This window comes from Lepisosteus platostomus, chromosome 28 (genome assembly GCF_059453375.1).
Source record: "Lepisosteus platostomus isolate fLepPlt1 chromosome 28, fLepPlt1.hap1, whole genome shotgun sequence".
Lineage (NCBI taxonomy): Eukaryota > Metazoa > Chordata > Actinopteri > Semionotiformes > Lepisosteidae > Lepisosteus > Lepisosteus platostomus.
The window spans coordinates 8,941,606-9,002,553 of record NC_142638.1 but is presented as its reverse complement, the minus strand read 5'-3'; the positions used below and the strand labels follow the sequence as shown (position 1 = coordinate 9,002,553).

At 48.2% G+C, this 60,948-nt stretch overlaps 1 protein-coding gene across 5 annotated transcripts; it reads left to right on the top strand.

Annotated features, from left to right (window-relative positions):
* The first annotated feature begins 301 nt into the window (after nt 1-301).
* Nucleotides 302-41,478, top strand: tbkbp1 (TBK1 binding protein 1). Of its 5 annotated transcripts, none has more exons than XM_088623229.1 (11): nt 303-448; nt 726-1,090; nt 12,051-12,104; nt 14,785-15,025; nt 15,673-15,798; nt 16,869-16,973; nt 17,787-17,937; nt 22,856-23,195; nt 35,732-35,847; nt 37,076-37,818; nt 38,921-41,478. In XM_088623229.1, exons 3-11 carry the CDS (start codon nt 12,058-12,060, stop codon nt 39,047-39,049), a joined length of 1,998 nt encoding a protein of 665 aa, XP_088479355.1. In that variant the 5' UTR covers nt 303-448; nt 726-1,090; nt 12,051-12,057; the 3' UTR covers nt 39,050-41,478. The 5 variants fall into 5 exon arrangements, with proteins under 5 accessions (XP_088479354.1, XP_088479355.1, XP_088479358.1 ...); XM_088623232.1 differs by having other exon boundaries at nt 303-1,090; nt 22,856-23,040; nt 23,134-23,195; XM_088623230.1 differs by having other exon boundaries at nt 322-373.
* The last annotated feature ends 19,470 nt before the right edge of the window (nt 41,479-60,948 follow it).

The following is a 60,948-nucleotide window of genomic DNA, read 5'->3' as shown; positions in this document are numbered from 1 at the left end:
TCTACCCACACGTTCAGAGCGCGCTCCTGCTAAAGATCATTTAAAAAAACAACAACATACTTTTCGCATTTTTTAAGTCAATATATTTAAAAAAAATAACTTAAAGCGCAGTGTTTGCATTAATGGTCTTTTATTCACATGGATTGTATCGGGGTGGGTTTCGTCCGCTAGAGTGACGTGCGTCCGAGGCTCTCCTGTCTTCAGTCTGTCCTGTAAACCCCTAGGTTACTCACACAGCGTCTTCACGAAACGTTTGCTCGGCCCACTCGTGACGTTTCCTCCTCCCGGGTGCCCGAAGCAGTCACACTCTGCCGTCTCTCTTTCTCTTTCGTTTCTAGCGGGAGAGACCTGGGGTCTAGCGGAGGAACCGACGGTCGGTCACCGCTGTCGTCATCGTGCGCCTGTTTGATATCCGGCCCTAGACCTCTGCCGGGTCCCCAAGATGAAAGTTAGTCTAAATCTGCCGATGAAGGGATTCACAACTTGAACCGCACCCGCAGAAAAAGGACAGTCTTGGCAAACAATGGGGTTTGATTAAGACCAACATCTTGAGTTTCGTTTCAGAGCGCCGCTCACCCCAGGACGTAGCTATATAGCGCCTTTCCCCCCTCCCAACTGTTTTCTCCGTCGCCGGCATTGGTGCTCAGGAAGTTATGCAATGCCATACGTAAGTGGGCTAGGAAACAGACGAGCTGTTTTGATTTATTTATTTCCCTGTTTTGTAGCCTACGCGCAGGGGCTGGTGGAGAAGGTGTGCGCTGCCTCTCGACCACGAGCCTTTTTCCGGAGGTCGCCATCCGCCGCGCCGCGCCGCCCCCCCCACCACTCTCGTCCCGTCCGATTCCACGCCCATCAGCCAGCGGACCCTCCTGATCTCGCCCCCAGCCTGCGCCGCTGGAGAGAGGAGTTGTGGACGGGAGTACCGCCAGCCAGCCAGTCGGAGGGAGCGAGCGAGCGAGCTGCCCGCCTGCCTGCCTCACAGCCGCCGAGCGAACAGGGGCTGAGGACGGCTTTCATCCCGTGGCCGTGAGCGCTTCGCTGGGTGGGGGGGAAGAGAAGGAGGAGGAGGTGGACAGCTCGATGGCAGAACGTGAGTGTCCTCTCGGTTTTGCGTTCATGTGAGCATGACTTGTCCTGTCAGGAGTGGGACGGGGTTGCGGGAGACAAAAGACGCTTATAGGAATAATAAGACACATCGTTACCGTTAGAACCGATGCTTGGTTTCTCTCCCCCCCCACCCCAAGCAAGATAAGAAATGCTCCCCGTCTCTACACTACAGCCATGTTTTACTCGTGGCAGTACAAATGCATAACATCGGTACGGAAAATACCGGATCCTATTAGGGGGCTGTGCGCTGGGACCGGAATAAAAAGCACTGTGTATTCTTACACGCCATCTCTGCTCAAGGGAGGGAGACAGCTTGGACGGCGGTGATAAACGCGTCTTTTTTTTTTTTTACGTGGGAAATAGCCAGTCTATCGGTCTCAGTTTTGGAAAAAGCTGAGGTGATCGCTTAAAGGCGACGCTTGCGGTTAGCGAGTGAGTTTCTGTGCCAGCCGACAGAAATAACGAAAACTTTGGCTAAACAGGCTTCAGTGTCTTCAATTCCTGATGGGCGAATCGGCGTGTTCTTTAGTCATATATATATAATATCTGATTCTAGTACGCTTGTAATAACCTGATTAATAGCTACCAAAGTATCGCAAGACGTACAGTAAGTGATTTCCATTCGAGATGGTGTCTTTTTCATTTTTAGATATAAATTAAAACGGTGCTCTTCATCAGAAGAAACGTTGTGTGATCTAATTGCACGGCCAATGCCGTCTTTTATAAAATGAGAAATCGATTTCGACTATAGGCTTTGTCCGTGGCGAGTTTCTATTGTGTACGGTCATTTCTATTAATGATAACTGGGGGAAAATCTGTATTAATACTCCGCGTCGAGCGCAGTTCTAATGAAAACGCATGGACGTGTCGGATATGTACACGATGCGTATCTGTACACTGTCCCCAGTTCCATAATGTTACCCTGCTGGCAACCAGACAGTAAGTAATTAATTGCCCGTTGATCGATTCAACACGTCAGCTCGGTCCATTAGCCGGGGAACAGCGAACACAACCGCCTCTCTTTAACCCAGAGAGCTGGGGTCGGCTGACGTGCTCTCTCGCTCTGTCCTGCTGCTGTAAAAGATCGTGCTCGGCTAACAGGCTTGTAGTTATGTACTGCTTTGTCGACAACTTGTTATTATCAGCTAGACAACTTTTCTAATCTGTATTTTGTACACTGGTTTCCCAGCAGTAGTGCCAGTATAGAGCTGTGCAGTGATCTTACACACTGGCCTCTCAGCGGTAGTGCCAGTATACAGCTGTGCAGTGATCTTACACACTGGCCTCTCAGCGGTAGTGCCAGTATACAGCTGTGCAGTGATCTTACACACTGGCCTCTCAGCGGTAGTGCCAGTATACAGCTGTGCAGTGATCTTACACACTGGCCTCTCAGCGGTAGTGCCAGTATACAGCTGTGCAGTGATCTTACACACTGGCCTCTCAGCGGTAGTGCCAGTATACAGCTGTGCAGTGATCTTACACACTGGTCTCTCAGCAGTAGTGCCAGTATACAGCTGTGCAGTGATCTTACACACTGGCCTCTCAGCGGTAGTGTCAGTATAGAGCTGTGCAGTGATCTTACACACTGGTCTCTCAGCAGTAGTGTCAGTACAGAGCTGTGCAGTGATCTTACACACTGGTCTCTCAGCAGTAGTGTCAGTACAGAGCTGTGCAGTGATCTTACACACTGGTCTCTCAGCGGTAGTGCCAGTATACAGCTGTGCAGTGATCTTACACACTGGTCTCTCAGCGGTAGAGCCAGTTTCATGCTGTTGGACTTCAGCACGACTCTGCTGGGAGTGGTTCAGTACTATCTGCAGTCTGGCAGTGTGCTCTTTTTGTGATTAGCTGCTGAGCCCACCTGGAAGGAGGGCTTTAGAATGTGAAACACTGGAGCAGAGCAGGAGTCAACACAAAAGCAGCAGCTCCTCAAGAATCCTCCAGGATTAACTTGGTCTCCAAGGAAGGAACGCAGACGGCGGGTTTTCAAGCCAGTCTTTGAGATCACACTACGCTAGTCGTCGGTTTACTGCACTTTCAAGATTTCCTGTTGTGTGGAAGAAGCACTCGGGGGAAAGGCTGATGATTATTGGAAGTCTGTGGGACTTTATCCCATCTTCCCTGACCAAGCAGGGAGCCTCTTCAGCAACGTTGCAGTGGGGGTGCGGGTGGTGCTGAGCAGAGGGCACCCCGAGGTGGGGAGTAGTGCATTAGTCTCAGCGGAGTGGCCTTGAAGATGGGGTGAACTATGGGGCTGGACTGCTGGCCCTGCTGGAGGACCCAGTAATTTGTCATTTGACGAGTTCTTACCTCTGTGTCATGTACACTAATTCTGGGCTCCAAAAGCCTACACGCCTGCTTGTTTCATCGCAGCTCCACAGCTTCACTGAAGCCACAGCTGAACTAACAAGTTGCCCGATTGGAACGTTTGCTTTGTTCCTAATGAAAAGCTGGAATTTTCTTACTTACGAGATGCGGTCGTTACAAGGCAACTTCCAGCTTAGCATCAGGAAGCCCGTATCAACTATGCAGGGTCCAATCGTGGTGGCATCTTTCTCTCTGACAGTGAACCTCCGGGTTCTCCGTGAGAGCAGAGTCATTCATGGCCGAACGGAACCAGCAAGCGAATGAGCCGTGGCAGATTTGAGTCGGGGCCTGTGTTTCTGGACAGCCCTGACGTGGTGGCCCCGGTTTGCCCCTGCCTCTCGGTTTGCCCCCATTTACAAGCGCAAGGAGGCTGTCGATGTCGCGCGGCAGGGGTGGGGGGGGGGTCCATCGCGAATCCGTGGCAGCAGCTGACAGCAGGGCAGCGCCATGCCTAACGAGACACCTCCCAGGTGGAGAAACGTCAGCACAGTTCCCAGAGGCCCGTGCATGGAGCAAGGCACTCTGGGAACACCGTCAATGGCCAATGATGCATGTTTTTTGGCCTCTGTCGTATTGGTTAACCAGAGGTGCTGTAGCAAGCTTGTCTCGGTTGTGATTTTTGCTTGAAATCAGACTTCCTCTTGGATCTTTAATTAACAAAGCAGGGCAGGAGTCGGAGGAAGGCTATGAATATTCCATGAGCCATGTAATGCTCTATAACTTACTGTCTCGCCTACACAAACACTGCGTTTTGTCTTAATTCAAGGATCTGTTACAAGCTCAATTATTCCAACCAATGTTGTTGGATCAGACAACGCTATAAATCTCAAGCCGATATGTGTAGAGACTTTGAGGGAGGCTGGGAGATGTTGTGAACCACTGGACCCGAATTATGGATTACCATGGACAAAGTGTGGTGTTACCTGTATAAACCAGGATGCGGAGTAAGAGCCCAATGACAAAGCAGCACGGAACTGTGGGATGGCCAATGAAAAATGGCCAATTAGATGGCCATTAGCTGTCCCATGGGAAAGACATCGGAGCACGGACGAGGGCTGCCGCAGCAGGGATGATGGCCCGACAGGGTGGACAGCCGCAAACACAGAACAAAAGTTTTTATGTTGCTACTTAAATCATTCACCGCTAAAAGGGCTCTGCTCTGGCTGAATGCGCAAACAACAAGATTATCCTGAAAAATGAAGGGATACCTTAACCTAGCAGAGCTCAAAGCAGCAGCAGTGCCAAGCCAGACCGAAAGGAGTGTGGCAGTGTCTTGTGCGCTCTTGTGAAAAGGTCCATTTTAGGCACATCTTCAGGAAAACGCAGTTTTATTACCAGCTGCCTCCACAGCATTGGGATTGTGTGGTTTTGAAGATCCCTGCAATTTCTGATGCTCTTTTTCAGATAATTTCCTGGACCAGATGATATCATTGATTCTGTTCTGATCCCTGTTGGATGCCCTGGCCTCCTCCTCCTTTTGCTTTGAGAGGCCAGAGAGCTCCAGAGCCCTGAGTAAAAAGGATTTCCCTCCTCCCTCTTTTCTCTTTTCGAGACTGAACCATTTCATCCCTGAGGAGACTGGGCAACCTCTCCTGCCGTTCTGTCCAGGGACTTGCATGAAGCTTGTCCACTGGCCATTTCCTGTCGTCTCCTGAGAGAGGGAAGAGTCTGCTGGCCACAAGCCTAAGAGGTGTGGCTCTTCAGCCTGACCTGCCTCCTGAGACAGAAGAGCCAGTGAGGTTTTGACTCGACCCACGAAGATGTAAGAACACAAGAAGCGTTACAAACGAGAAGAGACTAGCTTGCCTGGTTGCTAGGAGGTAACTGATCCAAAGATCTCATCCGCCCTTTTCTTGAACAAAACCCGGGTGCTGGCTTCAGCAACATCATGGCTGGGGTAGCTTATTCCAACACCAGGATTCTCCGTCTCATCTGGTGGACCAGGCCCAGGTCATCTAAATGACCTGAGGCAACATAGAACTACCTATGGATCCTTTTTCCCTTAACTTGGATAATGACCTCAATATGCAAAGGATCTCTGTGCATCTTTCAACTCAGGAGACACTTAAGAGAAACCGTACCTTAAGGTGTTCCATCTGGCCATAGAACCTGTCTTGGCCTCTCCTGTTGCAGATGCCCGGGCAATGCTTTCGTCAGCCACCAGAAAGCATTTAGCAAAGGCGTATGCTTTTCAGTGCTTAATGTAAAAGGTGAAACTAATTTCACCTTTTCTTTATTTTCTCCCAAATTTTAAGCTGTGCCGGATTAGACTTTGTACTATTATGCAAGCCACTTAAAGCTCTGGACAATCAAGGGCTATCTGTCTGATGCACTCCAGTGTGGGGCTTGTGTGAGTGTTGGTGCGGAATGTTATTTTGCCAGTGTGAATATTCATGAGCCAGTTCTCGGGGCAGTGTGCTGTGCTTGATTTCCTTGCGAAGGCATGGGATTGCATAGAGAGAGGTGGCCTGTTGTTTTTTCTTCTGAGAGATGCTGAATGTTCTCCCAGAAAATCTGGAATGTGCTCCTTTGTGCCTGTGACAAAATGACTAAGCCAGTACTAGAAATTATTTATTCTCGCTGTGATCGTAACACTGCATGGGCATTTTCTGTTGCTGTGCATTTTTGTGTGCCTGGTACTATCTGGAAAAATGCAAACTCATTTATCATTGTTGCTGGAAAAAAATGTGAAGGAACTGCCTAGCAAACGATCATGACAGATTGTGTTAAGAGATGCATTAGAAGATGAGCATGCATCAGTAAGGGTTGTATTGTGAGCTTGCCAAGTCAGTGCTGAGCTTCAAGTGCGTGATCCTACTTTGCTTTTCACCTCTGTGTCTCATTCTGCTGCTGGGCTTGAGGCTTCTGATGCAGTAGGAGTCACTGTGTATGATGAACTGTTACACGATGGCTTTCCCTGCTTTCTCAAGTCTTATCACATCATCCATGCCAGGAAAAAGCACCTGGGATGGCAGTTTAAGCCTGCTGTCCAACTTGGGCTCTACACTGGCCTAAGGGGCCAAACCAGGAGTCACAAAGATCCACTAGGAGCTCCTGCTCTCCTCACTAGATGTGTAAAGATCTTGGGTGTGCGAGGGTTTGTGCAAAGCACCCTGCTTCTGTCCCGTGAGCCTGGGCTACAGGGCTCCATATCTCTCCATCACCCCTCTGATCTTTGACAAACAACAGAGTGCAGAGGTCCAGAGTTCTAGTTTCCCGAACCTGTGCCAAAAAAACTACAGCTTGCAGAATGGCAACCATTCTAGTTTTGTTCAAACCATTCTCATTTTTTTTTCGGCATGCATGCAAGTTCTGAACATGAAACACTGATTGAAAATACCAGAGATATAAAAAATCTCGATCTAACTTGGAGGCCGGACCCAAGGGGTTAAGGGAGCTCTGCTTTCTCATGACTCAGGCTGCTCACTAACACAGCAGGTGTCCAGATCTCTCGGGGGGAGGGCAGGACGGGGGAGTTGGAGGGAGGGCAGCACCCGTCGAAAGAGCCACACGCCAGACAGAAGGTACTCCTCTGTGCTCGGGGATTCACGGGGACATGCTGGGGGCTGAAAAAGGAGGTTACCTACATGTCCTGCACTTTTCTTGCCCAGGTACAGCTGAGAATATCTGGAGCAGCTCAGCCTCAGTGTGCCAGCCAGCTGCATTGGACAGTGCTACTGAGCTGACCAGCCCTCTTATTGTTGACACCAGCCCTGTCATTGCATCCAGTTCCTATTAGTTTTCCAATAGCGCAGCTGTCTTACATAATAACACAATACTCATCATCGTGGGTTACATTGCGGTTTGGTGCTGTTTTGTAAACTTGCACTAGTCATCAGTTTCTGAAGGAGCAGCACATTTGGAATCTGATCGTGGGATATGCTTTTTTTTTTAGCTCTTGCTCCTAACCTAGAACAGGTAGCCTTGAGCCGAATCCAATGGTGTTTATACATCGGGCGGAAATTATAATTTCATTGCCTGAACGTTACCCTTGTGGGGCAGTTCGGGGAAACAGTTTGCTAGCCTGACTGGTCTGAGTTGAGCTTAGACAAAACGAAGTGAATTGAATTCAGTTTGAAAAGTGAGAGCCAGTAAGGGCTCTCCGTGATCTATCAGCCCAGATGTTGTGGGTTCGAGACTAGGTCTGATTGTTCCCGAGGGATCACTCAAAGTTTAGGTTTGGGATAAGTTTGCCCGGGGACGTCTTGGATCTCCGTGACAAAGCCTCCTGACTGCAGGAAGGCTTGTGCTGTTGCTGCCCTCCTGTCAGGCACTGATGGAAGAGGCTGCAGTGCTCCAGAAAGACCAACAGCACTCAAGGGGACGGGTTGGAGGAGCCTGTCTGCCTCTCGTCCTGCTCACCGTGCGGGACTGGCGGTCCCAATTCCAGAGTGGGGGTGCAAACAAAGTTGAAAAGCACTGCTTGTGACCTATCTGCAACCAGAGCAAGAATGTGCCCTGAGCCTGGCCTGACCGGCTTAGAAACTCCCGGTCACCACAAGCAGTGAAACCGCCTTGCTTCCCTCTTGAGTCAGCGATCAGAGAAAGAGAGAGAGAAAGCAGAGGAATCTTTTTTTTTATAGAATAAACTTCCAGTACCTTGGAGCAACATCAGATAGCTGCTCTGCGTGCTCTGTCCCAGCGCCTCTGTCCTTGGTGCTGAAATACTTCCAGCTTGTCCACCTGCCCGTCACGGCTTGGAATCTCCTGTCACAATGCTGGACGACGCTCTCAGATGGAAGCCATCAGTCAGGGGGTGCAAATCTGCAGCTCGAGTCTAAAACTCGGGATGAAGTGAAGCGGGCAGAGAAAATGCCTACGACACTGAGATAGAACACATGTCAGTGTTGTAGTAGTATTGTCACAGGAGAAATGGCAGGAGCAGAAGAAGCAACTTTGGTATTTCTAGCTGTAATAAAGAGTAGAGGTGTTAGCAGTTTTTGGAGGATTTGCAGTATCGAGAGTAGTGATTTCTTGTTTGTCTGCCTTGCTCCCCTTGTCTGGGGGGAGGGGGGAGAGCTGGCAATCTGAAGCTGGCAAAGCGAAGGATAATTTCATCTGATCAGGCTCTCGAAGACCCTGGTAGCCAGTTGGCATTGATCATGTTGAAAAGTTAGGCCACAGAATCCTCAATTCACCTTGTCTTCTCCTTGAGATGCCGTTTCTTGGAAGGGCCAGCACTGAACAAATTGCTCAAACAGTGTTGTTTACTTAGGGATTGTGCTGCGACAGCCGTGAGGCTGAGTCCTCTCTCACAGCAATAGGCATCGACAGTGTGCCAGCCAAGCTGGGCTCCAGGTGGCCGGGTCTGCGCTGGGTCCACTGCCACCTCGGAATGCACACGTGCCCACCTGCTGCTGCTGTCGTCCATGTCTGTCCCTCCCTTCCTGTCTTTGAACTCTTTGGTCTGCCAGCGTGGCCTGTGTTTGCCTGTGTCTTCGCTCCTGATTGTGTGGAAGTCAGTGCGTCGCCCCCCTGGCTGGGCTCTGCAGTGTGTCAAAATGACTCGCTCTCCGAGTCTCTCCGATTTGGGATTAGGACAGCTGTTGCTCCTCCATGGCGAGATCTTACTCCAGCTCTTCCTTCCTTTCCTAATCTGACCCTTCCTCTCTCTCTCTCCGCGCCCTCCTCCTCTTCCACTATCACTTCTCCTCTCTTCCCATCCCCCTCCCCCCTCTCCTTCCTTCTCCTCCCTCTTTCCTGCCCTCGAAAATGTCCTTGGCAAGGACAAGCCATGCTTTCTCACAGAGAACAGGGCTTCTGTGCATTCCATTCCTCCATCAGACAATATTTATCATTTATTTTTACTGTGTATTCATTTTTCTTATTGAATTGAAATTGCGCCCTGCTACAAAATATGCAGATGCTTAACATGTATGTCTTTTACTGGGTCTTTTTTTTCTGAATGTTCTTGGATGGATTATAGTCATTCCTGAGCATTCTTGCAGGTTCTCTTACACATGAAAGGGAAATAAGATTCTTCATTAATCGAGACGTATTTGGCTCAAATGTTTCCCTATCCACCATTGTATACTTCTCAGATGTGAATAAAACCTGGCTACATCTGTCTGGAGTAGTATCAGTCAGGCTGGAGTGGTTGTGTATCAAGACGGTCACCGTTTACTACAATTTTTTCAATTGAGGGACTTGAGACTGCAGTGCTAGAGTCTGTCAGCCTGGCTGATCTGCGCTGTGCTGACTGTAAGTGCTGTTTGGCATTAATAAATTAGGCTGCCACGTGACACAGACATACAGGGTTCAAATAATTCCCTTCTCTGGGGTGGTGGAGGGGTGGGGAGGGTTGTGTTTCTTTATGACCCCTGTGGCCGGTTTTAAGAAATTTCGACCATCTTTACTTGCCCAAAACGTTTGCAAAACCTCAGTAGTAGAGGCGTCTCACAGCGCGTTTGTAATGTTTGCGTGCCGGTGGTGAGAACGAGGAGGCAGGGCACCAAGAGGAGGTGATTAGCTCTGTCTCTCCTCTGGGCGGTGATATACTGACGAGCTGGACCCCGCCGTGAAGACTCAAGATTGCTGGACTGCAGTCAGGCAGGACCCTGCTGTACAAGTGGGTGTTTTGTGTGCCCGAAGCAAGTGTCCCGTTTGCTTCCTCCCCACAGATGTCCGCTGTCAGAAAGGGACTGTCTGTAACGTTTTCCGGCGCGGCCCTGTGTCTCTGAGATGTACCACGGCAGCCGGTCGCTGGCGGGCCGGAGGGGGCGGCGGAGTTTCCGTGTCGCTTGGCCACGGAGCGCTGCAGGGCAGTCCTGCTCCAGCGTGCCGGGGGTTAATCTCTGCAGAAGGGCCGGTGATTCATGCTTTGCGGTAGAGAGGGGGGACAACGTTTCCAAGGAGAGCCTTGCGTCTGTGGGTGTCGCGGGCGAGAATGATGGAGAAGGGAGACAATAGACCCTGCGCGGAGCCTGAAGAGCTGTTATGCGGTTTAGCGTGCAGGGAAGGAATAAAACGAGATATTTATGGATTGATTGCCACTTTTTTATAGTCACTCCTCTTCAGGTGAACACCACCCACTCGCTGAGCACCCTGCATAGCCTCGCCTTTCATGCATGGCTGTAAGGAGACCCCAGGACTTCAACACGCGTATCAGCTCCTACTGCTCTGAAAAGCCCGTCCATACAGCTGCATGGGTTCGACACTTGGGACACTTTGATCAGACCTTGGAAACCTAGTCAGACACGGACACTTCACTGGTCTCGTTAACCTAAGCCATGGATCAGCACAGGCACGGTCATCAGCACTGCATTAAGAGCCACGTTTGGTTTTGAACCAGTTGTGAGGGGCTGGGGCGCCTCTCCTCAAAGCAACAGATGAGATAACAGTGAAATGAATTTATGCATTGCTTGGACTGATAAAGTTATGCACACCTGGCTAGCATGAGGAAGATGGATGCTTTTTGTGGCAGCAGGGGTTGTGTGTGCATATCCGATAGGGTGCCACACTGTGCTTCTGGAGGGTGTGGGTGGGGCGTCGGTGTGTGTTTTGCACGATCAAGTAACCTGTTGTTGTGGCCAAACACTGTCCGTTCATGCGAACTGCTCGGATGCACTAAAAGCTAACACTGAAACCTGCCTGCAGTCCTGGCGTGCTATTCATTAGAGCACCGAGCTCAGCCCGTGCTCAGCACAACAGGAGCGCTGTATAAATCTCGCTCCTGTCACAGCTGGCACCAGATAAGGCACCTCGCAATAAAGAGGTTTTCGGAGTGTGCTTCCGAGCTTCAGCAGCGCTCCGGATATTAGCTGGGATCATGTCCCGGTGATGGGTGAGGCCAGGGCTGCAGCTGGTTGCTCTCGGAGGAGAGAAGTGTACATGCAGGAGCCCTTTCTCTCAGCCTCGGAGCTGCCAGGTGATTCTTGCAGTGTAAAAGCCTGCTGGTCTGAGACTGGGCTTCCCAGATCCACACACCTGCTCGTTTTCCGTCCAGCTGCGTTCCCAATTAATTCAACTAAGGGGCTTAATTGGAGCCTTTTGCAGGGTTCCCATCTGCTCAAAGCTGGAGATTGTGAATTGCCAACAATAACAGTTGAAAGGCCATGTTTTAAGAAATGACTACGAAAGAACTCGGTTTAATCACATTATTAGTGCAATGAAGGGGGGAATTACAGAACTGGGAGCTCAGTTGGAATGAAAGCACGAAGCACAAATCCTGGTTCAGGAGCACAGGTACAGCTTTTTGATGTGAGGAACTGGAAACATGCTCTCCCTGTGAGATTTTAAATCTGCAATCTTCTCTTTTCCCCACAGATTTACTGCGTTTACTTTGCTGCACTCTTTCATGCTTTACCATACTGCGTCGTGTGCGTCACTGTGCCCTTCCCATAGTTTCCCTGTCGTTTTAGCTGGCCTCACTGTGACCTAGAGTAGCCCTGCACAGTCGGCCTGTAGAGGCCTCAGTGTGTTCGCACTCTGTGCTCCAGCCTCTTGACGTCTCTCCTGTGTCTCCATCTCTCTGGACCTGCTGTGGCAGACTTGTCTGGGTCTCTTGTGTGCGCCTGTGCTCAGCCGGATTCGGCCCAGCCTGCTCTCATGCTCTCGCTCTGGGGTTCTTCCCTCAGAGCCCCGATGAGCTGTTTCCGCTGTAGCGGCCTTCCGGAGGCTGACAGAACTGGGTGAGTGTCTCCCGTATCTGCCGCGCAACCTGGGGTGCCGCTGCGCTGCATCCTCACGAATGCTCTGCTTGTTGTCGTTCCTTTTGATGAGATCAGGTTGTTTTGATCTCCCGCCGGGCCCCAGTCGTTCCGAGCTCCATTGCGGGCTTAATGAGATTCCAAACGCTTGTGCCGCAGGGATCTGTAATGACTAGCCTTGATCGTACACAGTACTTCAAACGGATACGAACGTTCATTTAATAAACATGGTATACAGAACAATACTTGCGTGGGATGTAGGAATAAAGTTGGGTGGGTGGATGCTGGTGGGTGCTGGAGGGTTAGGGTCAGCTGAGGTTTTGGGCCTGGACTGGGTCTAGGTTGGGTTTGGGTGTATGCTCTGATTTCATATGAGTATGGATCTTGCCATGCATACCCAGTTACTACTTTCAGACAGTGATCTGAGAGAATGCAATGTTAGCATTGATAAGTTAAGAGTGAAAACAGCTGATCCTGCCCTCTCCACACTGGCGCTAGTTTGTGACCAGACCAGGACAAGCGCGTGGGCAGGTCTCTCTCAGATCCATCCTAATCGGGAGCTGCAGGGGCTGTCTGAAAACGACTGGCCTGTCTCAACAGGCATTCATCTCATTGCCCAGCACTGGCAGAACAAAGCGCCTCCTAATGAGTTTGTTAATAGCTTCCCTAACGATTCAGCCAGAGTCCGTTTCTGGCCGTCTGGTCTATTTACATTGTCTTTAGTGCCCCCTGCAGGGAAAACAGGTGCAGTGACTGTCGGGTCGCTGTCCCGGTCAGAAAGCAATCTCTGGGTCTCCTCCAATTACAGAAGTGACAGTGACCTCAGGGGGGGAAGGAAGTGGAGAAAGAGGCTGCCTCTTTGACATCTGAATTAGACCACTGTTATGCAACAGAAGATTAGAAAACCTGTGCATGTACTTACTGCCGATCCCTATTCATACAATTGAACCGTGCATTGCATTAGCATAATGTACACGGATGTTCGGTTGATTTTCGTTTAAGTCGTTTATTTTCTGTGAATCCGATCTTCCATAAATATCCCGTAAGGAAAGGCGGAGGGGAGCTTATTCAAAGCGTCCTTTGTTTTAACGTTTTACTCTTTTCCCAAGCAGAGCAGGATCCTCTCTCATTGCAAAGCTTCTCCTCCTCTCCTGACATGAGAGATGCCGTCCTGTGGCACATTCCCAGCATGCTCTCTGCTGCCTGCCCTGTCACTGTGCTGAGTGCTGGCCCCAGGCCCGGCTGCTCCACAGGAAGGACGACATCAGGTGTTAGGGAGCCAGCAGGGCCCGTCTAGTTTTCAGCTGACATCTGTTGTCTTACAGAGCTGTGAGCGGACAAAATGAGGACCTCAGAGAGTAATATTTCCAAATCTGGGGGTAACGAACGCTGGGCTCGTTTCCACCTTTTGCTGCTCCTAGTGCTAGATTGGTAAAATGCCTTCCAGTGCCTGCAGCTATACAGAGATCAGCAGCGTTTCAGCACTGCTGCGTGTGGGAGTATTTATCCCGGAGCCCAGTAAAAAAAGAACAGAAAAATCTACATTCAGAGTACGGCCATTGTTTGTACCACAAAATACTTAGAGGGATAGCAGAAAGCCAAGATATTTCAACCACGTTTTCTGCTCTTTATTTATTTTATTAATTATTTTAATTAGACTGATTATTGAATGCAACACCCTCATCAAAATTTACCCTGGTAAGATTGTGACCTATTTCTCCTCTCACTTGGTCTTACCACTGCATATTGCATGCATTGTGCTTTACAGTGGTACTGTGTGCGTTTTACTACAGCTCCCTGTGTTTTTAGGGGGTTCGCTGCCCTTCGTGCTGCTCCCCGGTCACTAGGGACAGCCAGGCTGTGTCCGGAGGGGTGTACAGTGTAGCACGGCGGGATTAGGCAGAACGAGGGCTGTCGAGGCGGTTTTGGGAAACGGGATTTTTTTTCCTCAACTGGCGCTTCAACTACTGTAGGTCTCTCTCTGCTCCCCTCAGCCCCTCCCTTCTGCGTTCGACGTACTGTGGTAAAAGCTCAGTAAAGTAAAGAGCACCTGGCCGGTTTGTGCACAAGCAGTGGGGGGAGGTTGATGAAGCAGAAAACATTTTCTTCCTCACCTCCGTTGCCCTCGATGCTGGTGAGCATGTGGAGCTCTCTCTGAGTGAGCGTCTGTCCCAGAGGACCGGGTAAAGGCTATATATATCTCGGTCTGGAGCTCCGCATCTTCCACACAGTTTCCTGCTGAGGCGATGTGCCAGAGCAGCTCCTGCCTCTAGCGAGCGCCTTCCCAGAGCTCCCGGATCCTGCCTGGGAGAAGCTGCTCCGCGCAGAGACCCAGGGGCTGTTAAACCACCTCCCGGTCGCGATAAACAAGCCCAGAGACCCGCGGGTGGGACAGGGAACCCACAGCTCTCCGGAGACCTCCGGGAGAAAGATCAGACTCCCTGTGCACCGCGGGCCATCCTGCAGTTGAACATGTAGGGTTTTTCAGAATGTAGCCTAGAAGGAAGAGCACTTTGAATTTGAAAGCGGAAGTTATTATTTAATCGCAGTGCTCTTACAGCTCCGATCCAGGCAGGCCTGTGTGAATCTGTTTCTTCTGCGCGGCGATCTCTCTCTGTCTCTGTGTGTGTGCGTGAGCGTGACTGTCCCACTCCGTCCCCAGGCTGCCAGTGAGGGCCCTGATGGAGTCCTTGTTCGGGGGCGAGATGGGACTGCTGGGGGGCGAGGGGCTGAAGGAGGATGGCTGCCGGGTGGGCTGGCCGGGCTCCCCCCTGCCCGACGACGTGTACTCCGCCTCGCACTTCGCCCTCATCACGGCCTACCACGACATCAAGACCCGGCTGGCCGGCCTAGAGCGCGAGAACTCCAGCCTGAAGAGGAAGCTCAAGATCTACGAGATCAAGGTCAGGGGGTCGGCGGGGATCGCATGGGGGATCTGCAGGGGTCAGGGGTTAGTGAAAACGTTGGCTTCCATATTCCATATTGCTCAGCCAGCTCTACTGTATTAGTAAGATACAGGTACAGACAGAGCTCCAGTGGCTTCACACGGTGCACAACTCAAGTTAGCTCACCGAGTACTATCCATCTCCTGTTGGAAAGCTGTCCCTGATGCACATATAACTAAAATAAACTGCTCAATATGAAAATGCATGTAAGCAACGCAGATGGATATTGAAGGTCAAGCATGCTGGGTTGCGGGAGCTGATTCATCAATAATGTGAGCATTGAAATACTCGAGTTCGCACCCCCACAAAAATTTCACAGTGCGGCGAATTGCGTAAAAGGAGTGGGCCTGCAGGATTGAATGTTATTATTTCTATCAGTCCAGATGTATTGAGTGGAATTTTTAGTGTTTGTCGTTCCATGAGTGTTCTTGTCATTTATGAAAACGTGGTCCGTTTGTGGTTTTCTAAGTGGCGAGCAGTTAGTGCTGAGATGCATGGCATTGAGTGCAAAGGGGAGGGTCAAAACCCAGCTTGGAGAAGTCGAACGCAGAGGAGGAAAGCAGCCCTGTGTCAGCTGGACTCACAGCCTGCCTCCTGTTCCCCAGTTCCCCACCATCAGCGACTTCGGAGAGGAGAGGAACTCCTACTGCTCCTTCGAATCCAAGGAGACGGCTCTGCTGCAGTCGGAGAACGGCAGCCTGCAGCGACAGGTCAACCAGCTGACGCACGAGGTGAGCGGCCCGATGGACCGGGTCAGTCGCAGGACATCGGCCCTGCTGGCCTGCGGGCCCGGCGCTCTGGCCTGGCCCGATGGACCGGGTCAGTCGCAGGACATCGGCCCTGCTGGCCGGCGGGCCCGGCGCTCTGGCCTGGCCCGATGGACCGGGTCAGTCGCAGGACATCGGCCCTGCTGGCCGGCGGGCCCGGCGCTCTGGCCTGGCCCGATGGACCGGGTCAGTCGCAGGACATCGGCCCTGCTGGCCGGCGGGCCCGGCGCTCTGGCCTGGCCCGATGGACCGGGTCAGTCGCAGGACATCGGCCCTGCTGGCCTGCGGGCCCGGCGCTCTGGCCTGGCCCGATGGACCGGGTCAGTCGCAGGACATCGGCCCTGCTGGCCTGCGGGCCCGGCGCTCTGGCCTGGCCCGATGGACCGGGTCAGTCGCAGGACATCGGCCCTGCTGGCCTGCGGGCCCGGCGCTCTGGCCTGGCCCGATGGACCGGGTCAGTCGCAGGACATCGGCCCTGCTGGCCGGCGAGCCCAGGGCGACGGTCGGGAAAATCCGCCATCTCCTGGCGCTTTAGGAATCTGCAGCTCGCCGGCTGATTTCATCTGAGCTCAGTCCCGGCGCCAGTCATCTGAACCCAGATGTCTCGCACTAAATGCATTTACCGTGTCGTAACTTGGAAAGCTGCTTCACCTCTGAGCTATTACAGGCAGTTTGATTACCTAATTGAAGGTCAATTAATCAATTAAGCACAGAGGGAATCCACATGCTCCACTGTAATGTAACAGACCTGCAGAGCTCTCAGCATGCTGGTGGTAATTGCACTGAATCTCACTCCATCTCATCTCACACACATGCAAAATGTGGCTCCGCCTCAATCTCTGCGTGCTCTCTCTTTCTCTCAGGCTGTTTCTCAGCTCCGTTTCTCTCCTTTCTCACGTCCCCACCGGTCTCTGCCCCCATGCCTTTTCACCCCCGTCTCTCTCTCTCTCTCGCTCCCTGTCTCTCCTGGACCCCCTTGTTCGTGTCCCCCTTCTCTGCCCTCGCTCACCCCCCTCGCCCGCCCCCGTCCCCAGCTCCAGAAGAGCAAGGAGCGCGAGGAGCAGCTGGAGGACGTCATCCAGGCCTACGAGAAGATCCACATGGAGAAGAGCAACCTGCAGAGGGACCTGGACAAGATGGTGAGTGGAGGGGGGGGCAGCACGGCTCTCCACTGTGTGCTAGGACAAGCAGGGAGAGAGCTGTCCTGTGTCTGGAAGGCGAGGTGTATTCACGGAACAGGTGAGTGAGAGTCAAACAGCTGGTAAGAGATGGAATAGAGGCCAACCCTGCAGCTGAGCAGGTATAAGAAGTACCTCTGAGTCAGTTTTGCTCAACTGTTTCTGACCACGTAATTGGTTAATTGCATTATTTTAAACCCTTTTCTAAGTTCTAGAGGATTGATTAAAGAGACCTATAGACCTTGCCAGACTGTGGCCCTCTAGGGCTCCAGCTGCCTTAAATAATCCCCCACTGAAGGCCTGGAGTGCATGGTCATTCTGGACCAGCTGCACTGTGATAACCTCAGGAGACTGGGGCCTCCCCGGAGAATTGCCTGCTTTCTGGTTGTGTGTCCCGGACTGGCCATATCCAAATCCTTGCTCTCTCATAATCAAAAAAGAAAATTCATTCCCAGCAGCTGCTGGATCCCACAGTCCTGTTCAGCTGCCTTTTGAAGGATTCCCAGGCATCGGATTCAACAAAGATGCTGAACAGTTGTCGTTCTTTGTACTTGGCTCTGCACTGCTGGTTTTTTTTGGCTTCCTGTGCATAAATGTGGAGCCTCTTTCAGAAGTCCCTGGAGGCAGACACAGATGCAGAGTGGTCTGTCATGTGCCGTTCCTCCAGCAGATCTGCCTGGGTGCTGTGCAGTGGTCGGTCCTGGAGATGGTGGGAGAGGGAGAGCAGGGAATGGCTTGCTCACTGGGGCTGTGCTTCTCTGTCTCTGCCCCCAGACCACGCTGGCGGAGAAGCACGTGGAGCGGATCCGCGGCCTGGAGGCGGCGCTGAGGCAGCGGGACGGCTCTCTGCAGAAGCTCAACTCCCAGCTGCACAGCAAGGAGGTGCAATACCTGCAGCTGCACGCCAGCCCCGACATCTCGCACTGTGAGTCTGCCTGAGCCCCTTCTCCCCTTCCCCTGCCTGGCTGTCCGGGCCTCTCTCGCTCTCTGCCTGCTCACCAGCTCCTTCTGTCTCTCTGCCTGCCTGCTGGCACAATCTGGGCATCGTAACCACAGCCCAGAGACCAGACTCTTCAAAAGCCTCTGTTCCGAAGGGGGAAATAAAGCAGAGTGTCTTCTCAGGGGAAGCAAACATTTAGCTCACGCTTATTCCTTGGCCATGCTAAAAAACATTGACACAACATGCTCACACGGCTTCACTGTAAAACATAACCATTGCCCTTATGCTTTAGGAATCATCTGGCTTTCTGCATCAGGTTGAGGTCCATGTTTAATCAGGCCGAGCTGGTTCTGGTGTCAGGGAATGGACAGCTCCCACCACGCTTTCTCTCTGTGGTGCTGAGCTGTGGGCTGCTTGGTGGTCAGCACTGCTACCTGCACTGCTCCAGGGCTTGGGGTTTGATTCCAGCCTGGTGTGCTGTCTGTGTGGAGTTTGCGTGTTCTCACCAGAGGACCAGAGGTTTGTGTAGGTTTTCACTGGGTATTCCAGGTTCCTGGCACCTCTTGAGGACGCTCCCTTCGTCCCTTTGCAGTGGTGGGGGGAGGGTGGGGGGAGTTAGGGGATATTTTCCCATTCCCACCAGCACTGACTCTGCGAAATTCCCCTGTCGGAGCAACCAGAAGATAGAGAAAGTGACCAAGGAGAGCAGGCTGTTCATCCTCTGCACCATCAGCAAACCCGCAGGGTTTCCCCATAGATATGCCTCTGCAAGCTGCAGTGCTCCTGTTTCGAGCTGACCTTTTCCTACACAGGGGTTCTGGCTGTACTGTTGCGCTACACCCCCGCATGCGTTTCTCTTTGTGAACACAAGGCACTATAGCGCCGAGCAGAAAGAGCCCTGAGCAGCAGCTGTTGACAGAACAAACACAGCTCCTGTGGTTTGTTCTCCTCTAAATGTCAGCCGAGGCGCAGATGGATTCGAAGGAGTAACTCCTCTGAACTTCATAGTTGTTCTGTATCCCCGCAGGCCTGCTCTTGAATGCTGGGGGGAGACAGTCAGTGCGGCACAGTGTTCCGATGCTCACAAATAACTCCAGCATCTCGTCCCGAAAATGAATAGTCCTCCCTAATATTATTAAGTGAACCCGTACCTCTTCATGTATAAATCTCTCCAGTACTTGTTAGCTGGGTTGAGAGTTCCCATCATTTCTTTTTTTAATCTAAGAATTTAGTCTTCGGTTTTTCAAGCAACACTGGCTTATTAGTGCAGGATGGGTATAGAAACAGCACATCATAATGCAGCCCTGTACCTCCTCAGCTCTCTTGCATTAAACACTCTTTCAAAGGCTGCATTTTTTCTGGCCAGAGGGAAATAGAAAACCAGACATGCAGTGTAACTAAAGTCCGGGCATTCAAAGCCAGTTTGGTCAAAATTGGGTTACATTTTACATTTTGGGTTACAATTGGGGTGGTGCAGTGGCTCTATGGCTAAGGATCTGCGCCTGTGGCTGGAAGACTGCTGGTTGGTTCGAATCGCGTGGCCGGCAGAGGAATCCTACTCCATTGGGCCCCTGAGCAAGGCCCCTTAACCCCAGCTGCTCCAGGGGTGCTGTATAAATGGCTGACCCTGCGCTCTGACCCCAAGCTTCTCTCCCTGTCTGTGTGTCTCATGGAGAGCAAGCTGGGGTCTGCGAAAAGACAAATTCCTAATACAAGAAATTGTATATGGCCAATACAGGGATCTATCTTACTTGTTTCAAGGCAAAAGTCTGGCAAAGGTGTGTTCAGTTTGGTCAGTTATGTCTCTCCCTCCCTTACCTTGTGCCAGTTGCTTGCCAGAATAGGCTCTGGCTCACCTGAGACCCCGGGCTGGAAATAGTGGTTAGAAAATGGCTGGATATCTCACCCTAGCACTGTGAAGTTCTAGCTAAGCTCCAAAAATGAAAAAACAAAACTAAACAGTTTACCCAGTTAAAGTGTTTCTGATTTAAGTCTCTAAGCACTTTAAGAGTTTCATGCTGCAACTCTTACAGGATTGTGGTTTTCCAGAATATACCATTTAAAAACAATGCCCTTTGGGAATAATAAGGTCGATCTCTTTTCTGTGAACTATTGCAGCTGCAATGAAAGCTGGAGCCACTAGGGGGCACTGATTATCTGCAGGTCACTTGCTTGATAGAGGTCTGTTGTTCTTCCCAGATCGAACGTAGAATACAGTTTCTCACTATCTTTCTGACTGCAGTAACTCGTGGCTTTTGTTTCAGAGAAGCTCATTAATTAATCAGACAATCAATTAACCCTGCAGCCTGGCATCTTAATGTTGTCTGATCTCTAGTTTCGGTGTTTTTTAGCTTGTCTAGCTGCTGTAACTAGCAGGAACAAATTTCACTTCTGAATTCTGTATGGTATAATTTGCCTTTCCTGGGGAATGGGGAGATCCAGATAGACAGGAAATGCCATCTTGGCTGCATCTACTACCCTCTCACACCCGCAACCTGCCAATCCCAATCCAAGTTAGAGCTCAATTTATTCACTTACAACTTCTAACACAACTTTTATCTCACTAGTAATAATACTCTTAGTACTGACAGCAGTGCAGGTCTGATGGTACTGAGGATTCCCTGTGTTTAACCACCCTGCGGTGGTTACAGGTTATATACCTTTTAAGTTATTGGTTTTAAACCTGCAGCCTTGGTGCAAGAGAGCTCACCAGCCAGGTAAATGGCTGGGGATGTTGTGTAACTTCAGACCCCTCCTCTTGCGAAGAAGTCAAACCTTTTCTGGATCCATCCTGAATAGCTAGCTGTCAAATCCAGCAACAGCTCGCGGACCGAAGCTTTTCCTGGTGCCTCTCAGCCTCCTGCAAAATTCCAAACAGCTGCCTGATGGCTCTCAAAATCTTGGAGCAGGAGCAGTACCCCTGTCTGCTGCAATGCTCCTTCGCTGTTTGCTGCTGTGGTGCAGTGAGTCAGAGTTTTCCCCGGAAGCTTGGTCCACCACATGGTTCCGGACCGGTTTCATGCACACCTCAGAGTGCCAGAGCCACGTGGCTCAAATCGGCATCAATATGGCAGCAGCCATATCACTCTGCAACTCCCAGCTGGCAGCCCACTGGAGCTCAGCAGGTGTGAGCCTGGTCAGTACCTGGATGGGAGACTCCTGGGAAAAATTAAGGTTGCTACTAGTGGGGCCAGCAGGGGGCGCTCACCCTGTGGTCCATGTGGGTCCTAATGTCCCAGTATGGTGACAGGGACACTATACTGTAAACAGGCCCCGTCCTTCAGATGAGATGGAAAACCGAGGTCCTGACTCTCTGTGGTCATTAGAAATCCCAGGGCATTTCTCGAAAAGAGTAGGGGTGTAACCCTGGCGTCCTGGCCAAATTTCCTATTGGCCCTTACCAATCATGGCCTCCTAATAATCCCCATCTAGGAATTGGCTTCATTACTCTGTTCTCCTCCTCACTGAGAGCTGATGTGTGGGGAGAGTACTGGCGCATCATCCAGGTGGGGCTGCACATTGGTGGTGGTGGAGGGGAGTCCCCTTGACCTGTAAAGCGCTTTGAGTGGAGTGTCCAGAAAAGCGCTATATAAGTGTAAGCAATTATTATTATTATTATTAAATCATTGGACCCCTGACCCACAGTGACCCAGGGCACTGAGGCTGCTATAACAGGGTTATTGTGCACGAGCAAAGGTTGCAAATGTCTTGCCCACCTATCCATTTTCTAACCCTTTCATCCAGCCTATCCCAGTAAGCCACAGCTGCCAGGTAGCAGACGCCCTGGACAGGACAGAGCAGACACGCACATGCTCACACCCGGGCCAGTTTTTTCCCCACAAGCCAATTAACTCCAGCATGTCTTTGGACTGTGGGTGGACACCAGCGCACCTGGAGCATTGAGCCTGTGTAGCTGGTTTGGTTACTTGTTGCTAACAGACCTAATGATCTCAGCTTCCACAGTGTTGCCCTATGTCCACAACCCTGTGCGTGAAGAAGAGCCTCCTCTTCTCAGCCTTCAATCCACGTCCTCCTGTCCTCTGGTGCGCTCTGAGTGGTGTTTTGAGTTTTGAGCCCCAAGCAGTCCACCGTCTCTTTTAAATGTTTCAAGTCTCCGGTATTTCGGAGTTGTGTCATGCCCAGCCCTCTCTTGTTGTCTGAAGATGTGCTGTTCTGCTGGCACTCTGCTGCTGAGCCCTGCTGCGCTGTCAGCTCCTTAAGCAAACAGACTGAGCCCAGGCAGAAGTAGGTGGCAGTGCTTTGAAGGAGGCAGGGAACCCAGCCGTCTTACTGACGACAAGCAGCCTTGCCTGCCCGCTGTGTAACAAACTCTGTCTTAAATGCTTGGTGCAGACAGGGATAGCCATTTGCTCAGGAACAGAATGGGTTCAGGTGACAACAGGGTTGCACACGTCAAAACATACACTTGTTTTTCACAAGAACTGCGGCTCGTTGGAGGTTTCATCAGTGGTTTGGTGGGATGGAAACAGCCGTTTTCTAAGCACGTCATCGAATCCAAGGTGGCAGAGGAGACCTATCCCAGCAAGCAAAGAGCACTAGGCAGGGCACACCCTGGACAGGACGCCACTTCATCGCAGGGCACACCCAGACACAGACACACCATGGCCAATTCAACGGGCCAGCGTATTATTTGGGCTGTGGGAGGAAACCAGAGAGCCTGGAGGAAACCTACTCAAACCTGGGGAGAACATGCAAACTCCACACAGACAGCACCCAGTGTCCTCAGTTGAACCCAGGACCCTGGCTCTGCAAGGCAGCGGAGCTAACCACTGCCCCGGCGTGCCGCCCAGCCCAGGCGGTTAATCTCCGCGTGTGGTCGCCGCCGCGTGACTCCCTCGAGCGCGGGTTCTGAGCCGTGTGGCACTGCTGGGTGTGTCCTCAGTGCTCGACTGCCCGTCCCTGATGCTGCAGAGCTCCCGCAGCCTGGACGCCCTCTCGGACCTGAAGCTGCAGCGCCTGGAGGCGGAGCTGGAGGGGGCGCGGCACGAGGCGCAGGGGGCGTGCCGGCGGGAGGCGGAGCTGAAGGCGGAGTGCGAGCGCCTGCAGGGGGAGCTGCAGAGGCAGCAGGTGAGACCCGGGGGGGGCGCGGCCCCGCCGCCGGCCGCCGTCGTCAGGCGGGATGGGAACACAACCTCGGCTCGCCTTGTGCTGTCCCTGCAGGAGATGGCGGGCCCGTGCGAGCAGTGCGATGTGGAGTGGATAAAGAAAGCTGGAGATGAGCAGTAAGTGAAAAAAAAAAACCCCACTCTTCCACCACCTTGCAGACCCCCTGTAGGCGGGCTCTCCCCAGACCCCAGCCCCCGAGAAACATTCTTCAACATCCAGCTCGTTGCTTTTCCTGCCCGGTTTTAACAGGGAGATGTGAGGGAGCCCAACTCTGTAGCTCAGACCCTTTTAAGGCCACGAATCTGTGAAGCTTCATCTCGAGTAAACACGCCTCATCTTGCTTGCATACAGCCAGTCATTTCAAATGCATTTGGACTCGTCAGTTATTGTTGAATAGCCACCCTATGCCCTGCAGAGGGAGATTGAGGGTCTGCTGACACCCCCCTGACATACCCACCTATCTGAGCTGTTCATTTTTTTGGTGCACTGCGAGCTCAGCAACCTGGGCCGGCTGTGATCCGTTGTATAACAGTAGCGCTGTTCCCATTAGTATATGACTGCTAGGGAAGGGGTGCAGCTCGGGCTCAGAGAGGCAACATCTGGGTCACAGGGCTCAGCCTGTTCCTCTAGTCTATGACCTTGAACAGTTAGGCTACCTGATTCTAGTGCTCAAGGTCCTTGATATCGCTGTCAAAGTTAACACAGAGGACGTCTTCTGGATCAGAAGTGATGTACGGACCAGCGGGCACAGGTGTAAACTAGGGGGAATCAAGTGGAAGACTGAAAACAAGAGCCGCTTCTTTACACAAAGGGGTGTGGGAGTCTGGAACAAGCCATGTGATTGAATCCGATACCCGGGAATCTTTCAGTTAAAGACAGCTGGATGAGGTCCTCCGGCCTTTCAGTTACCAGTTGCCTCCTCTCGTTTGTGATGCGTTTTTGGTTTTAGAACTAGAGTGCGTTCAGTCTTCAGACATTTTGAAACATTATTTCTGACAGCTGGACTTTGACTTCCACGTCATCCCTCATCTTGATCCGCCTAAGGCTGGCTTAGATGAGCGAAGCCTTAAAAACTCTGGCAACTAGGGTCTGCAAAAAGTAGCCCGTTGTACACATCAAAACGCACCTTGACGCAGTGCTTTGCTGAGCTTTTCCTCTGTGGCTCGGTTTAGTCGGCACCTGAATGTGTGAAAAGGAGTGCCTGGCTGAGATTTTCTTTTGCTTTTACAGTGCAGTCCCACGATGCACGGCTCTCCGTGTGTGAAGGAGAGCCGACCGGTACTGGTGAGACTTCGGTTCTCATGGGAAGGAGGAAGTGACACCTCTGCTATCGTACTGTCACTGAACTTTTTGCTTATCAGGTGGCACATCCAGTTCCTTGTGGCTTACAGACAGAAGACAAAAATGTGGAGAAAGAGATTGGGGAGTGGGCTTAAAAGCCCCATGCAAAAAAAAAAGTCTAGAAGTCGTAGACCGAGCGATCTGATGCAATGAAACATGGCACATATCCTTGTTCGGGCTGCACTCAGACAATCACTCTTTCCAGAAGTGAGTCATTTCTTATTTGAGGAGGAAACTGGCTACCTCCCCTCCCCCTGACTTTGCAGTTTTCTGTCGGAGCGTTTTTATTGTTGTTTTGCAGTTCTTGTAAGCACGGTCGTTTTTTAGAAGTGAATGATAGCAGTGAGGAGAGGAAAATGCTCCACTGTAGGGAGTGGAGTTCTGTCAGAACGCGTGGGGCTCTGAATGGAGACGCAGGTTCTGACGTATGTCTTTCTCTTTCAAGCAGTTGTCTTGCCGGTATTCAGAGCTTTTGAGTTTGTAGAGGATTGAAGAGGTGGACTCTATTACTGGTTAGTTTGTCTTTTTGAAAGTATCCCAGCATTCAGTTTGTCACCCCCTTATAGACAACAGAAAAAGTAATGTAATATTGCAAAAGTAATGTAAAGGTCATACAGAGCACTAGACAGACCTTGGTTAGAATATCGTGTGCTGTTTTGATCCCAATATTATAAAAAGACTATTACACTTTCAAAAAGGATCAGCCAGAATGATTCCAAGTCAAACAGGAATGTCATGCACATAGGTTAAAGAAACTGAGGCTCCTCAGTATTGAGCATGCGTTGATTGAGAGGACTTGCCCTTTTCAGTATCTCCCTGGTGTTTTTTGTGTTTTTGCCAACAGAATTGACTGGAAAAACCCAGAACCCAGGGGTAAAATAAGAACATAGGGCACAAGTAGGGAAGAAAGGCAAACTGGCAGCACTTATTTACGCAAAGGGTGGTGGGTGTCAGGAACAAGTTGCCAAACCATGTTGTCCGCAGGGTATCAGCTGTAACATTGAAGAAACAGCTAGATGGCACCATCAGGTCAGTAAGCTACCAGCAACCGAATGGGCTCAATGGGTTGGATAGCCTCCTCTTCTTTGTATGTTCTTGAAAGAACTGTATTTGTTTAGGAGGTAGTTGTGATAAGCCATCAAGACCTCATAAAGGGGAGGGGAGATAAAAATTAAATGGTATTGATTTTCTGCTAAAAGGAAAGCCCTGTAAGTTTCACTCTCAACCAGTCTTTATTTGAGCCTTTGACTGGAGAATAAGAGCCGCTTTTAAAAAAAAAAAATTGGTTTGTTCCATTTGTGTTTCTCAGTTCAGTTTTGAGAACTTTTTTTTTTAATTGGCACCACTGGCATCGAGGTGTCAGACACGTGGGATGAGCACCCAGATTTTGACTGGCTCACTAGATGTTTCTCGGTTGCTATATTACATACCTCCCCACCGCGAGATAAGAAACGCCAGGCGATCAGTCAGCCCTGGGTCTAGCTCAGTGCCCCATCACAGTCCCTGCCACTGCCTTGCCAGTTCGTGGCGGCTCTGTGGTCGAATGTGAAAACGCTGCTGGGTACAGTGCAGGTGGTCACGTGACTCCGCGCCCGCCACCCAGACACAATAATGCCTGCGAGTGTGTGTGTGGGCTGCTCTGCGTGAAGGCTTTCTGACGTGCCAGGAGAATGACACAGAGCAGGCCTGGCTCTCGATTGGCCTGTCTCCCAGGTTCAGGAAAGGGGCTCGGGTTCAGGTAGTCAATGAAGAAGCCCGATCCATGGTCTGATTATTGAGCACAGCCTTCCTGCGAGCATTGCAGGTCTCTTGAAAGATCTGTTGCTGTACCGTCACCCAGTTGTAACCCGATGAGCGGTGTTACAGCAGGCTCAGGGAGCGAAGAGTTATTGAAGGCAGTGCGACAGCAGCTTCGGGCACTGATGACTGATATGAGCACCAGGCCAGCTGTGCAAACCTCACTGCTGAACCAGTGCAAAACAAACGCAAGAACGCTTGCATCTGAAGTGAGCAATGCAAGGTAACCCAGTCCTCCCCTTCTAGAACCTTTGCCCAGCACAAGGACATATTTCTCTTTCACGTGCTTGAATCACACACACACACACACACACACACACACACACACACACACAGAGAAGAGTGCGACAGCCTCCCCAGGTCGTTGCAGCCATCGATCAGCAGGCGCAAGGCCTTGCTCTCTGCTCCCCAGCGGAAGGTGTGTGCTGGCAGGCAGCAACACGCTCAGAAAAGGTGTTCACACGTGTGATATAATGCAGAGCGCAGAACATAGCATTCGGTGTTGCTCAGTCAGGATCTTTTAGGGAGTGTTGGTGGGGGGGTGAGAAGAGAAGTGTGAAAATGTACAGTCGACAGCTCAAACATCTGGTCAATAAATAGCAGCACCGAGCAGGCTCAGAGTTCAGACTGTCTCCCTGAACTCCACTCGGGCTGAGCGTGCAAAAGCTCCCTGGGTAGGACGGGCAGGAGACCTCTGGCTCCTGCAGTGGCTTGGTTACCCCGATTAAGAGGGGGGGGGGGCACAGGCCTGCTCCTCTCTCTCTCTCTGCGCCAGCTACGGACCCAGGGGCGCTGAGCTGTAAGTACAGACGGTGGTGCGTGTCTGTTTTCACGTGGAACGTGCGGAGATGGTGCGAGATGGAGAGGCGGCTTTTCCAGGAATGGCGAACCAGTGTCTCGCGTCGTGCTGGTGGCAGACGAGGGGGAGGGGCAGAGCCACAGTGGCAGGAGGCGCGACAGGGCCGAGCGAGGGAAGCAGGGGTGCTCTTGTCTCTTGCCCTGGGAGGCGGCAGCGCTGGGTTTGTGCTGAAGCCCCGTGTCAGGGGTGCTTGAGCGTAGCCTAGGGGTGACCTTGCCCAGGAAGCACGCTGCACATCTAGAAACTGTGTGCTGGAGAGCCTGCAGGGATGCAGGAGTGGCTCCGACAGTGCTGCTCAGGAAGAATTAGGGGTTTGCAAATTGGCGAGCTCATCGAAATGTGTTAAAGGAGACAAAATCGGCAGAAACAGAATGTAGATTGAATTTTTGGAGGACCGATTACAGTTGAATAAATGAAAGGCTGTAATTACAGCACACACAACACTACCAGGACAACGGGACAGCTTCCTTCACCCTGTTGCTCCACTTTTAGTGGTTTTTGCTCCACTAAAAACCAAAATCCACTTTTTCCATACCTCATTTGAAACAAAACTGCTTTCAGGGAAACCTTAAATACGAGCACAGTTTGGAATTCCACCTGATAGTCTGACACTCCTTTCAGAGAAATGACAACAGACGCTGTGTGCTGAATATCTTTTCCAGACCAAGGCATCTTCATTTCAATGGAAGACCTGTCTGCATTACATAATTTCTCCTACGAAAGTCCATGAAATAATTGAGCACTGAGTCTGTTTTTTTCAAAGGGGGTTTATTAGCTGTGTTGCTGTATGTGATTCTCTCCAGAAAAGTGAAATAGTCTCAGTACGTTCCAGAAAATGTACACGTCATTGCGTATATAAATAACTCGCTGACTATACAGAGACTGATCTGATTAAGATATTGTAGTTTGGTCCATTAAATCGTATATAACTGACTGACCCACAGTTCTGTCATTCTTTTTTTCTGAGAAATGTTTCAGCAATGTTTTTTTTGTTGTGATTCCAGTTTAGAAGAATTAATGTGATTTTGATCTACTTTAATGTCATCTCAAGCACAGAATGCATCAATCTCAATGGGGGAATTTCTGAATTGTGTATGAATTGGTCCTTTGAAATCATAACGGAGGCTCATATTGGAGCTGGGAACTTTGTTGTTAAGAGAAACTGTCATTCTCCACTTTTAAATTCAGAACAGATAGATGAATAGTCGCGTTTCTCGTCAAGTAGTTTTCTTTGATGTTGTTTCCTACCAGGGCATTGTGTGTTCTTGTCCTGTTAGGTTAGGGATTGATCAAAAACAGTGTGATCTAGCAGAAAGCGAATTACCTTCTCTATCAGCAGTAGTTTTCCTGTACAGTTCTCTTGCTCTGCAGTCAAACTGGTGGTAGCAGAGAGCAAACCACATACTCATTTGCACTTCGAAAATTGTCAATAATTTTGTTTTTACAGAGCATTTGAGTGTGTGGTTTGTTTGAGTTGTGCCAAGGGCTCTGTTTACCAGCAACAGCTTAGCCCATTGAGAAGTGCTAAACTAGTTCTCTTAAAATAACCATAAGGCTAAAGATGCAAATTTATAGTCTGTACACAACACCTGGGTGGCTGGCTTTGTAATTCGGGATGGATGTTATCTAGAGAGGCAAACTGAATAGAAGAAAGGAGAGGAGCCCCTTTGGCCCGTGTATGTAGTTCATTAGGACAAGTGGGTAAGGCTCTGGACCCATAGCTGGTGGGCTGTGGGTTCGAGTCCCTGCAGCTGTACCTTGAGTCAGGTATTTTACCCAGTTGGTTCACCTGGCTGTAAGCAAACTTGTCCAGTCTTTCGTCTATACAATCATGGATCCACACTTGCCCATCATCTCTACTGTTTCCTGTCCATAACCCAGTTCTCAATCCCGAAACATGCCTTACCTTGAATGCAATTGGAGAATTAATCCTTTATGAGGGCCTTCATCCTGTAACCTTCTGATTGAATTAGTACATCACTGTACATGCTCTGTTTGTACCCATAACTGCTTGTTCAGGTGATTAAGCAAGTTAGTTAATTATACCCCTACAGATCTTCTCATTTAATCATTCCTTTATAACATTACGTATAAAGAAAGTGAAACTTATAGGTCACTAATGACTTTACTTCAGTATTTTTGTAGATGGGAAGTACATGAGCAATTTTGCAGTCTGTGGGTTATTACACCTTTTTTGGAAGACCTCTGTTAGCCTAAAAATAACATCTCTTGTTTTCTTAACTGCAACCAGTTGAAGACCACCAGGCTGGGGAGAATTGTCTGAAGTGTTTAATAAATTCCTGTAATACTCCAGCCTTTCCTGTGCTAATAGTATTTAATACAGAGCTGGCTTTGCTTAAACCTGGGGCATATTGTAAACGTCTTGGTAACACCTGACTGATTTTAATACATTTAATACATCAGCAACCTGAAGCAAATGTTGCAAGACAGAAGAAAGAGCCTTGTGTGTTAGGAAACATATCAGGGTTAATGTGCTGCTCTGAAAGATTGTGCAGTTTCCTCTACATTTTTTGGCAAAGATTAAAATATTTCTTGGCAGTCAAAGCTCATTTGAAGATGCAGTATTGTGGTTGATCTTGCTCATTTGCTTACAGTCATGAGTAATCTGGCTTTATTCAAGTATGACAAACAGGAATCCAGTCCCCAAGTTGTTTTTAAAAAATACTAGGAAATAGTGTGATAAATTATTGTAGACGGGGAATTGGAGACCTCTGTACGAGCAGTGCAGATGAGCTGATTGGTATGCCTAATTCAAAAATAATTAGAATACTAATAAAAGGTGATAAATCTGTTCTTTAGATCGCACAAATGCAGATGTGGTGTTCAGGTAGTGTTTTTTCAGTACAAGGGCTGTATTCTGCCTGTGACTGTCCCATCAGCACGGCTTGGCTCAGCTCTGATGTTCCGGATGGAGCAGGAAAACGGCAGAAAAGCTCACAGCTGCCGTCTGTCTCTACGGGGTTCCCGGGTGGATCGGTCAGCGAGTGGTGCTGGTGTTCGTGGGGGATAAAGTGTTCAAGGCTGGGCCGTTTGCAACAGAGAAGCAGGAGAGATCCAGAGTTTGTAGCGCGCCTAATTTCTGCAATTCGCGTGTAAATGAACTTTTTTTTTTGGGTGGTTGTGGGGGGTTCAGAGTAGGCTGTTGATGATTCAGTCACCCCGGCAGTCAATGCAGAAAAAAAAGAACGCGGAGAAATAACAGCAGAATGAATCTCATCAGCAATACCGAGTCGCGGCTTTCTTAAATCCGTTACAGAGATGTGTCATAACCGAGCTCAGCCCTCGAAGACGCTTCCTCCTGTGGCGCTTTGTGAGCGTGGAAAAAAACAACAACAAAGCTGTGATTCATCTGATCTGAATGTTTATCCCTTACAAAAAAAAACAGCATTTTGCCATTTTGCCATAAAATTCCTGTAACGTTTAATTTGTGAGTGCTGTGTATTTGAAGCCGGCTTCAGCCCTCTCTGGCTCGCGTCTGCGCGCACACGCTCCGTACCTCGCTCTCCAGCGCGCTCGCCCCCGCGCCGCGCACTCCCGCACACCGATGCGCTGGGTGTCGGAGTGGGGCTCGTCTCTCGCCTGCTGAGCCCGGAGAAGCCAGCAGATCTGCCTCTGTGGTGCACACTCGGTCCTCACAGCGAAAGGGGAGGCTCTGCAGTTCACAGACGCTTCGGCTGCCAGTCCTCCAAAAATGACCTGCTTCACCCGAACCAGTGCGTCAGAACCAAGACCCCATCATTCACACTTCAAAACCAGCCCTTGTCCTTAAGAGTTACAGGCAATGTAATCCTCAAGCTGGGACAACATCTTGGTTCATTTTGAAGATAATCCAAGTGTTTTGTTTTCAATAGTCTTTTCTGATTGTTTCCTGCAGTACTTGTCTGCAGTCTTTCCCAGACTGTCAATAAGACCGTCATACTTCAGCAGACCCACGAGCAGTTCAGTGCCCTGTGTGCATTTTATCGGCTTTATAACGTTTATTTTGTGATTGCTGTTAGGATTGTTTTTTTTTTTTTTGCATGTGTGAATACAAATATTGTTTAAATATTTAGAAAGCCAGTAAATAAGACATGCCAGAGTCAAGGTCTTATTTAGATTTATTGTAAGGTGAATTTAATGAAAATAATTGCATTTATTCACAGCACATAGACAGCGGTCAATTTGTTTCATTTAAAGACACTAAATTGAGGGAGGCATGTGCTTTGCTTAAAAAAAGAGTGCTGGGTACATTTCTGAATTTATATAAAACCCCAGTCGTTCATTTTCAGTAGCTTTAGAGGTGTTTATTTGTTTTCAAGGTTTTGCTTTCTGAATAAAGCTGTCCACTCAGTCAGATGATGAGACTGACCCCTGGGCGGATATACTAGTGGAGGACGTCAGTCTGCCCTCTTTAACCACACTCTTCCTCAGTCTGATCAATCAGGGGCTTCCGATAACATCCCACGATCGAGGCGGCAGGCATTCATCATGCTGTTACAAAACATTTACCTGTTATTAAGTAAAAATAATAGCAAGGGATAATGTTTCCCTTAAATTCAACCAGGAGAGTAGAAATAAATCATTATCTGGAGGATTTACTGGACATCTCATCCTTGTTTCTCAAAAAGAAATGCTGTCCAAATCAGAGAACTTCTCTTTGTGTAGTTTTCTCTTACTGATGTAGCTGATCCAGGAGTTTGTCTCCTTATTTTAAATCAAGTATGATATCTGAGCACTTTTCTCTCTTGGCCCAGAAGTGTTCAGGATGAATCAGAGGTACGTGTGTTTTGTAAGGGCATATGCAAACGGAGATAGACTGCCTACTCCAGGCACTTTTTCCCCTCTCTCGCTCTTTTTTTCATGTAAAATCCAGCGGTGGTTTTTGTAACGAGACATCACGGTGTGTTTTTATTCCATGTTCAGGCGAAGCTTGGCTGCTCGCTGTCCTTATCGAGTGAAATATCTTGGTTTCAGCGGCACAATTAGGCAGATTGAGTCAGGTTATAATAAAATACAAGCATGTTTTCTGAAATTGGTTTGAGCGATCAGATAAGAAAGTGCTTATCGAGGCTGAGCAAGTCATTATCGGTGTGCTTGTCTCTATCACGCATTCCACCTACCTCTGTCTCCCTCCACAGATAGACTGATAGCGGACTTGCCTCATCATTTACAGAAGAGAGAAAAAAAAGCCCTTAAATTAGATGAGTGATCATTTTGAATCATGAAATGGCAGCAAAACATGTCTTTTGTGTAAACATGTGCAAATATTTTTCATTTAAGAATATTTACATTAAGAATTCGAACATGAAAATCACTTTTACTTGTTAGGAGGGACATGGTGCACAGGAAGAGATTAGTCAGAATTAAACTGGTGGAAGCTGTAATTAGCCATGTCTGGTTTTCTGCACAGCTTGCATTACACCTGACTACGTTGCAAAACTAAAGACCTTAAGACAGATCTGGTTCCGCGCAGACCCCCCTCGTAGGGCAGAGAGGACTTGGGGGCACTGAAGAGTCGGGGAGTCTAGCAGCTTTTTCAGGGAGCGTAACTACTGCCTCGTGTGATGAAGAAATAATAAAAAAAATAAACTTCCAAAATAAAATACAAATTTGAAACTTTTTTTTTAATTCAATAAACGGGTCCTGGTGCAAAAATTAAGATCACTGGTTTTGCACGCTTTCAAATTGAAAACAGGGTAGGGAATTATATCTTCACTGGTGTATTTTATTTTCTTATTTTTATTTTATTGGATTCTTTAAATCAGGGATGAACCCCCTGGGTCTTCAGTAGCACCAGTCCTGCAGGGGTTATAGGTTATCTCCTAAGTGAACAGATTACTTGCTTACATGATCGGCAAGTGTCCCCCAGTCTTTAAGAGTGACTGAAGTGGGGCACACCGGGAATTTTAAGGTCTTTCCTGTCCTGTCCCCAATTCCAGCACACACTGTGAACAGGCACACGAATGATTCCCCAAGAACAGAAAATTCAGTGTTTTCTAACAGCCTGGCACATATCCAGTTTCAGATATTCCCGTTTCGTGTGTGATATGATATCTTTAGGTAGCTGGTACATTTGGGAAAATAAAAACAGCTCTGTGAACACAGCTGTGCCGATTCTAACTCGGCTTGTTCCCAGCTTTGTCCCTTTTTAGAAGTGGGTTTCTTCAAGGGTGGATACAAGGTTCAGCTGGGACTGTGCATCTGAGCTGGGACTGCAGACAAGCCCACCCCTTTAACACAGCACTGCAGTTTTGCACACACCAGGGCAGTGGGTATCTTTCTGAAAAGGCTGTGGCGTTGCCGCGCCAGGTTTTGAGCCAGTTACATCCTCACTGGCTTCTGTCCTTTAAAATCTGTTTTTCATCAGGCCTGCTCTGTGCTTTGGGATTGACCCTTAAAGACAGAAGGTCTCATGCTCGCGTTAAAGGTTATTAAAAACATCACCTTCGTATCTTTAAGAGATGCGTTAACTGGGTTAAATATCAGACAGCACCTTATCACAGTTCTTGACAACATCTAAAAAATGGTAATGGTCTTTTCTCTTTTCACACTTATTTGGCTTGATGGTTAATTTACCTGTTTTGCCACTGTGCCCTGTTGGATAGCAGTTTGCTTTTAAACAATCAACATCCCAGTTTTTAGAAGCCTGGTGTTTGTTCTCAAACCCATGAATTCCTCACACCCAGGCCTGAACATACACATTCTGTAAGCCCGTTCATACTCTAACATGTCCTGCACAGGGATTATGAAAACCCGTCCGAACAACAATAATCTGCCTTTCTGGTACGACATAAAGTGGGTTCTTCCATTATTTTAAATAGAACATTTTTTCTCCACAATTTTAAATAGAAATTTGGTAAAAGCTACTTTAAAAAAATAATTATAGTTACTTGTGTAAGGGGGATTGTAAAATATAGTGATCTACAGTATGAAGTATATGTAATTACCATGTGAAACAATATATTATTTTAATTTTAAAAAGTAATTCTTTACACAAGTAACTTGTAGCTGCAGTGGACTACTTTTACGTTAAATTTACATGTTACTTTTAACTGTACATTTCCCTGCCTCTGCTAATATATTCATGCATATTCAAATACAGTTATGGGATTAGCTCTAAGCATCCTTTACGAGCTTCAAAAACATTTTCATAGCAAGGACATATTGTTCTGATGAAAGTGAAGGAAGCAGATCAAGTGTATGAAGTCTGATCTCCATCTTCACAGGATTCTTCATATTAGACTCCTAGAATTAGAAGCAGTTTGGAACTTGAGCAGCAACAACAACATTCATATTGTGTGCTCCACACACGTCTCATACTGCTATAAAACCATCAGACTGTACAAGAACAATAATAAACTGTTCAAATTCAAACATCCTAGAAATGCAAGACTTCAAACACAATTGAAGTAAAATTTCAAATGCCTTTACAGTCTTCCAGATTCTTAATAGCATACTGATTTTAAATTTGAAACACCTGGTTTAAGTTAGTGGTGCATTAGAAAGAAAGGACTCGGGGGGGGGTGTCCATAGCAAATCCAAGAATGATCCAATGTCCAAAACCGGGAGATCCATCCTGACACAGACAAACAGAGTTAAAAGCCGGAGCGGGATCTGGTGGAGGGTCTGGGGAATAAAAGGGGGGAACGGGACCAGACGCTCCCTGATCTCGGACCCAGAAGGTCAGGACGCCGTTGTGAAGCCGATGCCGTCGAGTCGCTCCTGGACTCGCTGGTAGGTGGCAGGAACCGGAGGGAGGTGCAGGAAATAAACACCAAAGAAGGAAGGGCTGGAGCCTCCTTAAGAGGAGGGGTTTACGAGCGTGTCAGTTTATCGACCTAGGCAGACTGTCATCCAGCGGTTAATGACGAATTCCAGAAAATCATCTTCCACAACATGCCGGGGCAGCTTGTTCCAGACTCCTGCCCCACTTTGTGTAAAGAAGTGCCTCCCGTTTTCTGTCTGTAGCCCCTTGCATTCCATTTGAGCGCCCTTGCAACATGTGGGTGTGCTCACTACAGCATTTCACTCTGTCTTCCAACAGCAGCAACATCTTTCCACTCAACACCAGCCTTTGCCCATCCTTCTTCCCTCTTCTGCAGCGTATCTGTTGCAGAGACTAGGGTGATGTTTTACAGATTTGCAGCCAATCGGTTGGGATCTACTTTCAGGGCTTGTGAATTTGCAGACGGTTTGCTCACCTGAACTTCAGTTAACAGTATGTTGAGATCACCAGGCTCTCATGTGCGTACTGTACCTGGACATGTTTTTTTGCACTAAATCCATAGATCAGCTTAATCAAGTGAGGGCTTGGCAAGGAAAATATCGGTGTGGGACTTGTCTCGAGACTGTCAGGCCTGTCTCGCTCATTTCATTCCTAGTCGTTAGGCCCAACCTTTGCTCTCAGGCTGGAGTTTGGAACAGTCAGTGTCCTGTATAGGGCTCTCTGGCTGGGTCACCAGTGCTTGTACTCATGTATATACAGGATAGGGCCATGCTTGGCGCGATCCAGGTGTGGTAGTTTGCAGAAGAGCTCAGCACCAGCTTCTGCAAGGGGCTGTGAAGCCATTAACCACTGTGCCTTGCTGCGACCTGCGTCTCTCCCGAATTAGACCACCCCCCCTCGTTTAACTGTGTGCTATTGCTTCCCGTCAGGGTGAACCTGGCGCTGGCCTACACAGAGCTGACGGAGGAGCTGTGTCGCCTGCAGACTTTGTGCACCAGGCAGACGGAGATCCTGAGGAGGGTGTCCCAGGAGCAGAGCAGCCCAGGTGAGCTCCCCAACACCCCTGAAAGACGGGCAGAGAGCAGCCCGCTCTGGATTCATTTGAACTCCTTTGTCCCTGGATGCTCCAGTTGATCAATGCATTCAGTTCAGTGGTTGTGTTTTATAGAGTCCCAATCATCTCAGCGGCATGACCACAGTGTCACCACACAGTACGTTTCTGAAGGGGTCCCCGAGTGTCTTAACCAATAACGGGGTGCGTGCACAGGTCTGGAAGGTCTGGAAAAGTAGGGAATTAAGAATGGCTGATTTCCAGACCTGGAGAAGTTTGGAAAACGTATAGAAATCATAACATCATAATAATGCTGAGCAAAAGAAGTTCACTACACACAAATATACTGGCCTGGACATGCACTCAGTGTGCTGTGTTGAGCTGCAGTGTGACAGTACTCTGAAAGCACGCACACAGCAGTCTGCTCTGCAAAAGCTTGGGCCTTCGGAACTTGTTGCTGAAGAAAACTTTTTTGTTTTTTTTTCTTGCAAATAACCTGACGTTACAGGTCCGTTCGTGCAAACCCAAAACGAATAGGGCTATAAAAATTCAGGCTTGGGTTAATGAAAAGGAGGACCCGGCAGGAGCAGGATGTAGGGCAACAGAACTGCGATTCTGTGTAAACGGCTCCGACAGCCAGGTTCTGTGCTTTGAAACGTTTTCATGGAATTCCCCAAACTGGAGCATTGGGTAATTACACATTCTAACGCACAACAATTAAAGACAAAACATCAGACGGGTACGCATCAAGAAAAGAAGACACCGGAGCACATGATTTGGGTTTTTCGACAGGCATTGTGCAACTCTCTGCTTTTCTTTGATCTCCAGACACGCAGACCTCACTCCCCAGACACTGTGCAAGCTGTTGAAAAGAGGGAAGCGTTTCTGAGCTCGAATCGTTCTTTCTCTTTAAAACAGACGGCTTGAAGGCCATCAGAACAAGACTGCGGGCCAGGGGCTGGAGCAAGGAGTCTTTAAGGCAGACTACCTGACTGGATTGATTTTTTCTGTCTCCCTGGATGCTCCAGTTGATCAGTGCATTCAGTGGTTGTAGTTTATAGAGAGACGTGAGAGTGGGATCTCACAAAACCGTGCTTCAACAGGGGAAACTGCAATCAATGAGCGAACCAGGGAGGGAATAGGCAGGGCTTTTTGCTTCTCTTTTGAAGTAGCTTTTTCTTACCCAGAACTAGCCAGTAATCTCCTCTCTCTTCCTTCTTAGTCCACCGCCACTCTCCTGTCCCCCAGCGCCACTCCCCCGTCCCCCAGCGCCACTCCCCCGTCCCCCAGCGGCACTCTCCCGCCCCCCAGAGGCGATCGCCGGTACTGCAGCGCCTGTCGCCGGACGTGCACCGCCGCTCGCCGCTGCCCGAGATCAGCGACGGCCCCGCCTCCTACTCCTGCCGCCCCGCCAGCCACCACCTGCGCGCCAGCTTCCAGGGGCGGCGCAGCTACTCCGAGGTCAGCGACCCCTCGGCCTACCAGCGGCCGGCCCGGTTCCCGCCGGACCCGGTGTCCACGCTGCCCAAGCCGCGCCCGTACGGGGAGGGCTACCTCAAGCAGCAGCAGCAGCCGCCGGCGCCGGCGCCATCCCCACTGCCTCCCCCTCCGCCCCCTCCGCCGCCGCACCAGAGCCCCCCAGCCCCGCCGGGCCCCGGGGGGGGCGGCAGCCCGCGGCACGCCAGGGAGGTGCCCTTCCCCCTCTCCGAGCTCCCGCACCTGCGCTTCGAGCAGGCCGGGCCCCCCGCGCCCGCCCCGGCCCCCCAGTCCTCCGAGGACGAGGAGGAGTGGGTGTGCCCCCCCGAGACGCCCCCGGGCTCGCTGGGGGCCGGGGCCGAAGCCGCCGTCCTCCGGGGGACCTCGACCTGCGCCGCCTTCCCCATCGCCGCCGGCCCCGGCGCCCTCAGCTGCCACGCCCCCGGGTACCTGCAGGCTGAGCACGCCCAGTCCTGGCCCTCCATCAACGTGAGTACCCCCCCTCCCGGCTGTCACAGGGGAGCCCCGTGGCCCCATCTTGAAAGATGTCGTTCCCCCCGGGGGGGTGCCTGAATCTCGCGAAAACCAGATGAATTCACTGACGGGACAGAGGGATTCGACCAATTCCAAAAGAAGCACAAAATCGGGAGCTTTGTGAAAAGTCCGGTCTCCCTGTTGTCACAAACCCCCTGGTCTCCTCACGGGCCAGAGCGAGAGTTCATGAGATTGGGGCCATGGAGCGGCCCTTCCTGCTCACTAGTCCCTGTCATCACATCACAGGACCAATGTCCCGTGATGGACGAGCGGATAAGTACAGGTCGTGCAGCAGGCAGTTCACCTTAAAAAATGTCCCAACCTGATGTGCAGGTAGAGTTAACAAGTAATTAGTATTTGTCACAAGCCCGTCTCAGTCGAGAGCAATATTTCTATTGGATTCGAAGAGCTGTGTTCCCCAGCCTGCTTGTTTACAGTGTAGTGGGGCTGCATCACCTCACCGGAGGTTTTGTTGCCTCGTTCTGAATCACAGAATATGGCGCTGCTCCTACCTGGTAATTTCAGCTATTTTGCCGTGTAAATTGGAGTTTTTGTACAAGTTACTGTGTGCATTTGACTTTTATTGTGGTTTGAAATGCACTCTTCAGTGCTGATCCTTATTCACCCTGAAGTATAAGAATAGCGCCGCAGTTCCCCTCTAAGACTGTGTGAATGGCAGTGTTGCGGCCTGTTGGCTGCAGACGCTGTGCTTTACGGTATCACTACTGTTGTTCTTATTGCTGAATCCTAGTCCTGCAGTAGAGGGATGCAGTTGTATCCCAGTGGAGCTGGCAGTGTGCACACTGGCCCAGTTACCTGCAGCCTATTCCTGCTCCTACGGTACATCTGCTACTGGCCAACAGTGTTAGCCTGTGGCGCCATATGAACCCCAACAAGCAATAATTCGGTATTTGTCTTTTTTTTTTTTACCACATCCTCCACAGTGCGAGAGTGCTCAGCTGCAACAGCGTGAGACTAGAGAAGCTTTTCAGTCGAGGTTTTTGCACTTTCGGGCACTTGGCTAACTTTTCGGTCCTGTTGTTTTGATTGGCCGCAGCTGTGGATGGAGACCGAGGACAACGACATCCGGAGCTGCCCGCTGTGCCAGCTGGCCTTCCCCATCGGCTATCCCGACGACGCCCTGATCAAGCACATCGACACCCACCTGGAGAACAGCAAGATCTGACGGTCGCTGCCCTACCCCGGTCTCAGGATCATCGGGGAACTGGATAGCGCAGGAGATCCGGGCGGACTAAAAGGCGAGAAGCAGGATGAACAGGACTTTCATTTCCATCTGTCCATCTGTCCTTGCACCTTAAGACCCGAGACGTGTTCTGCCACAGCGGGCCTGACAGGAACAGAGAGGGTCAGTGCAGGCTGGAAAAAGCAGTCCGTTGATGCATTTCACTAACGAACGTGTGTGTTTGTTTTTAAACAGCTTTGCTATGTGTGTTTTTTTTTTAAAAAAAAGGCCCGAACCGGGTTGATACAGTTGGGCATCCAGCAGGGCGACCTGAAATATGTCTGGCAGGCATGTAACGTGCAATCAGATCGTCCCGTGTCAGAGTCCCGGGACTGGCGCGGATGATGCAGAAGGAAGCTGACTTCTTGGAAACGGGGAAGCTGCACAGGGGGCTGGCTTCTGTCCCCGCGTGTTCCCTGTGTTTGCCCTGGAGCTGGACTCTGTGACTCTGGGTTTCACTGGCTGAGGGGGGGGGGGTGGTACTGGAGCCAGGGAGGCAAGGAGCTGGCATGAGAAAGAACCCATCCAGACGACACACCCAACAGACCCACCCAGTGGACACAGCCAGTGGACACACCCAATGGACGCAGCCAGACGACACACCCAGTGGACACACCCAGTGGACACAGCCATTGGACACACCCAGTGGACACACCCAAGGACACATCCAGTGGACGCATTATGAAGAAACTCCAGTGGGCACACCAATGGACACATAATGAAGAAACACCAGTGGACACACTCAGTGGACACACTCAGTGGACACATCAATGCACACATTATGAAGAAACACCAGTGGACACACCAATGGACAGATTATGAGGACACACCAGTGGACACACACTCAGCTGTCAGAGGACACACCAATGGACACACGCCTGTCCAGCTGTTTATAAAAGCCCTGTTGTACTTGACCTCCACCTCCTGCTAATGAGACACATGGAAATCGAAATGATTTAAGGCCGCGTTTATTCTTCACTCTGATGCTCCTCGTTTTGTCTTCCCTCGAAGGCGTGGATTTGTATTTGGCAAGTATACAGTCAAGCAAAATACCGCGTTGAATGTGAAAATCTGTTCAATACACCGATCGGGTCCGTAGCGGTATAAATACAAAAAGCATTTCAAACTGATAAAAAAAAGTACGTCGACTTAATATCCAGGATGATCCAAAAAAGCCAGCTTTCGGTCTAGACATATTTCTTTGGGGGCCCTGCCGAGGAATGTGAGGGTGATCTGTGCGCCTTTTACCGCAACGCGAATCCTAAAGAAGCGCTGCATTATAAACGTGTGTAGTATTTTGTTTGTAGTCTTCTAAAGGCTGGAAAATGTCACTTTTTGTGGGATATCAAAAAAGGATTGTTGTTTTTTTTTTGTTACCACGGTAAAGTAATACAGTACAGCATGCTTAACAGAAGAGTGATATGAGGAAGCCGGTGTGAGCCAGACAGGAGCTGTTTGGAATAAGCGAGTCTTCCCGTTTCCGTTGAGCGCTGGTCTCTGCTTAGACGAGGTTTCGCACCCGGGGCGTTTGGAGAGATGGCTCTCATTAACATTGACTGGTCCATGCAGTCGGGAAGGGACGCGTCCCGTCTCCCGTGAGCCTCCGTGTAATCCGTCTCCCGTGGCGCCGCGCTCGCGCGCATCAGCCATCTCCCCACGAGCAAACCCACCCGCGCGCGCAGGAGAGGCGCCGCTGCCACTATTCACCGAGTCCACTCAGGAGTTATTTAACAACTTTCTTTTCTCCGACGTCTTCTTCACGGCACCCAGACCTTCACGCCTCAGTAATAAGAAAGGCGTTCAAGGAGGCAGCCGCGTCAGCGTGCGTGGGCTGCAAAGGAACGAGTGGAGGTTTATTCCGCGCTGGAAAGAGAAGAAAAGAAACGCAACGTTTCGGCCGTGGAGCCTTCTTCAGCCTGTTCTCCTCTTTTCAGCGTGGAATAAACCTTTACTTGTTCCTAAGCAAAAAAAAATCCAGGCTCCTGTTTTAAAGGCCCTAGAAAAATTGTACAACGCCTGACAAAAAGCAGAGCGTGTTAAAATAAGTCACGCTGCGTGTACCAATTAACGCTCTGCGCTTAAATAACTCAGGGGAAAAGCTTTGTGAATGTGGCTCCTCTCTTTCAGAAGGGATGTGAAACCCCAAAGGGACCATGTCGTGGTTTGACTACAATAATGCTCAAAAGAACAATACAACTATTTTGTAATATAAAACATGTATATATATATAAAGCTTGTAATTATGTTGTAAATACTGTTATAACTTGCACTGAGCTGCCTCACATGCACGAGAGCTATTTTCCTACCGGACTGTACTGTAAAGGTAATAAACTCGTGGCTCAACTCGCAGAGCGTGTCTTTGCAAAGGGAAACGCTTGTGATTTCTACACTACCGGACTTGTGCGGGACCGGCTCGGTTCGGGTCATTTCCCGGAGTATTCAGCCTGCTGAGCTAAGTCTTGTCGCACACGTGGCGCGCAAAAGCTTCCTAAGCGAGTTTCCTTTTTTTTGTCTTCTGACGTGGGGAAACAATGATCTTGTCTAGCTCGCATTTGTATTCAACAAGAGATGGGTTTTTTTTTTCATACACGCGTTCTCATTGGTTTTACGTGAATGTACGTTTTCCAAGATGTTTGCACAGTATGTGAAGTGTAGCAACACCTTAAGAACTGCAAAGACAGCCCACAAACTTGAGGATAAATGTCACTTCAGACATTGCATGTAAACGTGGCGCAGTGGTAGCCAAAACCGGTAGTGTGCTATTCAATTAAATCTCATCCGTGTCCGCAGACATCGAGGCGGGGGTACAGCCAAAAGTCAATCCTTTCTGAGATTTTTCATCATTCCCAAAACTTAGCACCTTGCTAGCTGCGTAAAATGCGTTCAGGTATTTGCTGGAACGAATTTAGAAAAAGATTTTATTGTTCAGTTTTGAAAGAAATGCTTCATGACTTCAAATTAAAACGTGTAGGTGAGGTCGGGTGAGGGGTAGCGGGTAGTTTCCCAGTGTCGACGGGCTTTCTCGGACACTGATTGTGTAAGAGTCCGGAGACGCTAACTGAACAGGCGCTTCTGGTACTTTCATGTCTCTCAAATCAAGATTCGTTGTTTTTACCCGTTTTCTGGTTGACAACCAAGGCCTTCGACACCTATAGACAACGGGAATCACGCGACTTGTCCGGGGGTGACCACTGTGAGTGAAACTGCCCCCTCCACCATCGCCTGACCCCCGGAGCCTGACCAGCTCCTCCTGTGAAGTCAGTCCCAGAGGTGGCAAGTACGAAGCTCGCTGCCGACAAGAAGTGCGAACTGACAGTTTCGCGGACAAGGGTGCTAATATGAATCGCCTCGCTTGTATAATTAATGAGAATTAATTAACGTGGATTTGAGCTCCAATGTAGCACCTCCTGATCGCCTCGGCTGCGGTGAGAATTCAGGACGTCAGAGTTTCAGGGCTGCAGTCTCGTCCTGAGATCCCGGTGAAACCCGTCTAGTTTATCCGTACAATATAAAACAGCGAACTGTTGTTATTCACAGCGAAAACAAGGCGGCGTCCGTCAAATAGCCACCTCGATTTGTCTGTTTTGAAGCGGCCTGTTGCTTTGAATTAACGCCCGCAATAAACCCCAAACCCAAACAGAAATATATGGGATTTCTGGGTTTAAAGTTTCCAACAGCGCACAGATAATGAGTTTGTACGGACTGAGTCAATGAATTCCACTGTATTAGAGTGTTATGTAATGTGGTTGCCACATCTCAACCTGTTACATCGGTATTTATTTTCCGTTTGTAGAAAACGGACGACGTCGTGAAGATCCGGAAAGCCCCGTGCAGGTATTAGTTTAATATCGTCACTGTATGCTTCTGAAGAATCAGACCTACTGGGAAAGGATACTGTAAAACTGAAAATGGATTAGTAACTCTTTAAAGCGAACAGTTTTTTTTTTAAAAAAAGGAAATTAAGTGTAAATCTCGACAAACACATTCGCGCATCCAAAATGCAAGACCTGCAAAACAATTTGAGACAAAAACGTTTTCTCGAAGCTACACCAGGAGAACTTGGCTACAGAATGACTTTCATTGCCTAAGATACTTAACTGAAGCTCTTAATGTGCATTTGTAACTTTTTAACAATTGGACACAGGTCGTTTTTTGTACACGTATCCTTTGGGGGCAGACGTGTACTATCATTTAATATAAGGTTTTCGAATTCACTTTGAGCTCCAGTACTTAACCCTGGCCCCTGAAAGCTAACTCATACCATAATCTTACTATTATGCATTAAAAAATAAGGGGGGAAATTAACGTTTTCATAGTTAAGAAAACGGAATTTCTCGTTTCAGTCTGGGCCACACGAGGCTGGAAGGAATCGACGGCAGCTCATCTGTTTTGCAGTGTTTTCACAAAGCTTCGGAGGCAGAGGTTTGTGGCACGGAATCAGGCCGGAAAATTCGGGGTACTTCTGTGCAGGGTTAGAGAGCCGAGGTTCAAAGCACTGAGGCAGGGACACCGCGTATTGATGTGTGTCTCTATATATAACCATCTCGTTGGCCGCTTCGTACAACGGGGCTCCCCGGCCGCCTGTGTGAGCGAGGCAGGGCTCGGGCGGCGCTTTTCCAGCACTGGGCTTCTGCTCGGTCCTGCGGTTTCGAAACAGGATGGGCGGGTGCGCTGGGTGCTGTAGCTTCGCTTCAAGACGTTCAGCTTTGTGTTACCAGGAGGAGGGGAGGGGAGGGGGTTGGGTGGAGGGGTGCTTAAGCAAGTACCATGACATCCCAGGACCGCGAGGTAAGAAAATACGTTCAATATCAAATAGGTCCAACAAGAAAAGCACACCAGGACAAGTTGTCGTCTGCTCACGCATACAGGCAAACGGCAGATTGGATTAAATTTCACTTCTTTCGATTGATATCTATTGTTCCACACTCATTGGTGTCAAAATCGGTCAGGTATTGGTAGGTTCATTAGCTGTGCTGTGCCCAACCCGTAGATCCTCCCTCTGTTTCGGCTGTGAGCCGGCTGCGGGTCGGCTTGTTTCTGTTCGTAAAGACCCGGCGAACAGGCCGAGCCCCGCCCTGGACCCACTGGAGACCCCAGCATCGGACACAGCGCTGGGGGAAACAGGGACGTGGGTCTTGTGTTCAGAGGAAGAAACATTGTCACAGCTGATTCAACTCTTTGCCGAAGGTTCTCGGCTTTGATGAAGATAGGGATGACCTTGTTGGGTCGCCCATTGATGTTTTTCAAAGAATTATTGTTTTTTTTTTATTTTAACCCAGCCTGAAGGCTGGAATCTCTGACGTGCCTTTCCGAGCCCCTTATTAATGAACTCATTGATCAGTCTAATGATGAAATGTAGTCCCTTTCCAGCTGTTAATAGGTGTGTAACTCAAACTGAGGAGCACATCGGGAGCAGCTGAGCGGCAGAGGAGGTCTGTCTGTCCTAGAGAGGGACTACTCTGCTGCTATAGGCCGTGGGAACTTTTGATTTAGGAAGTTTCATTTGCATTAAACAGAGGACAGGGACTCCGGTGCGATCTCATGGCTGGGCGGTCTCGCACAAGTGCCGCTGCCGTACCCCGCTTAAGAGAGGGATTTCAGCAAACTGCTGACTCTCTAAAGGCTGACAGTTAGACTGCAGGCGCTGGTCTCCTCTCAACGTGTGCGACTGCTGCACGAGTTAAAGAGCGAGCTCTGGAGGGCAGCTCCAGCCCGCGCAGGCCTGTCCCCGCCCCCGCCCGCCCGCCTGCAGAAAGGCCCGGCCACTCTGGGGACTCGCCGACCGCACCAGGCCGGGGAGAGATCGCCGAGAGCCGGGAGACGTTGAAAACGGCGGGGTGACCGGGCCTGGCCTGACAGCCGTGAGCTAGCCTGGACTAGCTCAAGGTGCAGCACTGAGAGCTGGATTGTCTCAATACGATGGTAAGTGTTACAGAGTAATTGCTATGCCCGGTAACTGACGTGCACGCTACCTACAGGATAGGGTATCACGGAAGGCGGCCTACAGAGTGGCGGAGAACACTTTCCAAGGCACTGGATAGATGCATCTTATTTACTTAGAACTCAGTCCCCCGTGGTTCTACGCAATCCGCCTCCTTATGGGAACCCGCTGGGCCGTCTACGCGTTTCTCACTTCCTGGCTCTGGTTTCCGCGCCAGCCCGCGATCGTGCGAATGACGAGGTGCGTTCTGGAGCGCGGGGAGAGATTCGGGGTGTGTGTGTGTGGCGGTGGGGGGTGGAGAGAGGTGATTTTCTCGTCCTCCGTCGCGTCGAGGGGGAACTTGCGCTCCGCCGGTGGCATCCCGGCAGCCGCTCTGGAAAACGCGGGATCAGACTACGTCTCGGAAACTTCAGCACCAAGTCGCCGAGGACCGTGAAAAGCAGGGCTATGCTCTCCAGCAATGAAGACACGGTTGCGTTTATGAATGTAAATTCTTCTCGACTTGTGGTATCGAAGAGGCTGTCTTTAGGAGGTTTTTATTTTCTCTTTCTTTGCACACAGGATCCTGCAATGCAACAGCAGGCCGGACTCGTCTCATTTTTTTTGTGCAGCCGAGCGCATTTATCACAAGCCCTCAAATTATCAGACTCACACCATCTCTTGAGCTCTCATGCGCTAAGTCTAAACCGGAGGTGTGAAGTCAATCTGAGTTTTAGCCCTGCAGCACATCTTTTTTTTTTTAGCTTCTCGCTCCTTTGAAATTACTTTGCTAAACAATTCAGAGATATTTAGCCATTAGCGTCCACAAAAGTACTTAAAGAACAAATTACTTATAAATAGCGGAGTAAGGCCCCTTTCCTGCTGTTGTTAAGAGCAATAGAAAAGAATCCCTCAAAACACTTGATCAATGTATTAAAGGTGTAATTACTTATTAGTCATAACATAATTAAATTGTCACTACAACCAGTTCTGAAGGCAGTTTCTGCAATCAGTAATTGCCTTTCATTGCTTCACTGTTAAAACTAAGTGCAGTTCCTATGTCCCTGATTTTGGATTCTTTTTGGATTTTGTGAAGGCGGTATACATTAGATTAACAACATCGGTTATAAAATAAACGCCAAGGTATCACGTAAAAACAAAGATGTGCATATCATCTGAAGCTTAAGATTTGTTTAACTTTTCCACACCAGGGTTTATGGTGAGAGAAATGTGTCACAGCCGACTACCTGCATTTAATTAGAGAAAAGGTATTGCTAGTATTATTAGAATTCTTGCTATTATTATCATTAACATGCACAAAAAGTACTTACAGAACAAATTATAAAAAACAGGCAGCATGGTGGGGCAGAGGGTAGGATTGCTGGGACCCAGGGTTAAATTCCTGGGGTGCTGTCTGTGTGGAGTTTGTATGTTCTCTCTGCGTTTGCCTGGGTTTTCCCCAGATGCTGTGTTTTCCTCCCACAATCCCACAAAAGTGTACTGGTAGGTTAATTCTCTCCTGGGGAAAGCTGGCAAAGGTGGGAGTGTGACTGTGTGGGCCCTACCATGGACTGGCGTCCCATCCAGGGCGTACCCTGCCTTACACACGTTGCTTGCTGGGATAGGCCCCAGCTCCACTGCAACACTGACTTGGAAGAAGCGGTCAGAAAATGGATGGATTATTATGAATCAAAAGAAATATCTATCAGTGTTGAAATCAAGTTTCATTAATGAGTTAGCTGAGTAGTTTTGGCTATTCTTAACAGGTGTTTCTTCATAAAGGAAGCTGCACTTCGATATTCATTTGTGCAACTTGAAGGACACCATTGCATTTGTTTACATTTTTAGAGATGGAGATGTTGGAAATTATTATTTTAATTAATAGAATTTGTATTGTAGATGGGCATCACAATGGCTTGGCAGTGGTGCTTAGAGCTTCCGAGTCTTGGGCTTGATTCTGGGCAGGGGAAACCTTCTGTGTGGAGTCTGCATGCTCTCCTTGTGTGCTTCCTTCCTCTCAGGGACCAGTAGGTTCAGGGCAACGTGGCTGGTTAACAAGGCCTGTAGGCTGACTGGCTGAGCTCAATGACCTCTTGCCTGTGAGCTCATTCCTCACAGCAGTGGGGATAAGATTAAATAAAAAAGGACAAAGTGGAGTTTATCCATGGTACAGAGATTTGTATCTGTGTACACAAGAAAACTAAAGACAGCCTGTTTGCTGCTGGATCCATCAGTAATTAACAGGAGTCACCTGAAAGGTGTTTAACAAGCCAACACTTTAGTCTCAGGAGTGTCAGCTCAGTGCACAGGGCTTTGACATTAGGCGAAAAATAAAATGAACTTTTGGTTTTCAAAATAGAACACAGTACAAAAAAAAACATCAAAGAGCTGGAGCTTCTTTTTGCATCGTGTTCTAATACAATTTGCATGCTAAACAGAAACAAAAAGGACAGGGAGGGGGGCTCAATACACATGTTTTGAAGATTAAAAAAAAGGGTGTCACAGCCGAGTTTTAAGAGTGCAGACTCGAACCAGCTCTTTCATGAAAACCTAATCTTCACGGGACTACAGCAAAGGATCGCAGCAAGGCGATTCACGCTTGGTAGCTAATAATAATAATAATAATAATAATAATAATAATAATAATAATAATATTTGCTTACACTTACATAGTGCTTTTCTGGACACTCCACTCAAAGCGCTTTACAGGTAATGGGGATCCCCTCCACCACCACCAGTGTGCAGCCCCACCTGGATGCCCAGCTAAGGGTAATTGACTGGAGCTGCCAGAACTAAGACCTGTGAGCAGCACATCGATAACCCTGATGACTATTTTTTTATTCCATTGCAATTCTGCAGTAGCCAAGATATCCTGCTGAATAACATTAGACAGAAACAGCGTCTCCCCCTGCCTCTCTGGGTGCACCGCCCCGGCCTGGGGCCTGTTCGTTTCAGTGCAGGGCTGCGTGAGGAGTGTAAAAGGAACTGAAAATGTCCCTTTACGGGGGCAGGCTTGTGCACACGCTCCTGTGGCGCTCAGGCGGAGATGTTTGACACAGATCAGCATCCCTTCACCTCCCAGGGACTTCCCAGCTTCTTCCTGTAGCACCCAGTGAGGTACGGACCTGCACGGTATGGATCGGAGCCGATAGAAATATTGATACAACTTATATGATGTATAAAATATTTCATAAATGTGTATAATATTCAATGATACTTTACCATTTATATTTGGTATTTGTAGAATATAAAATATTGATAGAAATTGATAAAATACTGGCAAAAATATTGATTAGGGCACTGAGAAATTCCACCAATCACGATAACCTATTCTCTGGCGTCTTTCACAGTCCTCTTTCTGTTCAACACAGTAAGGGGGTCCCAGATGCCAATCTGATTAATTTCCTTCCAGCCCTACTCCTAATTACGTATTAGATCTCTTTATTGAACTAACCATTTGACTCATCAAGATGAGTTATATGAGCTCATTCTGTGAACCTCAGCAATTAGACTGACTGTTCAATTGCAACTGGTTAGCAACTGAAAACGACCAACGCTCATTTAGAAAATGATTCGTTCATTTAATTTAAGGGGTTAACCCTTTACAATTTCTTGCATTAGGAATTGTCTTTTCGCATACCCCAGCTTGCTCTCCGTGAGACACACAGACAGGGAGAGAAGCTGGGGGTCAGAGCGCAGGGTCAGCCATTGAACAGCGCCCCCGAAGCAGTTGGGGTGAAGGGCCTTGCTCAGGGGCCCAGTGGAGTAGGATTCCTCTGCCGGCTGCGGGATTTGAACCGGCAACCTTCCAGCCACAGGCGCAGATCCTGTGATTGCAGATACTGTGATTTAAATGTGATTGTATAAAACATTCCCAGTATATTTTGTATAATTCAGCCTAATTTTTCAGGAGTCCTAAATTTCACATCCACCCATCCATTTCTTAACTGTTTCTTTATATTCAGGGCGGAGGGGGAGCCAGAGACTATCCCAGCAAGCAACGGGCACAAGGCAGGATACACGCTGGACCTCCTGGGACACCGGTGTCTTTCAGGCCACACACACAGACCGGCACCCACTCACACCAGGGCCATTTTTCCCAGAAGCCAATTAACCTTCCAACATGTCTTTGGACTGTGGGAGGAAACCGGAGCACCTGGAGGAAACCCACATGAACATGGGGTGAACATACAAGCTCCACACAGACGTCCAGAACTGCACCCAGGGACCCAGTGCTGTGAGGCAGTAACACTGACCACTGCGCCACAGTGCTGCCCAATTCAACATCCATCTCCAGCCCATCCCCAGAATTTGGCTTCCAGCACAGACTGAGCAGTTGCCTTAGAGGTAGATGTGTGATTTGTGCCAGAACAGCAAGTGAGCCCCCTCTTGTATGTAAACTGCTTTCTGAGCCATCGTGTTGAAAAGTCTTGTATAAATTCATTGGATTCCTTGGTCTTATTATCAGTGGCGTACCTTTCCCCTGCCTCCTCCGTTCATGTATCTGTGGCTGAAGTTACATTTCTGACTCATCTGTTGGTCCACTGAAAACAGGGGTCTCCACCCCTGGTCTTGGAGAGCTGTGATCCAGCTGCCTCTAGAGACCTAAGCAGGTGAATTGTTAGGTTAATTTCGAGGGCACTGGGAGCAAATCTCAATACGCCTTTTCCCTCGAGGATAAGAGTTCCCTTAATTAAAGCAGTCGCTTGCTCAACTGGTCAACAACTTGCAAGCGTTCTCTTCTGAAAGAGGTGATTCAATAGGACATATAAACCCCCTGTCAGTGTGGAAGCAAAATTGGTTTGCAAAGGCGTTTTGATGCACTGCGTTTCGCCCCCTCCCATCTAAACCACAGGCTCCTTCTGAAGCCCCCAGTGGGCTACAGGAGGGGGGGGGGGTGTGAGTAGGAGTTGTGGGGGGGAACCCTGCAAATTCTGGAGTCATGTGATTTAAGAAAATCAAGAGGCTTTCGCAGCAGCAGAGAGGCTCGGGGACCGAACTCTCAGTTGATTCAGTTTCTTAACGTTCTCTTCTCTTTTTCACACTGCCTTTGTGTGCCATGACACCCACAGCCTTCCTGCTCATTTCTGTACACAGAGTGCTCTCGCCAGCCTTCGCCTTTCTAAACACGCAGAGAACCGAGAGAGAGAGAGAGAGGGCTTGGGCATTAAAGTATTAACACAGCCGTCGAATGCTACAAACTGCAGCGCAGAACAGAACAGGTAGTGAATAAACTTAATCAGAGCGTTTCCGTTAATGATTACGTACAGAGAGAGAGACTGATTGTGCATTCTGCTTATCCTGGGGAGAAATCAGAGATAAGGAAATGGCAGAGTCTGATAGGGGTGGTGTGCATATTGGGGAGAAATGCTTTAGAAAAGCAGGCTTGATGCTATCACCCGCAGAGCACAGCGCAGCGCCGCTGTGGTAAAGACACAGTGGGAGATGCAGATCAACTATGGTGAAAGCAAGATCACTGTGCGTTTATTGACACGGCGCATTAGAAAGCTTAGATGAAACCACCCAGCATCACCCAGGTTCCGTGTGGAGCGGCTTAGGGAAGGGAGGTTTCTGGGCTTTCTCAGCCCCCAGAGACTGTGTCTCAGCGCCCTGTGGGGCTGTGAGCCCCAGATTGGAACCCCAGGTCCTGGACAGGAGTCACATGGACTGAGCTCTTTCAGGACTGCAGCAGGGAACGCTCCTGTGCTGCTAGTGAAGCTGCCTTTGCTGAGAACAGACAGAGGGCTTGTGCTGTAGACACAGCTCGCGAGACCCTTATACTGTCCACAGAGGCTCCAATACTAATAGCCTGTAGGGGTATTCCACAGGTTTTATACTTCTCCCAAAACCATTGGCCTCAAAGGAACTGGGAAAGTCCCTTGAACCAGTTCAATTAGACAGTTGTCCTTGAATGAGAGTCTCCCAGGGGACTGGGCTAGGATCTCCTCTGGAAAGGGAATGGAGCTCCTGGGTTGAGTGTTGATAGAGCCTCTTGTGATAATGCCAATAGTGCTAATGCTAGTAGTGTTAATAAGAAGACTTCCTCAGTTATATAGCACTCTTCTGGACGCTCCACCTTAAAGCGCTATACAGGTAGTGGGGACACACCTCCACCACAACCAGCCCCACCTGGATGATAGACCAGTCTGCTCCCCACACACCAGCTCTAAGTGGGGAGGAGAGCAGAGTGATGAAGCCAGTTCAGAGAGGGGGATTATTAGGAGGCCATGATTGGTGAAGGTCAGGGGGAATTTGGCAGGGAAGCCAGGGTGTTATACATACCATCTATTTATATAGAGCTTTTTAAAAGTTCTGTACAGACAGCACTCTTATATTTACATCCTCACGTACACGTTGGGGATCAGGGCTCTGCCCTTCGTCAGAGCTCTTAATACTGAGCACAAACGACCGTTTTCTTGTGTGACCCTTCATATTCCGACAGTCGGCCAAAGACTGGGATGTTAACATGAAGACGTGGATAAAAATGAAATTTAAAAAAAAAAAACGCCACGAGGTGTTTTGCCAGGTGATTGACAGGTGAGGCCTTGGCGCGGCTCCCGGGGGCGGAAGTGACGTCACCCGTAGAGTCCGCGAAGGTGGACGGTCTAGTGTCTTTCTTTCTGCCTGGGAAGTTTTTGTTTTCAACCTGCTACAGAGGAAACACAGGTTGGCGTCGAGGCGCTTGGTTCTCATCACCACGTTTTTAAGAGGAAGACCCGTTAAAACGTTGACGCGGCATAATGAGGTGAGGAGCCGTTAATTCCTCTGAAAACACAAACCGCGTCAGTTGAACGTACTTCGCTGGCCGAATGGCGACCTCTCACTTTTGTGGGTTTTCTAAAACGTATATTTTTTAAAGGAAACTGAGCCTCTACCAGCAATTTCGGATAGTGGGTGTGTCAGAAAAGGTGGAAAACCATGAAGTATTGTTTTCCAACTCGAGGTGTGCTGTAGGTAGGGCCTTCGCTAACAGGTTACTAATTTAATAATTGTTTGTTACCAGCGCTACGTGCTGCCTGTATCAGTTCTGTTGCCGAAGATAAACTCGTTTATTTATCGGCGAACGTGGCGCGTGAAAAAGCCTTTTAGCAGAAATTAATGTTGACCTTCGACCCATAGTGGGTGGGGGGTGTATAGGTAACCCGTTTTAAGGTCTAGACATGGAAACGGGTGTGTGCACATACATTCATCAAAACTCCCATGCGTTCTCTGTGTATGTCTTAATGTGTTAGTATGAATTGAAGGCAACTGTTCTGTTGTGTGTCGTTGTAATCAGTGCTTCCTCAAATTCTCCTGGTCCTAGTGTAGGAGTCCTGCTCATCCTGAAACATTCCCAGACAGAATACCCCCCATTCGCTGCTTTCTGTTCCAGACAGCTGTTGCCTACAGACGTTCCAAGACCTTGGAGGAATGTCTAAGTCAAGCAAAAAAAATGAAATTAAAAAAAAAACGCCACGAGGTGTTTTGCCAGGTGATTGACAGGTGAGGCCTGTTCGATCAAGACAAGTCAAACGCAAGAGGAGTTCTAGTGATAGTAAATGGTGGAGTATGGCACACTTGGGTGTCCTGGCTTGCAGTGGAAAGCCTTGTGTCAGAGGCAGCAGTTCTAATAGAAATCCCCATTTTGCAGTGCCGTTGTTTGTTTTTTCTGTTGATCTGTACATCCAGACGCACACACGCACGCACACGCATGCCACACTCGGCCTGTCCTTCGGGTCAGAGGTGAAGCCACAAGCTTTTCCTGTGATGGAAACTTCAAGGGCAGATCGGCTCTTCTTTGACACAAGCAGAGAGAAACAGGCTTCCTGGAACTGCGCGCAGGAGATGAGAGAGAAGGCCCAGGGTGTGTGTCTGCAGCCTGCGAGGCACCGAGCGCAAGGCGGGGGATGTTTGACAGCAGTGTGGAAGGTGTGATGATAAAGAAAGAGCCGAGTTATTGCATAAAAGCAGCAAAGAAAAGACGCAGTCCTCTGTCCAGGAGAGTGGAACAGAGAAAGATCTTCGATCCTTTCATAAGCTAGACAAAAAAAACTCATTTCCGCCACGGTGTGACCAGTGATTTTGTTTGTGCCTCTTTCGGGGCTTTTGTAAAATGCTTAGCTTTTTTTCGTAAAGTGGTTGATATGTTTCATTGCAGTTGTGTATAACCTTTGTGACTGTTGCGGAGTTAAAAAGGACAATTATCTGAAGCGGTGCTTCTCTTTTGTATATATTAGACAAGCAGACATCAGCCTGGACTAAACCTCACAGTTCAGCAGACCTCTGCCGAGTGCTGAAGAGGGTAGGCGTGACGCACAAGTTACGCATTCGCGGGTGCTGACGCAGCCACCCTATTACCCGTCTTCATGATCGGCAGCAAAACACGGTTAGCTGTTAGCTCAGCAAAGCAGAGGAAAAAAGGAGAAAATATGAGGAAGTCCATTTAAAACTGAGAACGGGGGGGTTGTTATTTACACAGAGGGTTGTGGAGGTGCTGAACCAGTTTACCCAGCCGTGATTTTGAAGCCGGTTTCCAGGCTTCTTTCAAGACATGGCTGGGTGAGATCCCCAGGTCATTTAACTCCTAACTACCACATGAACTAGAAGTGCCAGGTCTCCACTTGTTTGCAAACGTTTCGTTTTTTTATGGTACTTTCAATAACTGGCTGTTATGTCCCCACAGAGGATGGAGTCAAGTGATTCACTTCTAGCTCTTAGTTTCGTACCAAGCCTTTCTTTTATTATAAACTGGGGGCCTGTCTTCTCGTGCCTTTTGAATGTCCTGTGTGCAGTGCTAATCTGCTTCTCAGTACCTGTGTTGTAAAGCACAGCAAACGTCCCAGTTTCATGGAGACAGTGAAATACAAGGCGTTGCTTTCCCAGAGAATGTTATCATGGTAAATGTACTTAAACAATAGGATTAAATATAAAGTGATGTGTTGAGGACCTGATGTGAATCTCAGTGCTGTGGGCACTGAGTTAGAGCTCAGACTATGGACCCCAGCTTAAATACACCAGTCTGAAATGCACTTTCTTTACCAATAGCACCGGTTTGCTGTACTCCTCCACTATGATCATACCTTTCTGACTTTTTTTGGCCTGTTGCTTTCATTGTCATAATTTCTTTTCTTTCAGTGCTTGAAATTCTGCTTTTTCCTGGCTTGGTATGGTTGAAGCTCAGTGACCGCCTGATTCAGGTTTCTATGTTACTCTCCATATGCCGCTGTTGCATCTTCCCCAAGCTGCAGAATGACTCGTTTTGAAAAGCTTTGTGATGGCGCTTGCTTACGGTCAGAGAATTGTGCAAAACATGCATTCTGCACTCATTAAGACAGCTCAGGAATGGCCAATATCTCTGCAAATTTTTTGGGAGGGGTGCAAAACTCATTGACATCCTTAATGTCTTTTGTTGTTTGTACTGTATTGCCTTCATCGAATTCTGTGCAGAAGGTTTATACATCTTAGCCACAATCCAGACAATACATCCGCAGTGTGTACGTTAGAAACATCAACGATTTACTCAGAACCAGCACTGGTGTTTTGTACTTGGGCTGTTATTAACGGAGCTTAGTCTGGGTGAGAAGCAGCCAAGCTTGTTGTTTAGCATCTTTGATTAACACGTTGATCAGAATCTTCAAAAACGTGATCACAACATCTCAAGGTTAACTATACACGAGCAGCCAATATGATGTGTTGTAGCAGCAAATCCATCACATTTGCCAATCGGGTCTAATTAACTCGTTGTCAGGTGTTACTTGTCATTAACGTTTGTTATTCTCTCCACATCCATCCACCCATCTATGAAGCTAAAAAGCTACTGTTTCTACTACAAAATACAGATTTGCACTAGCTGCTATCACAAAACAAAATGGCTAAAACTTCAGCAGAAGGTTACCATAAAACTGTTACCGTATAGTAAGAAAAACTTAGAGTGGAAAGAGCAGAACAGTGTAAAATGTCTTTTGTACCGCAGTAGAATTGAAATAATTATTCAGACTCAAGCATTTAAATCCTTGTGTTGCAGTTCCTAATGTGGTGAGATATTTAAAGGAACCACCTTAGAGCCCGCTGGGTGGTGGGTGGTGACCTGTCACTAGAGTCTAAAAGCGCTGGGAGGAACTGTGCATTTATCTGCAGTGGTTTAGCTGTGCAGTTTATCGTCAGCCTGTCTGTCTCATTACTCAGGTGCACCCCCTGCTTTGCTTTTTTTGGCTCAAGTGCAGAATGATAGAATCTAATCATAACCAACTTGTCAAAACAAATTTATTTTTCTCTTGAACCTAATCTGCTTGGTTCTAATTTATGAGTACGTTCTTAGCTTAAAAAATAAACCTGGCAGCTGTTTTCCGTGCATTAGTCTGCATTGGGAACAAAAAATCCTGGTTTGGACTCTTTCAGTGAAAATTAAACTGACATTAGGGACTTTCTAATAACCACATCTACCTAGCAGTGAGTTCTTATCATCATAATAAGTTGCATGTGTTGTGTCACAAAGTCAGAAGTATTCACACAGCACAGCAGTCAAAAAGTTTTATTGCATGGTTTGCTATGTATCAAATATAATTTTCAGGACAATATTTAAAAATGACTGCTTTTTGCTTGTGAATTTCCTTTTTAAACTAGTCTCTCCTTAGGCATTTCTATTTTATTGGTAAGGGTTCAGTTCCAGTTTTGCTCAGCATGTCTTGTTGAAGCTGTTGTTTTTGCATTTCCTCAAATATTCCTCTGCTCGTCATTAAAGAAAGGTTTAAGCTGCCATGAGATGTTTTCAGTGATGTTTTAACACTTTCAGTTTTCTTCTCACATTGTGGTGGGGCATGTCGCCCATTAAAAGTAGACTGATGGCAGCTTACAGTAGCCTTTAATAGTCATTGCTGTTTGTTAGTGATGGGACACAAGCTACTTGCTGTTTCGTGTGTTTCTCTCGACTGCTGATCTCTTGTAGCCTTAAAAAGAGATTGGAAAATAAATCCATAAATCATTTAAATTAATTCAGCGGAAAAAAAAATCGGTTTGGAATTCTGTATTTTCTTGCATCACAGTATCTGCTTACTGCACAAAATCAATGGGTTGCACGCTAAATCGTTCTAAGGGAGGAAAAGATTTTTCGATATAAAGATGTAACACAGAACTTCCCCTGTGTGGAAGCACTTTGTCTGAAACCTGAGCCTCCTCTGCACAGTTAGGAAAGTAAGGCCCTCAGTTTCAAAAACTGGCAGATAATTTGCTAGTGAACAAAACACATTTTCAAAAATTTTATTCAGTTCTTGCAAATGAAACAAAAAAATGTTGCTTTTCTTTTCCAAATTAAGATGACCTGTATTAAATCACACATTTCCTTAAAAATGGTCTGTTTAAGTATATTTTACTTTATAAAATATTTGATTCCTGTGAGTTGAGTGAGTTAATTTTTTAGCTTTGACGCTAAAAGCCCTCACTCATTTTGCAGACTCAGAGTCCATGTAGAAATGACCAGTAGGTTGAGATCAAGGAGAGGAGAAAAGACTGCCATTTTGTTCAATTTTTAATGACTGCTCAGTTTTTTTTAAATGAACCATGTTTCTAAAACGACCACATTTTACAGAACCTTTTACCTAGTAAAAAAAAAAACAAGAATAAAAAAATTGCGTTGCCATTTTAAACCCAGACCGTTCTCTCAAAACAGAACAGAGGCATCTATATTTTTATAAACTGTACGCTCTTCAATGCTTCCTTTAAAAAAATGAAAAAGATCTTAGTCTTAGAGGTTAACACCATTGTATTTCCTCCAGTTCTGTGGGCTATAGAGCTACGAGCTGTGTTTCTTTCACCCAGGCTATGGTGGTAGAGAGAACAGCAGCTCAAACCACAAACTCGACTGCTCACAGTCGGGTTTAACACATGAAGAGAGAGAGGCAAACACACCTCGCAGCCAGAGCCCTCCTCCCTCCCCACACCACCTCTCCAAGCCCCCAGACCCCTCCATCGGCATTCCAGGCTCTGATGGTCTGAATTTCACAAGACCACACGTTCGAAAGGCAAACCTCTGTTTTTGAAAGTGTGGTCAATGGCTTGTTCGCGGCCACCGCTGGCTGCCCCTTGTTTCGCACCGCATTTCCCCTTTGCCACTTGGGTATGCATTCCCTCAGCGAGCCTGTCTCTAACACAGTGGCCGTGTGCTGTACCGCGCCGTGCCCAGAGCGCACAGGGGTAGTGACCAGGCACAGTGCAGTTTTCATATTGGCGACGTCTCCAAGAAAACCTACGGCCTCTCTTGTGCAAAGTAAAAACCACCAATGCCCAAACACAAGTCCACATTTTACTTGAAGGTTATTTCTGGCTTAAAAAACAGGGCACCAGATATATATGCTCAGGGTACGCTGTGAAATACCAACCTTGTCTCTTCTTGGATCACTGAATAATTTAGCAGGTACTGTATTCCCCCACTTTTGGGAAAGCTGCTGTCGCACGTTCCTCCAGATACACAAGTTTATACACAGTAGACATTCGTCATCAAAAGAACTGCCTGTATCTACAAAAATCAGCTTATTTGTCAGGCATAACCCATGTGTTATAAGCTCAGCTACTAAAAGATGGTCACGTGGGTTTCACTGTCTTTTTTTTTCTGGAAGAAAAAGCAGAGAGGACTTCACGATAGTTTGGCGGTTGGTGCTCCCGCATCAGACCTCTTGGGTTCTGGGTTTGATTCTGCCACTCTCTGTGAGGGATTTGCATGCTCTCCCCATGATCCTTTTGGATTTTTTCTGGGTGTCCTGGTTTAAGGATATAATCTTAACTGGTGACTCTAAACGTCCCCCCATATGCAAGTGACTGAGATGTCATGGTGTCCTGTCCAGGGTGTGTCCTGCTTAATGCCCATTGTGTGCTGGGTGAGACTCTGGAGGACTGTGACCCTGTATTGGACTACGTTGGGGCTGATAATGAATGGATAGAATGTGTGCAGGTGTCCTGTGCCGTTATCTTTTTCATTTTTTAACAAGAGGCAAGGAGACTGTTCTACTAGACTTGTAACATAATGTGAAATCTTAGCATTCAAATTTCTGGATTTACTGTATATTACCGTCCCAGAGCTCATCTGTGCTGAGATGTCAATAGGGTGACTTCATGTCCAAATGTGGGAGGTTATCAGATAAGAGCAAGAATATTTTATATTTTTAATATGAAGCATTGTTTTTCAAAAGTGACTTATGCTACGATGTATGTCACTCAAAAAATTGAAATGATAATTGATTGCTTTTTTAAAATCAGCTTCCTGCTCTCTCTCTTGTATAAACATATTCAGTTTTTTTCTCAGTCCCTCACTTCATCTTTATAGGAAATCTTGTTCATGTTGATTATTCGTAGGTGTGAATACAGTGTGCAGTGTACCTGAGATGTCTCTTGGTTCACAGTGTTATTTTATCTCATTTAATAGGACTTAAATATCCTCGTGTTCAACAGGATCTCATAGCGCTTTACAACAAGTTGAGTTCCAATAGAGCCAAATGGTGTTACCAGTTTGCAAGTTATTGTAAAATTGTATTTGGAAGTAACTTTTTGTGATTTTTTTTGTGGTGTAGATCTAAACTGAAGAATTAAATACACACATTGTTAAAATTAGGATTCTTACTGCTAACTTATGGTATAAAGGAAAAATAACTGATATAAAGGTTGTTAGGCAATCAGGAAGCTAAATCCTCACAGCTGGCCTTTAAACTGTTGCCTCTAAACAGAAAGCAAGAGCCAGTTTTGTTTTTATGATGTGTTTTTAAAAAACGGGCTATTACACGTTCTTCTGAGCTTTTGAGATCTGCTGAAAGTCACTCAGCTTCAGCCGAACTTCAGAGGGAATGGGGCACTCTGGGGTGCCATAATGTTCACGGGCTTCACCCTGCTCCTCAGTGAGGTGGGAGTTGTGGTTCATGAGCCATCACTGATGGATGATGAAATGTTTACTGTGGTTCTGGCAAGGGAATCTGTGTAGCCGGGTTTGTGTATATGTTTTAATTTTATAACTTAATAAGTTTTATGTTCTTGGCTCATTTTGGTAACGTACTACCCAAATGTACTGCGTGGCTACAGAATTTTACAGCCTGCATCCTTCTGCCAAACTGCCAACAGACCTTTGCGCAGTATGAAAGCGTGTGTCTGCATACGTGCAGAAAATACATACAAATGTGTGTGACCGGGACCTAAAAATGTGTACATATCATTGTGTGCACATCTAAACCTGGGGTCTCTTTGCATTGTTTTTTTTTTGCTAGGGGCAGGGCAAAACCTTTGTGTCAGGTTACAATTTTTGGTGTGCGTTGTGCACACAGCTCTCAAGCATTTATAGCCCTGATGCAATTTGCTTCAATAGAAGGAGTGCATTGATGCCAAAAAGTACAACTGAAAGTTATCAAAGTTCTGGTCTGTTTATCTGGCTTCTGGCTAGGGCTGGACGATATGGCTAAAAACATTATCACGATAAAAAATGTCATATCAGTCGATATCGATAATTATCACGATAAATGTCAAATCACTATTTCTTTCAGGTTTAAAGGCAGATTTTTTCTCCTGAGTGAAAGTTGAAGAAACCAGACAGTTAATTGGTAAATTAAACAACTCTTTATTTTAAGAACACAACAAACACTTGCCAAACAGCAGAAACATTAACCAAATCTGAGGTAGCGAGTATCCAAGTCTTTTTATGTCAAAATATGCATGAGTAAAATTTACAAAATAAATATCTTAACAGAAAAATTAAATACTGCAGTGTGATAAAACACACATAGAAGATGGCTAAGACAGACTGCAATGTTGAAAGTGCTCTGTTTTATGTCTGATCGTAAAAAGCCAAAATATCTCCAAATTACCGAAGTTGAATGACCTTTTCTGTCGACGATGTCATTGTCCTTCAAGCTGGTCATTGGCAGCACTACATTTGCTTCAGTGTCGCTCATTTCTCCACTCTTAACTACAGTCCTGTCTGCCACCACCGTGTGGGTAAACACCACCACGTTAGCTGCCCAGTCTGCAACACGCACGCACACTCGCGCAGTATTTTGCGCAAAGCACAAACATATATATCGAACTTTTGTTAAAAATATATCGCAATAATTATCGTTATCGAATTATCGCCCAGCACTACTTCTGGCCACAACTGTGACTGCTGTACGAACTGCCCAGCTGGCACTGCTCTGTGCTCACCTGTGTGTTGTCCCTTCTTGTAGCACAAGAGTCTGGCGGCGGTCAGTGTGATGTTCCCTCACCCAGCTAGGCACAAGTCGGGGAAAATAGTTCTTTGTCTTTTGTTTTTGTTTTGTAAATGTGAAAAAAAAAAATTGCAGTTAAACCACTATAGGCTTGTGGCTAGACCTAATCAGAAACAAAAATCACAGTGGTTTTCAATATGATTCACCTTTTTTTATTACTGTTCTTTACAGTTTTATAAATTGGCAGCATTGGCAGAAATGTTGGATGGAGTCCATTTTTCTCCCTCCTCGTCTAAGGCTTCTTTTAACGGACTTCTCGGAAGCTAATAGTGTGACTGGTGGCGTGACTCTGTGTTTTACAGAGTTGGGTTCTGACACCCGGTGTCGAGGATGGCCAGTAGGAAAGCCCCTGGTCCTGATGTTTAAGAGCAGCATTGTCCTTTGCTGGAATCCCATTGAGAGGAGGTGTCAGAGGTCGGGGAGGGTGGACGAACGTTGTCCTTGGCACGTGTCATTAGCACATCAGCACGTGTATTTCAGGTAGATGTCTCAGTGGAAACATGAAGCAGAGCAACGCTGGATGTGGCAAACTGTTGATTTGACTCAGACAGCCATACAGGACAACAGACAACGGAAGGGTGGCAGGGCAGGAAAATGGAAAGTGTCTCTGATTGTGAGTCAGACAGCTACTTTACCCTAAATTGATGTCCTCCCATCATTTTTGTTTTCCTGCTGTTCTGCAGCATCTTTTTTCTGAGACTGAAGAC

What these genes read in the sequence shown, in the direction of transcription:
- tbkbp1 (XM_088623228.1), top strand. Translation starts at nt 12,058, where the DNA reads ATGAGCTGTTTCCGCTGTAGCGGCCTTCCGGAGGCTGACAGAACTGG. An exon ending in TCAACCAGCTGACGCACGAG is followed by an intron (nt 15,799 to 16,868) that starts GTGAGCGGCCCG and finishes CCCCGTCCCCAG; the next exon opens with CTCCAGAAGAGCAAGGAGCG. An exon ending in AGTCCTGGCCCTCCATCAAC is followed by an intron (nt 37,819 to 38,920) that starts GTGAGTACCCCC and finishes GATTGGCCGCAG; the next exon opens with CTGTGGATGGAGACCGAGGA.